Source organism: Magnolia sinica, chromosome 17 (genome assembly GCF_029962835.1).
Source record: "Magnolia sinica isolate HGM2019 chromosome 17, MsV1, whole genome shotgun sequence".
NCBI classification, from domain to species: Eukaryota; Viridiplantae; Streptophyta; class Magnoliopsida; order Magnoliales; family Magnoliaceae; genus Magnolia; species Magnolia sinica.
In genome coordinates this window covers 42,763,140-42,824,087 of record NC_080589.1, presented here as the reverse complement: position 1 = coordinate 42,824,087, position 60,948 = coordinate 42,763,140, and the positions used below count along the sequence as shown (strand labels likewise).

At 38.5% G+C, this 60,948-nt stretch overlaps 1 protein-coding gene across 1 annotated transcript; it reads right to left on the bottom strand.

The window, feature by feature from the left end:
* Positions 1–921: 921 nt before the first annotated feature.
* Positions 922–21,062, bottom strand: LOC131230654 (phenylacetaldehyde reductase-like). The gene is made up of 6 exons (XM_058226551.1): positions 20,843–21,062; positions 18,781–18,950; positions 14,078–14,269; positions 9,876–10,038; positions 3,571–3,757; positions 922–1,247 (listed from the first exon to the last, which is right to left on the bottom strand). Exons 1-6 carry the CDS (start codon positions 20,958–20,960, stop codon positions 1,100–1,102), a joined length of 978 nt encoding a protein of 325 aa, XP_058082534.1. The 5' UTR covers positions 20,961–21,062; the 3' UTR covers positions 922–1,099.
* Between the last annotated feature and the right edge of the window lie 39,886 nt (positions 21,063–60,948).

The following is a 60,948-nucleotide window of genomic DNA, read 5'->3' as shown; positions in this document are numbered from 1 at the left end:
TTGTCGTGTCAGTAGCAGTTCATCCACCGCATCGTGAAGATCTCCTTACCCCAAACGGTCTCGTGTGTTCATCCGGATGGGCCACACTCGTACGGAAGAAATGGACGGATATACAAGATTGATTGAGCTGCCCACGAACAACCTAAATATGTTGGGCCCCACATGATCATACAAATTTTGGCCAGATCATTTACTCAGGGAAATCCGTGTAAGGGGCTCGGATCTTGCAAATGTCCCATTTCTTCGCATTTCTCGCTCTGGCACAAAACAATGTCAATACTTTCATTGAGTGGCCCACACGTGTGTAATGATGTGGGCAGTAAACCAACATGATCTTTCGGACTAGGGCACATGAATGGTAAGGATCCCGCACATCCAGGTTGAGTCCCACTAGAAGTCCAGACATATGAATGGATAGGATCTCTACCTGTGCCATGTTGGCACTTCATCACATTGCATGAATAGACAGCATCCACGGCGGGCCTGCATGATAAATGGCCCACACGACAAAGGTGGGCTCCACATAATGGGCTGTTGACATTGAAGGTGAGCCCCACATCATGGATGACCCACATCAAGGTGGCCCTACATAATTGGCAGTCCACATCAAAGGTCGACCCCTAACAATGAATGGCCCACATCCAAGGCGGGCCCCACATTGAAGGTCAGGCCCACACGATGGAGGGTCGACATTAAAGGTATGCTCCACATGATGAGCAATGGAGATTGAAGGTGGGCACCACCTGATGGACAATAACAGTGATAGCGGGCCCCACATTATTGAGGTGAGCCGCACGTGACGACAATTCACATCGAAGGTCAGCCCCTAATGATGAATGACCCACATCCAAGGTAGGCCCCACATAATTGATGACCAACTTCAAATTTGGACCCTGTATGACGGACGGTAGATATGAAGGGTGGACAAAAGCAAATAAGTACTTGATGTGACGTAGGAAGCTAAACATACATTTTTATTTTTTGGCTAAAAATCCTGTTGTTTACCAAATATACTAATCTGCTAAATAAGTAGGAACCGAGATAAGTAACCCGAGGTGTAAGTAGCTTATGTAGAGTAACTTAAAATACAAACAAGACCTCAGAAACTGACAAAATTTTTCTCCTTCAAGCTCTCAACTGTCTCCTTGAGGCTCACCTCCATAGGAATGAAGTCAATGCCTAAGCTTTTGGCTCTCTCCTTAGATACCTGGTACTTGCACGAGAAGGGGTTATCATCCCCCACGCACCTGCCGCCAAAGGAATTCATGCACCTAAGTTAGATTATATAAGGAATTTGATAGAACTTTGCAACCAGAAAATCCAACAAAAATACAAGAGTTATAGAAGATAAGAATTTTTGCAGCAAACAGAATTGTTACCCGACCTTTAGCAAAACATAAATTGCAGGATGGCCCTACATGGATATGCATGGATGGTTTGATTTGAACCATCCATCTGGTGGACCACACCTTGGATGATCATCTGACCACGGAGTTGAGCACTGCTCATCTAGTGACATGTTGAGCCATCCTATAATTTTCCCTTTCAGTTTGAGTGGTACACGACAATTGCGTACAACTTCAAAGGCACATCTCAATTTCTTTCACCCAGCTTGAATGATACAGGCAACATCCTTCTCAATCTCTCCACTCTCAGGAACTATTGACCCAAGGTATCGAAAGTGGTCATTTTGGGAAACTTCATGGTAAGCAATCTCAACCAATTCCTTGTTTTCACTCCTCGTTTCATGTATATCTATGTAAACTTATTATATGTATCCATTTCTGTATACATATTCATTAATAGGTCAATGTGAATTCAGATGGAAGATTTTCAGTGTGAAAAATATTTTGATATTATTTACAATTAGATGAAAGAGAAACGTAGTGGTGCTGTTTAAGCACTGTTAAGTTGTAGTGCTTATAGTTGCAGCCAAACTTGGATAGTCCAACAGATGTGTCAGGACTTTATATTTAGGTCCAACAAACAGTTCCATCAACTACCATTCAAAAATCACACTGATCGGTGCATAGCCTTAGGGCTGTACACAAACCGGGCTAGCCCGATTAGCTCGCTCGACTCGGCCCGAAAAAGCTCGACCCGGCCCAACCTGGAACTGAGTTCAGGTCGGGACGGGCAATTTTCTTCGGCCCGAAACTAAGTTCGGGCCGAGTTCGGAGAGGTTCCAGTTCAGCCCAACTCGGCCCGAAACCCGACTCGGCCTGGCCCGACTCGGCCTATATATATATATATATATATATTCTAAATTCTTACCTAGTTACCCTAACCATTTACAGCAATCCAGGCCGTCCAAATCGTGGGTCCCTTTGTAGATGGAGCAAAGTCCCAAAAATCTATGACAAAAGCCCTTCCCAAAAATCAAGGCCATTCAAGTTACCTGCCAAAGCTCTTCCCATGGAGTAGATGGAGCAGAGTCAAAAAATCAAGGCCCTCCAAATCGTGGGTCCGAAACTAGCCCGAACTCGGCCCAAACTCGCCCGATTGCTGACCGGGCCGGGTTCGGGCTGGACATGTTGGCCCGGTGATCGGGCCCGGCCAGGTTCGGGCTGCTTTGGCTGGTGAGCAGGCCGGGCCGCATTGAGCCCAGTTCGACTCGGTTCGGCCCGATGTACACCCCTACATAGCCTATAAAGTGCAATGTCGAAATTGTATAAAAATAAGTTCAATCGATGATTTGACCCATCTATTTGTTAGGTTACATCATGGATCGATTATTGTTCTAAAGAATCAACGAATGTTTTTTTTTTTTTTCTTTTTTTCTTTTTTTCTTTTTTCTGGTTTGCTCTCACAAAAATAAATGTCTACAAACTGGAGATGGATATGGGGCTCTCACTCAATGAACAGGGAAAATCCATTTCCCTTCCAAACACTTCTTCTCCAGATATCTCCCCTCCACCGCTATAATGAACAAATAGGGGGATAGAGGTTCTCCTTGCCTCAGGCCCCTATAGCTCTCAAAATAATATCTTGGCTGCCTGCTTCATTGGTGTTTTTCACTCTCCAACATAATAAATGTCTTCCACCATATCTCAAGAGTAGACAAAAGGAAGTAGGCGGGTCTTAAGTAGAAATAAATTCACTAAGAGGTACGGACATACATAAATGGATCAATTCATTCAACAAGTTCCATTCGGATAAAAAAAGATCCATTCGGATCGGACGAGGATGAATGGGATTGGTCTGACCTCTCGCTTAGGAAATCCTAACCATCCATCCTGGCCTGGAAAATGGATGGATATAAGAGAAAAGGCCAAATTACAATGGTTCAGATTATCCACCTAGTGTTAGTTTTGCATGGTCGCCCATGAAATGTGTTCCAGACCTAATGTGCATTCAGGATCAATCAATTGGACTGTCCAAGTTTCTTGATGCAGCCAAGAATGCAATAAATTATAATGCTTTAAGTTGGATCACAGGAGCAAGTTTTTGTTAGGATACAAAAGGAGTTTGGTTTAATGTATAAATTTGTGAAAGGATAAAGAACTAGATGTCTCATATAGATTATTGCCACTATAGGGAATTGGATAGCCATTGAAAAGAGAAGCTTACTTATCAGGAAGTTGGATTGTAGGGAAAAGCTCCTGTAAAATCTTGACCACCTCTGAATAGTGAGCAACTCTCTCAACTAAACAATATCTTCCTCTTGCTGAAGCAACCTCAAAAGCCAGAATATGTGCCTTGCCAACATCCTTGATATCCACCCATGGAAAACATAAATTGGGAAATGTAGATGATCCTGCATAAGATTAAAACATGGACCACTATGTCACAAGAAAAACATATCTCAAAAAACAAGGCATGTGGAATATATATTGTCCTGATTATATATATATATATAAAAACCAGGACAATATATATTGTGTGTGTATTCCTTTAGGCTGTGTTTGGTTGCACCAAATATCATGCAATTTCATGATATTTTCCACCAAATTAGAGTGATTAATCATGAAATTTCACAATATTTGGTACAGCCAAACACAATCTTGATATATTAAAAAAAGGGACATTTTATGCAAGATGATACTAAATTCAGACTATATCAAGCATTGGCACTTGATGTTATTTGGCAATTGATGGCTAGTATAGGATTCATGCCACTTCTCACATGCAATGTTTTAAATATTGACGATATCAGCCGAAATATCCCACGATATATCTTGTATCCCACCTGTGTGATACAAAACATACAAGTAGTGCCGATATATCTCACCTCTTCAATCTAGTGAGCATTTTCGATTTTCAATCCATGTTTTTATTGTAAATCACGTTAAACCAATGTTAAATGGTTACAAATCTATGATTCTTCATTTTTTCCATGAAAAATCATGGATTTGGAACTATGATTTCGAGATTTAGGGGAGATGGGTCAAGTTGCGGAAAATTGAGAAAAATCAAAATTTCTCAATTTCTCGCAAATCAGTTGCAATCTTTGTATCCAAACAAAAAATTAAACATGTATGTAACCTTATCTAGTGATTCTTCTTTTTCTTTTGAATGTATTGCTTGTGTTTCCATACATGTCTTCTTACTTTTATAAATTATATGAATAGACTTTGAATATACTTGCATCACTTCAGTTGGAAAGCGCATATATTAGGACCCCATACAAAGGAAACCCTTATTATGTGTTTTTTTTTTTTTTTTTTTGTAATGTTTTGATTTTTAAGTGTATATTGATGCCTTTTTCAACAATCCCTAAAGTTTCATTGAAAAATATGACCAATTTCCCAATGATCCCATGTTTCCCAACAACAGCAATACATTACGCGATACAACCAATATATCCCATGCGATAACTGATATATATCCGTATCCCAAGGATGCAATACATTACGAGATAACGATATTTAAAACATTGCTCACGTGTAAAGCCTCAAGGAAGAAATAGTCTAGTACTAATAAAAAGATGTTTTAAAGAAAGAGAGTCTTGTTATTGATATCTAAAACTAGATGAAGAAGTATAACGGTCACATGCATAACAAATATTACGAGGGCGAAAGATGCAAGAAACATCGCAGTTGATCCCATTGGAAAAAGTTAAGTTGAATAAACCATTGGAACATGAACATGGTTAAGATGATTAAACTTAAGTGTATATAAAAAGGTGTAGCACTGCACGCAAACACATGGATATGTGTGTGCCCACATGCACTAAATTAGCCTTTAAGGTGTGACATTTGTATACTAATCTAAAGCAACATCGCGAGTATGTTTATTCCAGATCATCCTCTTGCACTGAAATCGAGTGCACATGTTTTCCAGCCCAGCACACAGTTTCCATGAGGAAAAAAAAAACATCTGCCCCAACAAGCCAGTAGAGCTCCTAAAGACAGAAGACACCAGTGACCCTTCCTTTTAGACCTTATGGAAGACAACAGCGGCTTCTCTTCTTTTCCTTTTTTCCTTTTTGTTTTTCTCATCAAACTTGTTGAAAAGCCAACCATATCAGCCCTCAAATGTCATGCCTTCTCCTTTTCTTATCTTTGCAATTGGCTTTAGCTCCAAGTCCTTAGTTTCAAAGTGATCCTTGACTGCAGCACTTATGCCTACATCCTGTTGCACTCCTGCTTTGTACAACTAAGATACAATCATACAAATAATCATATTATGCTGTAAAATATAGAACCATGGTATCCTTTCATGCAGGTAGTTTTCTTGCCCTATTAATTATTGTTTACAAATCAATATGTAGATACCTTTCTCACCACTTGTCTTCATCAATACTTGCAATTTTATTTTCCAAATTGGACACATATTATCAGCTAGTTATACCACTATTAGTTTCACATAGGTGTTTTTCCTCTCAGTCTACTCCTACTCAAGTGGTGACTCACCTTAGTCAGCCTAAATTGGCTTGAATCACCCGAGTCAGGGTGAATCAGATATTTCATTGCTAATTTCAACTTCTTCCATTGTTATCTATTGACAAAAAAATGTATTAGACATCAGACTTTTCTCACGTTGGGGTTCAGGCCCACAATCCCTTGGCGATCGCAATTTCTCCACTAGGTCCATGTTTCGATGCAAATCAACTCAACTGGAGTTGTTAAAACACAACTACAAAGACATTGGATAAAAAAGAATTGGCCAAAAAAATTTCTTTTGAATTACGTAGGTTTTGGTTGAAACTTGTGAAATTTATAACTAGACGCATGTCCATATAGCACAGTATTTTTGTTGGAACCTTTCGCGCCATGATAAACCTGATATATTCACGGATATTCTGGTTAATATCAGCAAAATTCGAAAGTATGAATTGAAGCTCTGTAAAGACACTTGCACGTGAGTCAAACCATGGAACAGATAAAAATATACTTTGCTTAGAATGGAAGAAGGATAAAGGATGAAGTTTGAAGATCCCATTCACAAAAATTAAGCTTATAAGTCACCTAGAGCCTCTCATATCCTCTCCCTCTGTATATATGTATACATGTGTGTCCACACACACACACACACACACACACACACACACGGCCTCAGGTCAGGACCAACCAATTGGACCATCCACCCAGTAGATAACTTCTAACATTTCATGTGCAGCAACATCCAACCAGTCCAATAGATTGATCCCATCATGAGGATCACCTTGTGCAAAAATCAACCACATCCCTTATCAAGTGGATCAAACTTGTATTTTGTTATTTATCAATGGCTAGACATTGATAAATAATAAATAACAATATATATATATATATATATCAACCCTAGGAATAGAACAATGTACAAGAATATGCCTCTGTAGACATAGCCACCCAACATAGGCTAACGGATAAAAGAAAAGTATATTACAAGCAATAATATAAACATAATATAAATAAGTGAGAGGGTAGACCCCTCCACCACGGCCATCCAACCATATGGCCCAACAGTCGCGTGTGGCACGTGTGACATGGGCAATCATATATGTCTAACATCCCTCCTTAAATTGATACAGGTTATCAACTAGCAGCAGTTTGCCAACCAGGAATGTCATGCAAAAGATGGTGTCTTGGTAAGAATGTCAGCAATTTGATCCTGGGACGTCACATGAGGAAGAGAAATGATGCCTGATTGATACTTCTCTCAAATAAAGTGGCAATGAACTTCTATGTGCTTCGTCCTCTCATGAAAGGCAAGGTTGGAAGCAATCTGAATTGCACTAATGTTATCCACATAAAGTGGAGTCGGAGTTGAAAGATGGCCACAACATCATTGTAGAATGCCTGAATACTTTTATCACATTGGGAAAGATGTACCAAATCATGCTCTAAATGATAAACACAGGCTTCAGTGCTATGTCGGTATATCACCCATAAATGATCTCACATAGCAGTAACCATGCAATGTGGAATCAGCCCAACAACAAGATAATTCTCAACTGAATACAAAATCCAAGCTGTTATTCAATCATTCTTTATCTCCAAATCAGTCTGTTTCTCAACATCTGCCAATTTTGGGGTCTGAATAGACCCATCTATCAGCCCCCAAAGACCATGACCCTTCAGAAATGACTGGAAGTGAAGAGACTAATGCCCATAATTGGTACCTTTAGACAATAGTGGGTTTCAATTTGGGAAAGTAGAGCCATGGTTCAGTGATCCAAACTGTTGGCCTCTTAGATCCCATAGAGGATGGACCCTGCCTCAAAAATCCACTCAATATATAGAAAAAGGTTCACATTCCACTGAAGAAAGGCCTATGATTAGTCACTTTGCTCTTCTGATCCAACTGTTACTTGGGGCATGGTTCGTCAAAGATTACACGGAATGGAATGAAAGTCTAAATCATCGAACAATGGACCACAATTCTACAAACTGAAAACTAGTATAAAGCACGTATCCTCATTTTGAAGATCATACAATAGCTCACTTATTCAATACACTGGCTCGCACGAGACCATCATCTCACACAAGACCATTTCCCCTTTTCTAACTAATAGATGGGAACTACAAAGTTGTGGAAACATTTTTTGGTGCATGAGTTGGTTTCAAAAACAACGGAACTTTCTTGAAGTTATACAAGCTTCCAACAGATCCTGGACACTGATATTGGCTCCTAGAAGCTGCATGCACTGAACATTATACATCATATGATTGTAATTATTTATATGCAAGAAGTCCAAAAATAATGGCTAATAGTAAACTTCAAAATAATTACTTGCACATAAAATCAGTGCCCCAAAAAACAGTTATAGACCTAAAAAAAAAAAAAAAAATCTTTCACACATTGAGTCATGTCCAAGATTGTTGAATATTTTATATCAACACAATAAGAAATCCAAAAGAACTGAATCCCAGCTAGGACCTTCAAACAGAAGGCTATGTGTCAAATGCGAGACTATTAGAAACAGTTGGTCCTGAATGTGAAGCAGTAGCAACTAAGCAGAACACAACCATGTTCCAATCTGGAAACAAGAGGAAGCGCCATGCTAGGGAATTCGCTGACAATAGGGAGAAGAAATCAATGAGTTATCCCCATTCTCTAAAGACTAAACTAGAGATATCAACAGCATAACATCTTTAATATGCAAAAGTCCTATGTTGCATCCGGCAGATATTAGCCACAGAAATCATATTCCAAAGAATAAAAGACAACTATTATTTTTAGTCATTGAAATTCTGCTTCTATTCCCTGTAGTGCAATCAGTAAAAAGAGAAATGCTCCAGTGCTCTCGAAGCACTATAAGTTATAGTGCTCCTAGTTGCATTCAGATGCTTACACAGTCTAATCCGTTTATCTAGATTGTTCATTAGGTTCGATTCACATTTCATGGACTACATTGAAAACATCACACTAATCTGACAAATATTAACCATTTCATCAATGGACCCAAGTATGGAGGGTCAGGATTATTCACACAAAAATAGGTCCAAACAACCATTTTATCCATCTATTTTTCAGGGGCCATCATGGACTGCTTACAATTCTAAAGAATCACCGTTGTTAGGCAGTCATAACCACCCCATCCATGGGTTGGAGAAAGGATGGGTATAGAAAATAAAGCCATATCACAGATGGATTGGATCATCCAACTGGTGTGATTTTGCATGGTAGCTGTGAAATGTGTTCATAACTCTATGGGCAGTTTGGTTCAATCAATTGGACTGTCCAAGTGAACCAATGCAACTAGGAGCTCTATAACTTATCATGCTTGGAGAGCATTGGAGCATCTCTAGTAAAAATATCTTTCAGTCAATTGATATTCACACAACAAAGAATAAACCAATCTCACTCCTATTAACCTTCCGACCTTGATAAGTCATGCAGTAGCTTAATAAAACAATCATACTCTTCTTAATCATTTCATTTAGAAAAAGAGCATACTCTGATTTTAAAAATCAACCAGCAATGAGTTGTAATATTAAGTAAATACATAATAAAAGAAATTTAAAGTACACATTTTGGCAATCTTCTTCTAGAGAAACTGCAGAAGTTGAGACAACTTTTTTCTCTGACAGCCTAATCTAGATGGCTCTTACTCTCCACAAATACCCATACACGTACCCTTTCCAGTATGGTAATTGGTTAGCAATAAGAAATGCTTCAAAATTGAGACAGAAATGGTTTAAAGAGCCTACGTGTGATATACACACCCTTTCTTTCTACTTTTGGAAGGTATTAGAACACTACAATGCTACTCTATTACCAAAAGTAGAAAGAAAGCAGCCACATTCCAAAAAGAGAGGTACAAGATATCATTTCCACTAAAAATATTTCTCATCCACTAGTCAAAGCAAAATTTTAAGAAAGCTGCATTTTCTCTTTCCAATTTACTTGTTTTCTTGGATCATGCTCGCATAGGGATCTTTCCCCACATAGGACATCAATCATTATTTGGAGGGTAGACTGAAGACAATAGAAGAACAAAAGCTGACCATTTATTAAGGCCAGAATGCCAGCAGCACTTGTATTAAGAGTTGGCTGCAAAAGAGGACCAATCACCATTCCTGGATTTACTACAACCATCTCAATTGCATTCTCCTTTGCAAACTTCCAAGCAGCCTCCTCAGCCAATGTCTTTGAAAGTACATACCAAGCCTGGAAAAAACAAGAAATATGATTTCAAAATACAGGAGTTAATAAGCTGCCAAAAAGACTAAGGTTAGCACAGACAAACCATCTTTAGGAACAATTGCTGTTTGTAGCTTTTGGTGATACAAAACATATCCTACGAAGGATACAAGGACAATCAATATAAAAGAGAAACCATAGTCCTACTTCACTGATGTGGCATGAACGTCTAAAAGGGAGAACTATTTTCTGGTCATCAGGTGTCTCCATATTTAAGGAATGTAGTATGGAAGACAAAGGTTTGCTTGAAGGCTGATGTTGTGGCCCTTGTATCTTTGCGAGTATGCTGTATTTTGAGTTTCTCATTAATAAAACTATTCATTGTTCAAGGAAGAAAAAAAAAAAAACAAGAAAAAGGTAGTAAGATGCAATATTGTTAAATTGCATTTGAGATAAGAATGAGACCTTCCATTGTTATCTCAGCAACATTTTGGGATCGAAAAGTGTATAAAGAGTTGAATAAAATGATAAAGTGTGAAGAAAAGAAGCAGTTCTCTTTTGTCTAAAGACTAATTTATAATAGATTAGGAAGTACTTGCACTAATGGGTTTTTTTTCTTCAAATGGCAGTACACTTGGGGTCTGTTTGGCGCACAGAAGTAAAGCGTATTAAAATGTATTGAGGGGAATTAGCTGGGAAATTAATGCGGGTTTGGTGTTTGGAACTAATGAAGGATTGAAGAGTCTTCACCTTGTGTCCCGTGCGGCATCCCCTTCACATCCCACAAGGGTTTTCCTACGACCAAAGAGGGATTTGGAGTATCCCTCACAGAATACACGCCTGCGTCAAGGGATTTGGAGGGATTTTCTTCTCTAATCCCAGGATCTAGAATCTCTCACGATGAGGGGTTCGGCTGTCATTCCCTAATCCACCATATCCCCAAAATTTGCAGGTCCATGGAACGCGAGAGATGATCCGCCTCCATCTGCATCGTTTTATGGGCTGCAGATTGATGGTGGCCGCTATAAATTGATTCTCTGGCCCTGGTTTCGGAGAGAGATGTGTCCGCTGAAAATGGCAGGAATCGTTTCTTTCAGCCTTGCGAGGGTTTTTGATCAAGGTTTATAGGCGGTGATTGGAACACACCAACCACCATCAACAATACCGTCTTTGACGCTCTCCCTAATCTGTTTCAGGGTTCTATGAATTAGAGCAGTTGCGGAGGTTTTGGAGTGCGGAGGGTTCTACGAATTACACTTTCTCCAGAAAGGGTAGTGCGAATGTTGGTATTTTCAGATGCACTCTCATAGATTAGAGTTTTAATTTCTCTCCCTTTCACCTGCAATATTCTGTGGGACATATCAGAGGCATTGAGTGTGTTGTCAATTCAAGATTCTCCGACCCTGCCTCTATGAAATCATGTTTCACTGGGTTGTGATACCACCCACTTCTATATTACTCTGTGACCTCCAGGTATGTTGTTTGTGGAACTTGCACTAATCAAATCAGGGTTCTTTGGAGGACATGCAAGTGTGTTATGTGATGTGACTGGATCAGTCGATCCTTCAAAATGCATCTCGATTCAAGATCTTGGAATCTGGGATTTGATGAAATTATTACTGGTTTTATTTCTACCACTTTTCCTATGCTTATGGTTCTTTTTCGGTGATAGAAATGCTTATGTATGGCTTTCTTTTTTAGTGCATGTGAATGCTATAATGCATCATAATTCAAGGTCCTTGCAATCCGGGTCTGATGAATTAATAGCTGAGATTAAGTGATTTGTAATGTTGCTACGATTCTTTTTTCTTTTTAGCGATACAAATGCTTGTGGAAGTTTGTCATGTAGCTCTTCACCATCTACTGAATGGGACTATTTGTGTTGGAGGAGAATGGTATGGAATTGCATTATGCTAGGCAATTGTTTTTCTATATATGAGATGGTGGCACAAGTTGCACTTGCTGTTTCTAGAAGTGACTGTGGGCTTATATTTTTTTGGAGTGGAATTCTATGATCTAGAAGATCTGCAGTTGAATTACGATTTAACGGTCCATTTGATGATCCGACGGCCCAGATTAGAGATCCAAGTACTGATGTAAGATCCAATGGTCAGATCATCCTAGATTTAGGACGGCTGGCCTAGATCAAAGATTCAATGGTCAGATCATCCCAGATTTAGGACAGATGGTCTGGATCAAATACCCAATGGTCGGATCGTCCCATATTTAGGACAGATGGCTCGGATCGAAGATCCAACGGTCAGATCGTCCCAGATTTAGGAAAAATTGCTCCGATTGTTCATCAAATGATCAGTCCCACTACATATCTCGAAAAAAAAAAATTATACCCTAAAATTTGTGAGGCATTGCACTGGGCCATCTCAATAAAAGGCTCCCACCATGAGAATGAGTCCAAATTAACCTCCAACTTGAGGTTGAGAAGAAGCTCTGACTCACCCAATGGCTTAAGGTTGTAGTTCCCCTCATTAAGTTTGTAGCTAGCTTCCAACCAGGCCATAACGTCAGTTAAGGAAGCCCTTTCTGACATCGGATCGCCAGACTATGGGTATGGGAAGCAGTTGACTCTTGTGACCAGAGAGCAGTCCATGATTTTCAAACATGCTGCAGTGTCAAGTTTCTAATTTCGAAGAGGATTTCGGTTGGGAGAAAAGCTAGAGGGAATGGCAGGAATGGTCGAACTAGCAGAATGGCTAATAGATGGACCCCCTTCCATCGCTTCTTTGAAGGAATGACTAGCTCCCACCTAGCTTAGAGGGGCAATTCACCGCGACCTAAAGGGTGGTACAGATAAGACCATTGACCTTTGTAACCGGAACAACTACCAACGACTCTGCCACTAGGCTGCAACGGGTCATTTAAACTAAAATCCAGCGGCCGTTACAACCCAAGTAATGCAAGAGGGAGATAGCTAAGGAGACAACCTCCATAGATTCCATCCAAAGGAAGCCAAAGCCCCTAATTTCATATGAGAATTTCTTTCTAGGGATAACAATTCCTTTTATCATCCCCACTTTTGAAAAATCCGAGAATGCATATACTCAACCCAGTCCTCCGAGAAGTTAAAATGAAAAAAGTAAGGAAGCCAGCAAATTTGGAAGTTGGAGCATGTTTCCTGGTAACCGTGAACAGTGACGAGAGTCCAACCGTCTTTCTTTAGAGCCCTTTGAACGACTGTAGCGGCAGGAGCACTTCCAAAAAACCCCTTGATCTCCACTGAAATGGCGACCGAGGTCTCTCTCTTAAGCTCAAAGATGATCATCTGGATGATGGAAACTATGGTCATGGGTTCAAGTACCCATTGTGGTGTGTGGGGGTGTGGGGGTGTTTGCATAGTAATAAATAAATAAAATGCGCATAGCTTACTCCCCAAAACTCCATCTAGACTTTCTTGCAACAAGGTTCCTTCTCGAACCCCCTAGAGAATACCTCCTAGAAGGGTAGCGCCCATCGATTCCCCTGTTGGAACCTCCCCTCCTCGCAAAGCCTCTAGTCAAGGATCTACCAAGCAATTTACAATGATGGATACTAGAATGATTTCTAGGGGTGGGTTTTGGCGAGCAGTCTTCCACTCTTCCTCTCACAAGAGAGGCATAATCCTTTCCACAAACATGGCTATGAGCACCATAGCCCTTTCTTACTCTTGATCCACCTCCACGCCTCTCAACATCGCACGTATTGAAAGAGTCCTTATGCCACACTCTAAGACTCCTGAAACCCACGACCAAATCTTCTCCCGGCATGAAAATCTCTACTTTTAAAGGTTCTTCTCTCGTCTTCGGTCCCTCTCTCGAAATCACTCACTATCTCTTTTCCTCTCTCCAATCTTCTTTCCACTCCATGATCCCTCTCAGGCTCGAAGATGGAGACATACTCCATCTCTTTTCCTCTCTCTAACAATTTTACGAATGTAATATCTTGGCATGCATCTTTTTTAATATAATCCATATTATCGTTAAACAACAGCTGTTCAATAACAAAAATCATACACTCATAACAACAAAAATAAAACATAAAATGCATTGAATGAATGAGCCTTCGGATGCACCTGTGCCTTCGTACAAAACTCAGGATCAGTAAACCAAGTTTCGTCAACTACAACATCAGGAGCTAGAGGTTTATCGTTGTATGCGATTGCAGCCGTTGAGGAAGTGACAACCACCCTTTTAACGGAGGAAGATTTTGCACATGAACGGAGTACATTAAGAGTTCCCTTCACCGCAGGGTCAATCAAGTCAGCCTGAAATGTTGAGGACAATAAATAGTAAAGGACCAGTCAATAATATGTCGTGGTTTTGAATATGCAAAACAAACCTTAGTTAAATAATTATTGAATGCAGATAAGGAGGAAGATGGAACTACAAAGATTAAATATCTAAGGAAGAGAAGAAGTATAAGAATCAATCCAGAACTATTATGTGTCCTTTTTATATGTCTAATCTCCTATTTACTAAATTCCTAATTCAACAAGGGAATACCATTGAGAAGTAGAAAATAGAATACAGGACACTGCACCAGAATCTCTTGTAGTAGGCATAATGCATAATAAGACCCGACAATAGTAGGACTTCTACGAAAACTTTTACTGACAATGATCGAGGGGAAAGCAAGCAGTTCATCCTCTACATGAGTTTGCATAGCTCATTAACAATGAAAATATGGAAATACCTTAGAAATAAAGAAGAAGAAATGCATCAACAAAAATTCAATGTACACATCTTAACATTCCCCTTCTAAGCAGAGCAGAGATGTCAATAGTGCGAGTAAGGCTTTTTCCTCCCAAGAGCTTCAGTGAGGATGTTCACAAACAGATATTCATTTGCACTGTGTAACCATCAAACTTACAAAGTGGTAGTCACAGTTTTCTTGTTCATGAAAACATAATGTTCAAGGTAGTAGGCATAGCCTTTTTATTACCTCATTGCAAATCCACTGTCATACTTCATTTAAATCGATCCTCCAATGTTCCCATTGACTTAGTTGCACAAAGCATCAGTACAAGTATCAGATTCAGGTGTGGGAGAGAAGAAGTAGCCATTTCTAATTGTTAGAAAGTGAAAAGACTTATGCAGCTCCATAGCAGAAACATGAGCTGGAATCTGAAAGAGTGGGAGCAGATCTCTAAGCTCTTCAAACAAACTAGACAAGTAGCACCTGAAGCTATTTCTTGATAATTAACCGTGCACTCAAACTTGCTAGAATTTCATGTTTTAAAATCTTTTAGTGCACTAGTTTCTCCCCATATAAATTTACGGATGTTTTGTCAACGAACAAGCATTTTGACACCATGCCCAGCACATTGTGACACACCTGAGATTACTAGGTTGGAATTCAATTAGAGAAGATACCTTCACACCTTTGAACGGTGCATCCACATCTCACTTTCTTGCATCATGCATGCACTGACTATTAAGAACAACAGCAAGGTATAGACCTAGTTGTAGACTCAGAGATAGATGAAAATTTGACTAGCTGCCTATAAATCCATACCAAGAACAATTCATACATAGTTCTAGATGAAAAATATTGACTAGCTGCCTATAGACTCCATACCAAGAAGAATCCTATACATGGTGCCTTGTATCTTTAAGAAAGTTGGTTTTCTGTTGCTTAGGAAACTAATGTTTTTTTTTTTTTGGTCCAACATCCAATCTTTCTTGAAGTATATGAAGACATATTTTTCACTGAAAGAGCATGATTTCCTTCTTTGATCTTTTTCCTTTTCTTTTCTCCCTTTTTTTATGGCAAGAGAACACAGATTTTATATAAATATATATATATATATAACTAAAATAAACAGCCAGGAACAAGCCTCTGTCACAGTGGAAAAGAAACAGAACTGAGACCCTCAATGCATGGGGGGTTCCAGGCCACCCTATGAATTTCTAGAAATGAGAGAACCCAAATCCCAAAGGAGAGAGTGGATAGAGATTCCTTTAAATTCAAGGGGGCAAAGAAAACTACCCTCTAGTATAAACTGAATCTTCCTCTTGAGCTTCTCTATTGACTATGACATGTCTTTGAAAGTTCTCAGGTTTTTCTCAAGCTAAATTCCCCACAAAACAGAGTATGGAATCAACATCTAGATCCTATTTCAGATGGGTGAAGGGACCCTCCCCCATCCATAAACAGATCCAAAATAGAACCATTGAGAGTCTAAGAGAAACCAAAGAGAGACTCCACACCAAGCAAATGACCATACAAGGGAGGAAGAGTGCTCCTTGATTCCTCTTCAGATTTGCAGATAAAACATCTGTCGGGGAGTGCAAAACTTCTCTTCTTAAGATTATCTATAGTGAGTATTCTGTTGGGCAAAGCTATCCGCTTAAACAGCTGGACTCTAGAAGGATCTGGAGTTCACACTTTTGCGAGCCACAATGATCAATGGGACATTTGCCATCACAGTTAAAGCCAGACTACGCCACACTTCTATGAGCTAGTCAAGAGCTGAGATGTGCAATGGGCAATTTCCTGCCACAGTTAAAATCCAGGATCAAATAGTTCTATCAAGTGCATTAACTTTTTCCTCCAAAACTTTCTAACTACATCATGAGCTAGAAGCCTTGAGGAAAGACATGAGTCCTTGATAAAATGATTAACTATAACAAACAAACCAAAAAAAAAAAAAAAAAAAGAAAGAAAGAAAGAAAGAAAGAAAGAAGAAAAGAAAGAAAAGAAAAAAAGAAGGAGAAAATATGCATCAAACAGATTTATTGTGAGAAGATTGGACAAGTCCTACTAGTTAAGTTCTTATTCTAAGGAATTTTTACTGTCATTGCCTTGAGAAACTCCAATCATAACGAAAGATGATCATAAACTTAGCAAGTTCTCTTCTTCTTCTTTTCTTTTTTTTTTTTTTTCTTTTTTTTTTTTTTTTTTGTCTTTAAGAGGGTAACTCATGAATTCATGTTACCAAGAAGCAAAATGTGCGTTTTGCAATCATACCGGCTGCACAGCAAGTATTAGAATCACTCCATTTAAACCATAGTTCAAAAACCCAAAAACTCAACTCAGTTCAATGTTTAGCCAGTTCAGGTTGACTTGAAGACTCAACTTGATATTTAATAATTATAAATTTTTAAAAAATAGCTAGTTTAGTAGCAAATCATTGCATGGTGCATTGGGTAAGTGCAAGTTACCTATGGTAGAGATCTTGGGTCCGATTCCCTTGCTCCACTATTTCATTTTACAAACGATGACACCACGACTCACTGTCGGCTGAGTTTCAAGTCGAGTCAGCGAGTTGTGGACTTCTGATTAACACACCTCTGTTCTTTTACATGGGTTAAATGGATCTACTTGGATTGAAGAAAAAAAAAAAATGTTAGATTCAAGACTCATTTATGAAGGGTCTTGTTAAAATATTTTTAAATTTGAAAGAAAAACCTCCCTTCCTCATAGAAGAATCAAAAGGCTCAAGGGAGACTCCAGTCATGGCCCAGTTGGGGACCAATAATGAGTCTTAAAACCCTAAGAACACCAACCATGACAGGCTATCGGGATGGAGAGATAAATTTACATGGATGTTTGGGAGGCTGGACCATTACTAGTGGTTCTAAAACTCATTGACTCAACTTGGTGATATTTTGAGTTGAGTCTCTTGGAAGCGCGGTTCTGGGTTGGACCTGATCCTAACTTGGGAGGACTCATCGAGCCGACTTGACATGACTCGCGATGACTCAAACTGAGTTGCTTGGTGAGTCGTGTATATATATATATATATGTGTGTGTGTGTGTGTGTGTGTGTGTGTGTGTGTGTGTGTGTGCAGAGGGTGGGAATCAAACCAACAACTCCCCCCGTGAACTGGCACTCATAACCAGAGCCAACCAACAATTTCATGGCAATGTTTCCATTTTAAATTACTTATCTATGGTTTTAACTATTTTTGACACCTATTGGTTTACATAGTACTTTTAATTGTAATCATTAAATATTGGGTCGAGTTGGGTCGAGTCTTCAAGTCGACTTGACCCAGCTGAAAATCGAGTTGAGTCGAGTTTTTGGGTGTTCAAAGTACATCACTGCCACCATCTTAGCCTAGTTTCAGCAATTTCTTGCTGGCAAAAGAGTTTAAATTAAAAAGTATTCTTGTCAATAACTAGCTTTTATCATGCACAAGCAGCCTAGGGGCACGGATTGCCAGCAGCCAAGGGCCACTGGGATTCCTGCAATCCTAAGCTCTATGGCACCCACTGTGACATGAATTATATCCACTCTGTCCATCTGTTACGCTAGCTCATTATAGGACATGAACCTAAACATGAGGCGGATCCAAAGCTCAAATGGACCACAACATAGGAAAGAGTGGGGATGAAGACACCCACCAATTAAACCTTCTTAGGGCTCACCGTGATGTTTATATGTCATCCAAACCGTTCACAAGGTTCCAACCTAGATGAAGGGACAACACAAATATCAGCTTGAACCAAAACTTGGCCCCAAGAAGTTTTTAATGATGGGAGTCTTTCTCTCCACTTTTTTCCTGTGGTGTGGTCTACTTTAGCTTCAGATCTGTCTCATATTTAGGATCGTTTCTAAAATGAGCTGGTGAAACAGATGGATGGAGTGGATATAATACATACATCACGGTGGGGCCCACAGAGCTTATGGTTGCAGGCAACCCAGTACCTCAAGTTGTGGTACGTTGCCTGTATCCATGTCATAAGGTTTCCAAATTATTTAAAAATAAATAAATAAATAACCTAAGAGAAGGAAGTATAATTAATATACGGTGGGGAAATCATGCGTACCTGAGGATCATCAGCAGTGTGCATAAAGGGAGAGGCAGTGTGGAAAACCCCATCACAGCCGTTGATCACACCATCAAATGCTCCATCTTCCAGCAATTCCGCTTTGAACAGATGGAGTCTTTCACTTGCTCCATCCAGCGCCCGTAGGTGTTCCGTCTTCTTGGGATCATCTGCAACCAACCGTCCACCTCGCTCATTTCTATTCTACCATTGATCTGTTCATTCCCAGATGAGAGTAGAGAGACCCACCCACCTACACCCCTCCCACGTATGTTATGTGGCACGTGTGGACTCATGCGAACGACTCGCACGTGTCTTGGCCATTTTTAGCAAAACTCCTTTTAAACTCATATTGAAAGGAAAAATAAAAAATAAAAAGATCGTACCATTGACTGCGTGTTTAGAACGGACGCGGATTGAGTCCTACCTCCCTCCCCCCTCCCCTTCTCCGGCTGAGAAGGGGCAGGAGCTTTGAGTGGCCACCGTGATGTATGGGTCTTATCCACACCGTCCATCTATTTTCTTATCATTTTAGGGTATAAGCCCAAAAATGAGGTAGATCCAAGTCTAAAGTTGACCAGACCACAGGAAGCGGCGGTGATAATGATCGTCACCGTTGAAACTTTTCTAGGGCCCACCGTGATGTTTATTTGCCATCCAACCTATTCATAAACTTAGGTAGATTTAGATGAAGAGAAAACACAGATATCAGCTCCATCCAAAAATTCTGTGGCCCCCAAGAAGTTTTCAACGGTAAGAGTTTAATCGCCATTGTGTAGTCCACCTGAGCCTTAGATTTGATTTATTTTTAGGCTTATACCCTAAAATGATATGAAAAAATGGATGGACGGTGTGGATAAGACCCATACATCACGGTGGCCACTCAAAGCTCCTGACCGTTCCCAGCTGGAGACAGGCGGGGGCAGGACTCAATCTGCATCCGGCTGGGAGATCCAGCTTTCACTTCCCTCCAGGCGGACCGCTGTCGCATTTTCTTCTCAATCGTAGATTTTCACACCTACAAATAATGGTTTGAAAGCCTCGGCAAGGACGCTGCTTCCATGGATCCCTCACTTGTGGGGCCTGTCGTGATCTATGTGCCTTACATCCACGCCGTCCATCCGTTTTGACAGCTCACATGATCCTAACAACTAAGCAGATCCAAATCTCAGGTGGACCGCATCAGAGGAAACAGTGGTGATTAAATATCCACCATTAAAAACTTCTTAATAGCCATCGAAATGTTTATTTGTCATCGAATCTGTTGATAATGTCACAAAGTCCTGGATGAAGGGACCACACAAATATCAGCTTGTTGATCCAAAACTTTTATAGCCCCCGAGAAGTTTTTAATGGTCAATAACCACTGTTTCTCTGGTGTGGTCCACCTGAGACTTAGATCTACTTCCTTTTGAAATCACTCCGTAAAATGAGCTGTGAAAAGGGAAGGACGGCATAGATGTAAGGCATATACATCACGGTGGGCCCCACAGTTAGGGATCCACCGAAGCTGCTTCCCATCAAATGGGTCAATCCTAACCCTTTGCTTGGTGGCAGAAGGTTCAAGCAAGAAGTAAAGCAGCAGTTCATGTTAATCTTGGCCTAATAAAGGGCAGAAGATTGGATGGATGTGATCTTCTTGGCGCACGATCCAACACACCGTATCCACTGGAACTGGCCATCTCAAGGCAAGTGGACCACCATAGAGTTCTTCTGATTATTAAAAGGAAATCAAGCATTCCGTACATGCAAGTCCAGGAATGCCAAATGCCAGCATGTACATTTAAGGCCCATGGTTTGTGGATCTAAACCGTTGATCTGAAGGAAACCGTGATAGATGAGTGGTTCCCAAAAAAAGAAGCTATACTAACGCATGGCAAAGTGGCCTGGAAATAAACAGCTATGGAAAAATAAATCATCGATCCAAACTAACATTCATAGATCGGATGGATTTAAACCATCCAATTAGAAAATTGTTCGGAAATAATGTATCGATGGTAGTCTGGATCAACGAACTACGGTGGCAATCAGACAGAAGAGAGAAGAGGAAGTGAGATCTTACTAAGGTTGCGGACGGTGGCTCTGACGGTGTAACCACGCTGGAGAAGAAGCTTCACTAGCCATGAAGCGATGTAACCAGAGGCACCTGTGACGCACACAGTCTTTCCGTCTCCACTCATGCTTTCTTTCGCCTCTTTAACCCTCACCAGCTATTTACACGGAGAAGCCAGATATACACTGATGTCATAACACTCTCTCTCGGTCTTCGCTCGAATGAAAAGGAATCTCTCGTGGGGACAAGACCGTTGAAAAAAAAAACTCGAGTGCTGCCGTGCTCCACGAGGGAGCGGACTAACTGCGGCCACGGCCACACCCAATACGGTACGGCGCTTACGGTAGGGCCCACCTCGATGTATGTCTTTTATATCCACTCCATCAATCCGTTTTGTGAGATCATTTTAGAGCATGAGCCAAAATAAGAAGTAGAATAAAATCCCAGGTTAGCATGTAATAGGAAACAGTGGTGATTTAATGTTCCACCGTTAAAAAGTTCCTAAAGCCAGATGTATTGTTTTCGTAATTTTTATTTTCCAACCAACCTGTTAGGCAAGGTAACGTAAACCTGAATAAAAGAAAATTAAATAAATATAAATTTGATCTAAAACTTTTGTAGCCTACCAGATGTTTTAAACGGTCAATCACCACCGTTTCCCGTAGTATGATCTGAGATTTGGATCTCCTTTGTTTTCGGATGGCCAGCATGGATACAGAATAAATACATTAAAGGGCCGCACCTTATCCGCTCTCCACGATAATGTTTGTCTTATATCCTCAATGTGATTTAGAGTAGCGGATTAGGTGCGGCCCCTTGCCTCAACCAAGACTGCGTGGCCTTACGAAGGAGTGGATTGGGTGCGACCGTGTGGCCCTTACGTGGCACTCACATTAATGTATGTACTATATCCTAGCCATCCATTAATTTTACCTTATCATTTTAGCCCAAAAATGAAGCAGTCCAAATCTGAGGTGGACCATATTAGAGGAAATAGTGGCAATTGAATGCTCTCCGGGTAAAAACTTCGTAGGGCCCACAGTAGTGTTTTTGTAATGCTTATTTGCCATCTAACCTATTGATAAGGTTATACAAACTCGGATGACAGGTTAAAAAAAATATCAGCCTCGTCCTGAACTAATGTGGCTCACGAGAAGTTTTCAATGGTTAATCACAGTCCATCGGAAATTTTGATCAGCTTCATTTTTGGCTCATGCTCTAAAATAATATGGGAAAACCATGGATGCCATAAATATAGAATATATAAATCAAGGTGGGTCACACTAACTTTGGTGAGGCTGAGGCCACATCTAATCTGCTCTTTAGATTCGATGAGGCACCTGATCGGAAAATATGAGAACAATATGTTTAGGCCCAATCTGACTGTGCTAGATTCAATGGTTAAAAAGCCAACATAGTGCAGTACCACTATACAAAAAAACAAGGCGAAATCGTCAAGTCAATAGATCAATAAGAGAAGCTCATAAAAGACAATGAATATTATTATCATAAGATACGTGTCATTGCATCTTAAAAAAAGTTCGTATTGCATGACATGTGGCAACATAGGAGAGGACATGCCCCATAGTGTTCTAAAAAGAAAAGGCCAATGTTTTAGCTGGCGGTGATATTTCTCATGCCACAGGGTAGAAGACGAGTGGCTACACACGTGCAAACATAAACGCATGATTAGTTAAAGTGGTGTACTTTCGTATATATTTGAAAGGGTAGATTGATCTTTTTACTCCATTATGTATTAGTAGTTTGGTTTTTCAATTTTAGTTGTTACCCGCCTAGGGTTTTGATGGGAACTCTTACATTTACATAACATTTTTACACCAAAGTGGTCTTTATTCGCATAGGAATATCGAGTCCACCTTAGATTTAATTATCCGTCCGTTTGTGTCCTCGTCGGCCCCTACATCACAGTGATACCACATTAAAATCATCAGATCCGCACGTATCCTTGATCATCTGAGGATGTGAACCAACCATTTTGTTTCATAAGTGTATAAGAGCATTTCTTAGCATCGCTTTTTCAATTAAAGGGACTAATATGTATCAACCATAAACTTAGAGAATCTAAGGGCCTATAGGTCTCCATTGTAGGCCATACTCAAAAGTGTGCTTCTACTAATCCATTTGAGATAAAATCTTAGCCAAACATTCTTTAATGTATTTGAGTTGTATAACTTCGATCCCTGCACTTAGACCTTTTCAATCCGTCCGTCCGTCACATTTTTACTTTATCTCCCAAATCACCTAGCCAATCATCAAGCAAATGTTATTAATAAGATCCTTGCATTTTTTCTAGATGTGGGCAGGACCCGACTTGACTTGGCGGATCCGACTCGATCGACTCTGTTGGATCCGACTCGACTCGAACTGAATGCCAGGGTCGGGTTCGGATCGAGTAGACCTACTCGGATCTGAATCCCGACCGAGTCGAGTTTGAGTTACATAGTAACCCGACCCAACTCAATCCGAAACACGGTCCGGTCAAATCCGATTTGATCGAAACCCGACTCGGAACGGAATCAGGTACCTATATAACCAAAATCCTAACTTTCCCTTTCACCTCACTTGTACCCTAACCCTACCCGCGCCACACTGAACCCGATTGGAACCCCGAATCCTGGCTAGCCAGTAGCCTAGCACCCGATCGGAACCACTCATCGTCCTTCACTTCCCTTCATCAAGTAATTTAAAATTTTAAGTTTAATGGTTTTTTTTAATGTGGTCCACCGAGCTCGGGACCTTGCTGGTGGCCCGCCCTAGCTCGGGACCTCGAGTGTAACGTCTTGCCAGGCCGCTGGTGGTCCGAACGAGCTCGGGACCTCGCTAGTGGCCCACCCTGGCTCGCGACCTCAGGTGCAGCGTCCCGCGTGGCCGTTGGTGGTCCACCCTAGGCCTGGATCGGGTGTGATCATCGATCTGGTCCATCTACTTTGGTGGATGATGGATCTTACCTTGGATTAACCAACAACTCCCATCCCACCTTTGATTGGATGCAGTCCTGCGAATTAGCCCAAGCAGCCAGGCTGCTAGTCCGGCCGAGCTCAGAACCTTGTTGGTGGTCCACCCTGGGCCTAGCTCGAGTGCAGCATCCCACTAGTGGTTCGGCCGATCTAACCCTAACCCCAAACCCTAAACCCCTAACCCTAAACCCAAATCCTAAACCCTAACCATAATCCTAACACTAAACCCTAAAGCATAAACCTAACACTAAACCCTAACCCTAAACCCTTAACCCTGACCCTAACACTAAACCTAATCCCTAAACCCTTAGCCCTAACCTTATACCCTAAACCCTAACCCTAACCCTAACCCTATACCCTAAACCTTAAACCTAACCCTAACCCTAACCCTAACCCTATACCCTAAACCTTAAACCTAACCCTAACCCTAACCCTAAACTCCCCTAACCCTAACACTAACCCTAATCCCTAAACCCTTTAACCCTAACCCTAACCTTAACCCTAACACTAAACCCTTAATCCTAACCCTAACACTAATCCCTAAACCCTTCACCCTAAACCCCAACCCTTAACCCTAACCCCTAAAACCTTAACCCTAACCCCTTAACCCTAAACTTTAAACCCTTAACCCTAACCCTCCCTAACCCTAAACCATATACCCTAAACACTAACCCTCCCTAACCCTAAACCCTAAATCCTAAATTGCAAAAGTGTTTTATTTATTTGAAATTTTGAATTAAACAATTAGTAGTTAATTTTTTGGAATTACCATTTACATTGTTTATTGCTTATCTTCTTAGCTCTTATTGTGTATTAGGTAGTTAGCTTAATATGTTTGTATAATTGTATTATCTTTCTTTTTAATTTATCTTATTTTCGTGCATTATATAGTTAGCTTAATATATATTATATTGCTTTTTTTTTTTTCATAGCTTATTATTGTGACTTATAAGTTAGATAATTAGTCGCCCATTTGAAGATTTCTATGTAGCCATATATAGATATAGTGTGTTTTTTGTGGCATAGAAATCGTTCAAATTGTCCCATTTTGGACAGTTCAAGGTTAGATGGATAATATGCTTTCGTATAATCTATTTAAATGTTCATGCATGATCTGCGCTCCATCTTCTCATTTCTCTCTGGATATGTTTCTTCCTTTTCATTTCTAATGTCAAATATCTTCACATTGTTTAGATATTTGGCATCGAAATGTAATGGAAGATCAACTTATCTGGAGAAACATGGGAAAATAATGCCGAATTTTCGGTGTGGGCATTTAAATGGAAATATGAAAGTATTACAATCTATCCAACCTTAAATGTGTGACTAATTTAGGGTTTAGTATAAATATTTAAGGCATTAGATTGTTAATGCTAATATGATTTAGTATCTTTCAACTATTAGATGGCTAGTGAGGGTCTTTCCAATACCCCAGGCGGTTTGTTAGTTACATCAGCGATGATCTTAGAAGATGAAGGATTAGGTCTAGAAGATGAAGAGGTACCCATTGATATTAATACCTCACAGTCATAGATTACAGGAAAATTTAAAAAAAAAAATCGGTAGTGTGGGAAGATTTTAAAAAAGTAACTATGAAAAATAGTAGAGTGAAGATACAATGCAAGAACTGCAAGACTCAATACGCTAAGCAATTCGATGGGTCAACCACAAATCTTAAGAAACGCAGTCTGAAGTGTCATAAAAAAGTAAGAACTCAAACCTCAGGGTAATAAACACTTTCATTTACCCAATCTTTAGTGGGTCTGTCGTAAGGTACATTGCCCATCTACAAGTATAACAAAAACCATGTCAATGAGTTGAAGACTAAATTTATTATTGCCAATGAAAGACCATTTCAAATGGTTTAAATTCTTACTTTTGTCGAATTAGCTAGAGGCCTTAACACCAGATAGGAGAAGGTCTCCCGTACAATAATAAAGAGACTGTAATGAAGATATATGAAAGCGAGAAGCTCAAGTTGAAAGGACAGTTGGAATCGATTTCTCGAATTAGCCTAACATTAAATTTGTGGACGGCATTCAATCAACAAAATGAGTGTATGTCACTAACTGTTCACTACGTTGATGTCAAATGAAGGCTCTGCAAGATAATTTCATTATTTTGCGCCTTCTCACACTGGATTGATGATTTTATACTATATGTACAAATGTCTTATGGAGTGGGGCATTAAGAAGAAAATCTCCTCAATAACTTTAGACAACGCCTCTGCAAATGATAACGTGATAACAAATTTGCAGAACCAGTTTAGGGCAACCAGTGACTTGTATTTTGGTGGAAAGATATTTCATGTTCGTTGTTGTGACTATATCCTAAACTTGATTGTACAAGTTGGCCTCAAACCAAATGAGCCAACGATCGAGAACATAAGAGAGAGTGTGAAATATATATGAGGGTCACCTTCACGATTATATATATGCAATGAGATCGTGAAGCGGTTGAATTTGTCATATCAAAGAACGATGAAACTGGATATCATGACACTTTGAAATGTTGAATTCAATGATAACTTTCAGAGATGCATTCTCTCACTATGTGGAGCGTAATAGTGTGAATCTTTAGTTGTCTTTTGAAGATTATTAGTCAAGAGTTGAATCAGTTCGTAAGTTCCTTTCAATTTTTTATGACACAATGAAGAAATTTTCAACAAGCATCCAACAACAAATATATTTCTGCCAAAACTTTAGAGGATAAAAGATGTATTACATAGAAGCTGTAGTGGACCAGAATTTTTATAATTAATGACCATGGGTATGCAGTTAAAGTTTTATAAGTATTGGTCTGAGTGCAGTTTGGTAATGGCTGTTGCAGTCGTTCTTAATCCTCGATACAAGATGTTCATGGTTGTATTCATATGTAATAAGTTGTATGGTGAGAAGAGTGTCTCTGAAGTCGATAAGATTCCTAATGCAATTGATGATTTGTTTAATTTCTATGTGGGTGCCACAAAAGACAAAACTCCTCGAGGGGGTTCTAGTTCTACTGTTGATGAACCACGAAAAATGATCGATGATTTCATATATTTCTTGGCACAAGTTGAAACTCAAATGCAGAGAACCCAATCAGAACTTGAAAAGTATCTCAAGGAGCCACTTGTAAAGTATAAAGGCGAAGAATTTGATGTTTTGGACTGATGGAAGAAGAAATCTCGTGATTTACAATACCATGTGCTCTCATTAATGGCATAAGACATTATTAATTCCAATTTTAATTGTGGCTTCAAAATCTGCTTTTAGTATGGAGAGTAGGGTCATAAATAAGTATCGAAGCTCGCTTACACTAGAATTAATTGAAGCACTCATTTATACATAGGATTGGCTGTGTCCGATCTAGGGCAAATAAAACTCTGTTGATGAGGAGTTTGAGGAAGATAAAAGTGACAAGCAAGATGAGATAGTACTTATAACAATTGCATGAACTGAAGGATAAGACACTGCCTTCTATTTCTCTTACATTTGCTTACAAGTTATAACAGGATATTTGTAATTATTTTTTATAGACTTATATTGTAATATTTTATGCATGGATGGATATTTCTCTCTTTTCATATGTACTATTAAATTAATTAATGTTACTTAAATCTCATATTATATGGTTGGTTAATTGCATTCATTCATCACTGTAGTTCATTCATCATTATAACTTATTTTTTTATGTTGCCTTAACCTAACCAAATATTTTCTTTTAAAATATACACCTGTATAAATGTCATCGGAAGATGATACATCGGCAGATATATGGGATTATGGAGTCTAAGTCTATTCACAAGATGGAAAGATAAATTTACAATGTAAGTTGTGTGGAAAATAGTTTGTAAATAAAATAAATCGGCTGAAATTACATTTGACTTGTCAGGGAGGAGACACAGCACCCTGTAGCAAAGCTCCTCAAGAAGTGTAGGATTTATTTCGAGCCATTTTGGACTCAAATATAAAGACTTTCTCCACCCCTCCCCCTATAATTATAACCAATACAACCAACTACAAAAGATATAAAAGTAGGCATATTATAGATGAAGAAGGGTTAAGCAGAGGAACTACATCCAGGCCCTCCACAGTTAATAGAGAAGAAGAGCAAGAGAGAATGATAAAAGTAATTAAATTTCACAGACGAAATATTGTTTAAAGAAGTAGATTGTAATACTCTGAACTTTTCAATACCTGAATATTGAAAGTTCTCGAGTGTCACCATAAAGTTTAACTTAGTATGTACATGTGTATGATACCAATTTAGCTATCCTAACCTTACATCTATTCTCCAACATGAATTAGATCGTTGAGAATGATCTTCATCCATAGATCAAGTCACCCGACCGTTGATTTTAAGACAAGATTATCATATGTCTAAATATTCACACTTGTCCAACATAACCAATTGTTCAATCAATTATCCACCGATAGGTAAAGATATATGACCGTCCACTTTGAGTTTAGATCACCCAATCATAGTAAACTAACTACTTGATATCTGCATCCGCTCATACACTTATCAAATTGAGATTCTAATCAGTTCATCTTGTTCACCACTTATGAATATACTTAACCTACCATCAGAATTACAATATGAGAAACTTACACGTGAACAAATCACTTCAATCTAACGGTATACATGTTCTACCTCTTGACCACTCCAAAAGCCTACTTGTGTTCATCCTTTTACAAAACTAACTGTACACCCACTTATATACATAATTAGAGTACTAACCATTAAGTTTTTTCATTTTTAATATGTCATCTGACCATCCATTATGTTGATTAATATATGTACATTCCTTTAATTAATTTGATAAATAACTTATTATTCACAATGATTTATATATAATTTCTTTTGTAAGAATTACTTAAAAACATGCCTATAACCATGTAGAACCATTAGATTTCCCAAAACTCTCATATTAGAGATAATTACAAAAATGTCATTAACTTATACCCTTGAATTCTAGATCATATGGTTCTCATGATCTGTTTGATGAGAGATTTTATATCATTCCTATATAACCTAAATTAACTGTACACATCGAATTTCAACTCCTATATCATTGTAGAAGTGACCCAATTGGCAAATCAACCCCTTAACCATTGATTTTGGTGTCCATCGAGTGAAGAAAGCTCGTGAGTATTCATAGTAGGACATTTCCCTTCATATGAATGAATTGGATTGACCATTACCGGGACCAAGTGTGAAATATAATAACCCCATATTGGTAGCCTTTTTCTTCGGAACGAAGTTAGCAGTTTTAAGCTTACCAACTCTTCTTAAATCTGGAGCTTCGGATTGACCCACTTTACATCATCAATCACAACTCAAATTTGGACTACACTTTGGCCTCATGTGACTATGAGATTATACAAAATTTAAGCATCAATCTATGATCCTACATCATTGAATATTGACCGACTTAAAACCAAGTCCTTCCTTTTGGTGCAAAAGGTGAGAAGGCTTTTTCCACCAGCGATCAATCACCAAGTTTTACCCAATCATCTGCCTCTCCTGATTACACATTTCTTCTAAAATTGAGCCCTATTCATTAAGCGTGGAGTGTTAATCAAGATTAAGTCCGTTTTGGCACTTGGTAGGAGAATTTTTAAGATAAGCTTACCTACGCCTCATATCAACTCCATATTTAGTCCCATGGTCCAAAACGACTTGCTCATATTGATGAATGGAGTGGATTCCTTATAAAAATCATGATGGACCCAACATTATACCTACAGACAATGGACAAGCTAGCCTCACATAAAGAGACGTGTTTGAAGGAAACTTCCTTCCCCAAATTTCTAATCCCGGTAGAAGCACGTCAAACGTACAAGAGTAAGCATCTTCAACTAATTCAAACCATGTGGTTCACCTCATTAATGGATCTACCTTATTTTTAACCCTGTGTCCTAACATGATATAAAGAAACAAATGGACGAAATGGATCTCTCAAAACTCATCACAGTGGACCCCATCTGGCCACTGCAATTGAAATAGAAGCGGGCAACTTCCACACGCTATAACAGTGTCTGGAATGCTTGCGCTCAAAAAAGAGCTTTCAAACCAAAAACTTCCTGTTTTTTCTCCTACTCGAGAGTTGAATTCATGTTAATCCAACACCGAACTTTCCAACCAAATCTACACCATTGAAACCCTATAATATGAGGATCACGACCTTTCATCTACGATGTAAACCATGCAATGCATGGCATTCAAAACCGTGTTTTCTACGTCTGTGAGTGGTAACAGAATCAGAAACTCTCCCACGCAAAGCCCACTACACACGATTCGAACGGGATAGGCTTCTACGACTAATCCAAGCCGTTTGTACATCCCTGGAAGGATTCTGACTCCTTCTAACAGGGATAGGAGTTGAGAACCTTGGGATAAACATGACATCTCTACCGTTCTTCCCAAAATCAAGTCGCACCATGCGGAAGCTTCTTTTGGGCAGACCCACCAAGCAAAGGACCCTGAACCTTCGATTTATGGTCCATGAAGCACCATCTGAACAATCTGGACCATCCATGATCAGCACTTTGAAGAAATACACCTTGGATGCAAATTCACCATGGAAGATGGATCATCTTCCTCATTGTACATCATAACCGTAAGTTCCTTAACAAGGCCTGATCAAAGATCCAACTCACCTATCAAGAGGCCCACCTAATTCCATAACATCCACCAAAATACCACTAATATTACATTAACAATCTGGAGCATTGTGTTAAGTAGAATAACTCATGCCTGAGTTGTCCGTGAACTGTTTTGCACAAGGTGTAACATGTTGGATGTTTCCTCTTATGCAATGGCTGCTCGAACACACCTATATATCCTATCTTGAAGAGATTTCGACTAGAATATGCGAAATAGAGAGAGAGAGAGAGAGAGAGAGAGAGAGAGAGAGAGAGAAAGAACATAGAAACTTAGGAAGAAAAGAAACAGTAAAGTTAAAATAGAGAGAAAGAGAGAGCTTGGAAGAGGAAGATCGTTGCACTACTATGGGTTAAAGAGGGACAACTCGACGTAGAATGTTGGCGAATCCAATCTATTAAGCAAGAAATTTCTAAACAAGGTAAATTATTCTTTTGAGGTTTTAATTAAGTTACTATTTAGTGTAAAACCTAGATCTACAGACTTTAGTATTTGAACTTATCAGTATAATGTTAAAATCTAACTGTAGGAATTACGATAAATCCGACCCTACGCCGTATACAACAAGTACTGACAACCTTAGAAAGATATCCAGTTCTAAAGGTGAGGGTTCTTCCTTTAAAATTTATGATTGAATTGAATTGATTATCTTATTCTTACATGCTTCAAATTTTATTATTGTGAATCATGTATCACCTTATGAATGACTATTACACAATTTAAATCATCACATTATTACCTTATTACGTAAGTATCGCGTTGGAAATCCCACCCTAGTGATCTACATATCATCGTGAACGTAATGCGTTTCGAGTAGTGACCATCTTGGTTGACACGTAATTCTATGGATTTTGGGTAGTGGTACACAAATCGATGTGAGTAATCCTCAATACGTGTTACATCACTTTCGAGATTGGATGTCACAAATAGTCGCTCCATGAACAAATGTGTCACGTAATTCATTCGATCTGTGTGTTGTGCCACTTTGAGATGTTCGCATAAATCTACATTAACGTTGGACACGCTGATGAATCGCTGTAGTATGAGATGCGGGGCAAGTCAGATATCTTTAAACTACTTTCCACATTGTGATGATCGCTGAGTGTGATGGACCGTACATACTTTCCTAGGCATGCATTTCATATAGAATGTTTGTGCATACCGATACCACTTATATTTGTGGAGTATGAGAGTATCGGAATCTTTTTGTTATTTATATGAATCACTTGAATCATTTTAAACTTTAAATGATGACCACCACTATTAGTAGGGCATTGACCCTCTCCAACCATACAGATGTTGCAAGTGAATTACAAGTTATAACGGACGACGACTGCTATGTGGAAAACGGGTTCGAATAGAGAAGAAGAATAGTGCCAAATTAGTTTTATTTATTTTCCACTACAAACTTTGATAATGTAATAAGCTCTCATTGAGAGGGCATTTGATGATTTGTTAAATTTTTTTACTCTAATGGAATAATAAATACAGTTAACTTTACTCTCATGAATGGTTTACCTCTATAAATGTAACTGGATGTAATTTTATTTTTTTTTAATGTGTGAATTTGAAGCATCCAATTTTTATATTATTAACACCTGAGATTCTCGGGCACAAGTATATACTCAGGCAAGTAGGAGTAAATCATCAAAGTTTCTTAAAGGTCTCATAGGATTTTATCGGCGGTTGAGAATCTCGTACAAATCAGATCATAAAAAGTAGCTTAAAAAACTTATTGAATCTATGAATGAGGACGTTGAAAAGGCATCTCCACCATCCGATTCAGAAGAGGAAAACGACCATCTTTTGAACACCTCTAGGTCAGAGTCAGCCCATAGTTCTCCTACAGTTGAAGCCGTAAAAAAAACTAAATAATGATTCTGGCGATGAAGGTAGAGGTGGAGTAGGGGGTTATTGTAACATCTCGAATTTTCGTGGCCCGAATATATACTGGTTCTCGAGAATTCCGGGTGTTAATAATGTAAAAATTGGATACTTTAAAATCGCACCTTATTTTTATTTTTTTATTTATATCACATTCACTTACATTCATGAAGGTAAGCATTCATAAGAGTAAAATCAACTGTATTTATTATTATAGTAAAAAGCATCTGACTAATCTTCAAACACCCTGTAAGTGCTATGGTTTCATGCTCCTTTGGTTGTTAAATTCTGTTGTGCCAAAACCTCTATATGTGTCTTGTATAGTTTGTTTTTATATGAATGTTCAAGACACTGCATCAATGCTTCAAGTCAAGTACGATGATCTACTTCAAGAAATGCAAGGTCATGTACTTGGTCCTCTTCTATAAGCTTCAATATTCAGAACTATATTGATAAGAAGAGTGCTTGTTCAAGTCTAAAGAAGATGTTCAACTCAAAATGAAGTACAACCTAAGAAGACAAATCCAAGCTTTAGAAGATCTCAAGATCAAACTACATCAAGTAAAGATCTCAAGCTTCATAAGGTTCAAAGGTCAACCATCTTCTGATTGAATGAAGTTTCAATGTTCATACTTCATGTCTCAGGTATGATAGACCTTAGTTTGACCTTAGGGTAGGCCATTTTGTGTACATAATTCAAGTTGAATCTTTTCATATAATTTTGGTCTGTTCTAAGACTAGTCTTGGACCTTGTTAGACTAGTCCTAGCACTGGTTCGACCAGTCCAAGAAATTTCACGACCAGTCCTAAGTTGTTGCAATTTTTTGGAATTTTTTTGTTATGCTACGACCTGTCCTGAGACTTGGTTGACCGGTCGTGTGAACAGTGCATGACTCGTCCCATGACCAGTCCTAGTTCTACGACTCAAACTACAGCAACCAATCCTGGTTTCCTACGACCAGTTCTGGGTCTGCTACAACCAGTCGTGAACATCCTAAGACTAGTCGTAGAACGATTTTTTCAGATAGCGCTCAGAATTTCAAAATGTCATTGGTTCTATAACCGGTCGAAGTGTTTTCATGACCAGTCGTAGACGAGGTTTTTACATCTATAAATAGAACACGAATTTCAGAGAATGAGAACTCAATTCAAGAAAATTCAAGGCTTCACTCTGAGATAAGTTTGTGTTCATTTTAAGCTACTTTGTGCATATTTAATATTCTCTTTTTGTTAGCTTATGCATTTGATTTTGTTTCAACATTCTAATCTGATTTGAAAGAGGAATTTCTGTATTCTGTCTTTTTGGAATCAAAATCAAATAAAGCTAAGCCCAACTGGTTTAATTTAAAATCAATTAGAACCTAGAACCATTTTAAAGTGAGTATTGGACATTGAACTTCTATATTCGAACTTCTACTCCGATTAGTTCTTCCGAGCTGTTTCAAAGAAAATGAGTAATCCAGGTATTTTACATTATCGTAATTTATATTCTTTTTGGTTTCTTTTGGGATTTGCCAGAAAAATCTCATTGTACTGGTTATCTGAGGAAAGCCAGAAAACTCAGAAAGAGGGGTTTTTGAAATATGTAAGCCCATTTAAAAGACACAATTGTGAAGGTTTTAGGTGAACCTGTGAAACCTATTTTAATAGTGAACGCTTATATCCCCTGTGTGAGGACATTAGGAGTGGAGTAGCTGTGTGGTTGTTGTTTAACAGTTGGTGTACACACAGGCGAACCACTATAATTTCTTATTTCGTGTGATTTGAATGTTTGTTTAATTTCTATATCTTTTATCATTCAGATTTGGGGAATGTATGTGTGGATGTGAATGTTGTAATATTTACATTTCAAGCATTGTGGGAATGTTGTAATGGTTTAGAATTTATTTCTTGCTATTTCTTTTATTTTCTTTTCAGTTTAAGTCTTTGATACAAAGAACGTTCTAGAAATAAGGTTGTCCTGACATAAACCCTTGGTTTTTATGATGTAAGGTTGTCCTTAGAACAACATTTGTATCAACGTCTCAATACTTGATTATTAAGGCTGCTTTTTATTTCAGCATTGTGAATTGATTTCCTTTATTTAACTATCTTACTCTTTTACTCCGCTGTTATTATTTTAACTTGGCATAGTCCTATTCACCCCCTCTCTAGGACATATAGCTAGGCCGTTTCAAGTGGTATTAGAGCTTAATAGCTCATTTTTAATTCTTTATTCTTAGATTTATTTTCTGAGCAAACGATCTAAGCCATATATAAGATGTCAAATTTTGATAGCCTTTCAGTCACTAGGCCTCCACCATTTGATGGCTCCAACTATGCCTATTGGAAAGCCAGGATGAGGATTTTCCTCAAATCAATGGATGAGAGTGTGTGGCAAGCCACAGTGATTGAATGGATCCCACCTACCACTGAAGTAACTGGTATCGTTGCTTCAAAATCAATGAGAGTAACACCGTATTTCTCATGGACCACTCTTCAGAAAAATGAGAGTAGTGCCAATGCAAAAGCACTAAATGCAATCACTTGCACACTATCATCAAATGAGTTCAAAAGAATTATATCCTGTGATACTGCAAAGCAAGCTTGGGATATTTTAGAAATGACACACGACGGTACATCAATTGTCAAGAAATCTAAAGTCCAACTCCTCACAACCAAATTTGAGGAAATTCATATGGAAGAAAATGAAATGTTTATGGACTTTTATATAAGATTGAATGACATTGTAAACTCTATATGGGGTCTTGGCGATAAAATCTCAGAAAATAAAGTATGTGCAAAGATACTACGCTCACTTCCTGAACGGTTCAACTCTAAGGTAACCGCGATCTAGGAACTTCATGATACAGACAATATGAGGGCAGAAGAAGTAGTTGGTTCTTTACAAACCTGTGAGTTAAACTTTAAAGCTACTAAAGGTAAATCTATCACTCTTAAAACTTCTAAATATATTTCTCAAGAAAATTCTGATTTAGAAAATTCTGAAGATAATATGGCTCTTTTAGGGAAAAAGTTTTACAAGATTTTCAAGAGTAAGAAGAGGGTTGATTTTCAAAAATCAAATGATAAGAAAAGATCTAAACCTAAATCTAAAACTTGAAAATCTTTGAAAGATAGTTAATGTTACAATTGCTAAGAATATGGGCATTTAACAAACAAATGTCCTAAAAAGGACAAATCTAAAAAGAAAAGAATATTTGCTACTTGGGATGAATCTTCTGGCACTGAAGCCTCTTCTGAATCAAAAGTTTCTGAAACTGAGTTGGGCAATGAAGTTAAAGCCCTTATGACTCTAGCCAAGTTCACTTTTTCAAATCATGATGATTCAACTGGTGAAGAAAATCTGAATAGTGATCATGAAAATGAAGAAGATCTACAAGATGCTTATAATGCCCTATACAAGGAATGTTGTAAAATTGCCGTAAAACTAAAACTTCAAAAAGAAAAGTTTTTAAAATTTAAAGAAAATTTTGAGTCTCTTGTTTTAGAAAAATCCCATATTTCAGATCGTTTTGAAAAGACTAAAAGTGATTTAGAATTTAAAACTTCCCTGATTGAAAATTTTAAATCTGAAAATGATAAACTTAAGCTTGAAAACTCTTCACTTTTGAGTTTAAAGGATACATGGAGGAATGCCCAAGGAGATCCAAAGTTTGAAAAACTTCTATTCGGATCTAGAAAATGTGGCAACAGATCCGAGTTGGGCTATGATAAGAATATACCTTCTAAATAGAAGAATACTCCTCCTAAGTTTGTGAAAGAAGAAACTTCTAACTCAAAAGGGAAAAGTATTAATTAAAGTTTCTCTAAAAATGCTAAAACTTTTCAAAAACCTAAATGCAATTATGTCAACTATAAAACTCAAAACCAAAATCCTTTAGCTAAAAAAATAGTTGATTTGCTTAAGGAGCTCTTAAAATCTAACCTAGTAGGTCATTCTTATAACAACAGACAGAAAAAGACCAACTATACTCATAAACCCAAAACAGTTATGAAATGGGTTCCTAAGGTTACTTGCTTGGTTGCCCACACTACTTTCAAAACTACAAGATATTCAAAGTGGTACCTTGATAGTGGATGCTCCAGGCATGTGACAGGCAATAAGGTTTTATTCACCGATCTTAAAGATATGACTGATGGGTCAGTCACATTTGGTGATGGTAGAAACTGTAAGATTATTGGCCAAGGTACGGTTCAACTCTATAACCTCCTCCTATTTAGGAATGTTTTATATGTTGAGGGGCTAAAATACAACTTGTTAAGCATATCTCAAATATGTGCTAACAATCATAGCGTGAAATTTCCTAATAAAGGTTGTCAAATCTTAAACAAAAAGGTTCTGTAATATTAACTGGTCATAGGACTTCTGAAAACTGCTATATTGTAAGCAATGGTAGCTCATCTAATCAATCGTGTTACATAGTCCATACCGATGAAATAGAATTATGGCATAAACGCCTTGGACATGTACACTACCGTAATTTATACTGATTGAGCAAGAGAGAACTAATAAGAGGTCTACCTAAATTACAAAAAGTAGACAAAATATATAGTGAATGCTGGTATGGCAAGCAAATAAGGAGCTCTCACAAAAAGGTGAACTTCAATGCTACATCCAGACCACTCGAGCTTCTCCATAGGGACCTTATAAGGCCTACCAGGACGGAGAGTCGAGGTGACAAAAATTACATACTGGTAATCGTGGATGATTTTACTAGATTCACTTAGGTAGCCTTTTTAAGGGATAAATCAGAAACCCTTGATGAAGTAAAAAGGATTCCCAAATGGATCCAAACTGAAAAAAGTTCTCAAGTTTGTAAGATCCGTAGTGATCATGGATCTGAGTTCGAGAATAGCAGTTTTGAGAAATTGTGTAGCGATCAGGGAATATCGCATGAATTCTATGCGCCTAAAACACGACAACAAAATGAAATTGTGAAGAGGAAAAATAGAGTGCTTCAAGAAATGAAAAATGTAATGTTGAATAGTATGAAGCTCCCTAAAAATCTTTGGGCTGAAGCCGTAAATACTGCGTGCTATATTATCAACCGAGTTTATACATGTAAATCTAATAATAAAACTTCTTATGAACTTTGGTTTGATAAGAAGCCTACTGTCAAATACATTCGAGTTTTTGGTAGCAAGTGCTATATTTTGCGTGACCGTGAAAATCTGGGAAAGTTTGACACAAAAAGTGATGATGGGATCTTTTTAGGATATTCTTTAAACAATCATGCATATCGCGTTCTAAACAATAGGACCAGTGTGATTCAAGAGTCCATTAATGTGGTCATTGATGATCACTTGAATACACCTGCCCCTAGTTCAGATAATGATGAAGTTCTTTTGATTGACAAACCAGATACTTCATCAAGTCAAAATAATTCTGAATTAAGGACTGTCAAAGATCATCCAACCACTCAAATTCTTGAAAACCCTCTCACTGGTGTGTGCACTCGTAGACAATTAGAAGACGTAAAAAAAGCTCTTTCTGACGAAAACTGGATAGTAGCTATGCAGGAAGAAATTAATCAGTTTGTTCGAAATGATGTCTGGTACCTTATTCCTAGACCTATAGATAAATATATTATTGGAACAAAGTGGATTTTTAAAAATAAGTCTGATGAACTTGGGAATATTATTCGAAACAAGGCAAGACTGGTTGTACAAGGGTAAACTCAAATAGAAGGGATTGATTACGATGAAACCTTTGCCCCAGTTGCTCGCCTTGAATCAATCAGACTTTTTATATCCATTACATGCTTTAGAAAGTTTAAAATTTATCAAATGGATGTAAAGAGTGCCTTTTTGAATGACGATTTACATGAAGAAGTATATGTTGAACAACCTACAGGGTTTGAAGACCCTAAACTAATTGATCATGTATACCATCTTAAAAAAACTCTATATGATTTAAAACAAGCTCTCAGGGCATGGTATCAAAAATTGACTAAGTTTTTACTAAGTCATAATTTTCAAATGGGTAGTGTCGATAAGACGCTCTTTGTTAAGAAACATAACAATGATATCTTAATGATTCAGATCTATGTTAATGATATTATTTATGGATCAACATGTACTAACATGATTGTTGAGTTTGCAGATTTAATGAAATCTAAGTTCGAAATGAGTATGGTTGAGGAATTAAATTATTTCCTTGGGTTGTAAGTAAAACATCAACCTGATGGTATCTTTATTTCTCAAACCAAGTATGCCTTGAACTTGATTAAAAAGTTTGGATTTGAGAATGGTAAGAATTTTGATACTCTTATGAGTACAACTTTAAGACTCTCAAAGGACTCTACAGGGATCCTAAATTGTATAGAAGTATGATTGGTAGTTTACTTTATTTAACTACTAGTAGACCTGATATTGCTTTAAGTGTTGGTATTTGCACTAGATATTAGTCTAACCTTAAAGAGTCACATCTAACTGCGGTTAAGCGGATTATTCGATATGTCGCAAGTTCTATAAATTTGGGTCTTTGGTATCCATAGGATACTAGTGTTCAATTGGTAGGGTACACTGATGCTGATTGGGCTGGGAATATCAATGATAGGAAATCAACCAGTGGTGGTTGTTTTTATATTGGAAATTGTTTAGTCTCTTGGTTTAGCAAGAAGCAAAGTTCCGTATCACTCTTAACTACTAAGGCTGAATACATTGCAGCTAGAAATGCATGTACTCAGCTTGTTTGGATGAAACGTATGTTAAGTGATTACGGAATAGCACAAGATTCTATGGTCTTATATTGTAATAATTCCAATGCAATAAATATTTCTAAAAATCCAATCTAGCATTCACGGACCAAGCACATTGACATTAGGTATCATTACATTTGTGAATTAGTAGAAGATAAAATAATATCTTTGGAATACATTCCGACCGAGACTCAACTTGCTAACATTTTCACTAAACTGCTCGACAAAAGCAGGTTTAGTAAATTGAAATTTGATCTTGGTATGTGTAATTTAAATTGAATATTCTTGTATACTTGTATCATAGTGTATATATATATATTTGATAATTTAATGGCTTAAATTTTAAATTTTTATGAAAATGCTTATTTTTGTCGGTACATGACCAGTCGTGTGTGTTCTCGACCGGTCGTGTCATGACTAGTCGAGCACATCCACGACTCGTCGTAAAACTCAGTGGATCTTTTAATATTGGGAAAAACCTTTTCTTCTTCATTTTCAGTTTTCTCTTCAACAAGCTGACGCCCGACCAGTCGTACCCACCTTCATTGTTCTTCAAGGTTAGTGGGTTTTATGCATTTTTCTTGTAGATTCTAGTTAATATTACTTCATTTTCACTCTTAGAGTAATCTATTTGATCTTTCATTGCAATTTTGGGGTTTTCTTTTGAAAAATCTGATCTATCAAAACCCCACTTCAAATCTTTTGTATCTATTTGTTTCTTTGAGTCTTGTATTGCAAATGGATGCTAAGGGGAAAAAGAAAACTTCCCATGGTCCATCATCTTCTAGATCAACTTCTATCACTCAACGCTATCTTTAGTCACCCGAAAATGATCCCTCCGATGTACGGGATTTGTGTATGCGCAAAGTCATTGTTGAACGTCCTGTTGATCTTAACCATATTGCTCATTTTGGTATCCTACCTCTACTCCAATCTGTAGGATGGGATAACATCTTACATTGGGGTGAGCCTGCATACCAATCTATTGCTCAATCCATGTTTGCATGCATTTCTTATTTTTCTAGTGAGAATTTATCATTTAAAATTGATGCTAGAGAAGGTCCATTTGATGTAGATCGTCATCTAATTGCTGGCCTTATGAACATTCCTGTTAATGATGAGGGTATTCCCATTCATACTTTAGCTGAAAAACCCTCAGAATCAGAAAAGCACATGCTCACTAGAGAACTGTGTAATATAGATGTGCAATGGATTCATAAAGTGAATGCGCTCCCCTCAAAGTATTTATTACCCAGATACAGGGTTCTTCACAGAATCTTTATTTCAAATATGTACCCGCATTCTAGTAACAAAATAGAACTAATTGCTTTTATGGTTCGTGTTTTGCATTTTGTCATCTCTGGTGTAAACATCTGTCTGACTTCTTTAATCTATCATTCCATCATTCAGTTTCGTCTCCATCTAGGTTATAGTGATATCCCATTTACCTATCTTATGACTGTTTTAACTACTCACATGCTCGTAGCTATGGCTATTGGAGAGGCACATATCCATCATCTTATATTCAACAATACAAATATTAACAAGATGAAATTGGAATTGGCTCCTGGTCAAGTGGATGTTGGTGGTAGTGGTGCTGCAGCAGAGAATGAAGCAGAAGTTGGGAATATATATATGATAATTTAATGGCTTAAATTTCAAAAATTTAAGATTCTATGGTATTAAATGATCCAGATTTTCAGCCTTCTGATGTTGATGAGAGGTTGAATTCTCTTAAGGAAGAGATAACTCAATTACGTGCAACACAATCATCTTAATTTGCTTATCTGCGCAAGTATATGAGGCGCATTACTAAGGGTTTATACAAAATTGATCCATCTATTCCTGCTCCCTCTTCTGGATCTGACTAAATGTTTTTCTCTGATGGTCTGTAATAACTTCAATCCTACTTTGCTCTCTCTCAGTATGCAAGACTGTTTTTATCTATCTTTAGATTGAACTGGATTATGATATGTGGATTTTACTTATGCTTATCTTTTTCTCATATCTTGCCTAGTTATTTCATCTATTACTCTCCTATTTATTATTCTTGTCCATTTATTCTTCCTTTGTCATTTTGTGACAAAAAGGGGGAGAAGCTTTTAGTTTGATTGCTTATGGTTATGAAATGGAGATGGATATGGATTAGTAGCAGCATTAGCAGATTTATAATTTTTTATGTATGCTACTCAGGGGGAGTAAGTATAGAGGAGTGCCTCTAGATGAATGTTGTGTGTTAGTTTATGACAACGGGTGCATGATTCTTTAACCAGGCTGTAACTGGTTTTCTGCGATAACTGGTGCATGATTCTTTGTTAAGTATGTGTTGTGCTTCTCTTATTTTTATTTGAGTGTGTTTTGTCACAAATTTGACAAAGGGGAAGATTATAAGTGCTATGGTCTTATGCTCCTTTGGTTGTCAAATTCTATTGTGCCAAAACCTCTATATGTGTCTTGTATAGTTTGTTGTTATATGAATGTTCAAGACACTGCATCAATGCTTCAAGTCAAGTACAGTGATCTACTTCAAGAAATGCAAGGTCATGTACTTGGTCCTCTTCTGTAAGCTTCAATATTCAGAACTACATTGATAAGAAGAGTGCTTGTTCAAGTCTAAAGAAGATGTTCAACTCAAAATGAAGTACAACCTAAGAAGACAAAACCAAGCTTTAGAAGATCTCAAGATCAACCTACATCAAGCAAAGATTTCAAGCTTCATAAGGTTCAAAGGTCAACCATCTTTTGATTGAATGAAGTTTCAATGTTCATACTTCATGTCCCAGGTATGATAGACCTTAGTTTAACCTTAGGGTAGGCCATTTTGTATACATAATTCAAGTTGAATCTTTTTATATAATTTTGTTCTGTTCTAAGACTAGTCCTGGACCTTGTTTGACTAGTCTTAGCACTGGTTCGACTAGACCAAGAAATTCCACGACCAGTCCTAAGTTATTGCAATTTTTTAAAATTTTTTGGTTATACTACGACCTGTCCTGAGACCTGGTCGACCGATCGTGTGAACAGCGCACGACTCGTCCCATGACCAATCCTAGTTCTACGACTCGAACTACAGCAACCAATCCTGGTTTTCTACGACCAGTCTTGGGTCTGCTACGACCAGTCGTGGACATCCTAAGACTAGTCGTAGAACGGTTTTTTCAGATATCATTTAGAATTTCAAAATGTCGTTAGTTCTATGACCAATCGAAGTGTTTTCAAGACCAATTGTAGACGAGGTTTTTACATCTATAAATAGAGCACGAATTTCAGAGAATGAGAACTCAATTCAAGAAAATTCAAGGCTTTACTCTGAGATAAGTTTGTGTTCATTTTAAGCTACTTTGTGCATATTTAATATTCTCTTTTTGTTAGCTTATGCATTTGATTTTGTTTCTACATTCCAATCTGATTTAAAAGAAGAATTTTTGTATTCCGTCCTCTTGGAATCAAAATCAAATAAAGCTAAGCCCAACTGGTTTAATTTAAAATCAATTAGAACCTAGAACCATTTTAAAGTGAGTATTGGACATTGAACTTTTATATTCGAACTTCTACTCCGATTGGTTCTTCCGGGCTGCTTCAAAGAAAAGGAGAAATCCATGTATTTTACATTATCGTAATTTACATTCTTTTTGGTTTCTTTTGGGATTCGCCAGAAAAATCTCATTGTACTGGTTATCTGAGGAAAGCCAGAAAACTCAGAAAGAGGGGTTTTTGAATTGTGTAAGCCCATTTAAAAGACACAATTGTGAAGGTTTTAGGTGAACCTGTGAAACCTATTTTGATAGTAAACGCTGATATCCCCTGTGTGAGGATATTAGGAGTGGAGTAGTTATGTGGTTGTTGTTTAACAGTTGGTGTACACACAGGCAAACCACTATAATTTCTTGTGTCATGTGATTTGAATGTTTGTTTAATTTCTATATCTTTTATCATTCAGATTTGGGGAATGTATGTGTGGATGTGAATGTTGTAATATTTACATTTCAATCATTGTGGGAATGTTGTAATGGTTTAGAATTTATTTCTTGCTATTTCTTTTATTTTCTTTTCAGTTTAAGTTTTTGATACAAAGAACGTTCTAGAAATAAGGTTGTCCTGCCTAAACCCTTAGTTTTTATGGTGTAAGGTTGTCCTTTGAACAACATTTGTATCAACGTCTCAATACTTGATTATTAAGGCTGCTTTTTATTTCAGCATTGTGAATTGATTTCCTTTATTTGGCTATCTTACTCTTTTACTCCAGTGTTATTATTTTAACTTGGCATAGTCCTATTCAACCCCCAGGACATATAGCTAGGCCGTTTCACACCCTCTCAATGGGAGCTTATTACATCATATTAAAGTAAACAATGAAAAACATATAAACAAATAAATTCCAGTGTCATTCTTCTTCTTTATTTAAACGTATCTTCCATAGAATGATTATCATCCGTATCGTCAACCTGTAATTCACCTGCAACATCTGTATGATTGGAGAGGGTCAATGCCCTAGTCATAGTGATGGTTATCCTTTAAGATTAACAATAATTCAAGAGATTCATAAGAATAATGTGAGGGTTCTGATACATCTCGTACTCCACCACTACGAGTGGTATCAGTATACGCAACCAATAAATAAATATATATATATATATATATGAATGCATGCCTAATAAAGTGTGTACGGTCCATCATACGTAATGATCATCGCAATGTGGAATATAATTCATAGAAAACCTGCTCGCCCACATTCTCACATTACGAAAATTCGCCGTTGTATCCAACATTACTGTGGATTTACGTAAACACCTCAACACGGCACAACACACGGATAAGATGAATTACGTGACATGATTTGTTCATGAAGTGACTATTTGCGACATCCAATCCCAGAAGTGATGTAACAAGCATTATAGATTACTTACATCGATTTGTGCACCATTATCCAAAATTCATGGAATTACATGCCGACTAAGAGGGTCACTACCTCAAGCGCATTATGTCCACGATAAAATATATGAATTACTAGATGTGAGACCTCTAATATATCACTTGCATAAAAAAGGAAATAAATCGAACCATGGGAGTTTTGAAATTTCAAGACACATGCCCAAGCCATAAATGGAGGTAGCACAAGGCTAACATAATAAAGAAGAAAAGTGGCATTAAACTATTTTAATAAAAGAAAATAGTAGCAAATAGGCTAACTCAATAAGAATAAGGGGAGATGAGCAAAAGCTAACTCAATGTACAGTGGAAGCACGTGTCGCTCTCAAATTTGGCAGAGGGCAAGGCTTGTATCCATCATCCTACATAAATTCATAAAAATCATGTATAATTAAAATCATACCTTAACCATAATTCTCAAAAGGATAAATAATTGATAACGGTTCATCAATCAATTACATGAAAAATCATATTAGTATAAAACTATGCAAAAAACAAGATAAATTATATCAACTCAAATTAGTGTAAGTTTTAAAGGAATCCCTCACATTAGCCTTATATTTAAACCCTAAGTAGATCTCAATGTAGGAAAAGTTTTACATGAATCATGACATCGCTTGAGTAAGAGGGAGACACTATACATGTGGAGAAGAAAGAGGATGATGAGCATGTAGGCTTCTCTCTCTCTCTCTCTTCATTGGGAGTTGGGAAATTAGGCGTGTGAGTGGAGAAGGGAGGCACACCCCTTTTACAAAGGAGTAGGCGTATGAGAGGAGTGTGTTTCACATCCCACTTGGATTGAGTTTCTCTAATTTGACATTTTCTGACGAACTTTCTTTAAATCTAATTCGCTCAATGCGTCAGGGTCATCAAATAGAGCTGGGGTATATGATTTTCTTGGTGATCCGAAATTTAGATTGACCTATCTTGAAAATTCTCTTAACGGGTGTCAAAACAGACTTGATCTCAATTAATGGTCCACACTTAATGATCAGGACCCAATTTTGGGAGAAATGTGTAGTCAGGATAGGTAAATGGTTGGACAAAATTTGGTGGTTGATCAATTGTGAAAAAGAACTAAATATGAAATTTCACCTTTTGCACCAAAACGAAGAAATTGGAGTTAAGGCGATCATCATTCAATGGTGTAGAATTATAGATCGGGATCTAAATTTAGTATAATATCGTAGTCATATGAAGTCAAAATGTGGTCTAAATTTAAGTTGTAATTGACGGTGTAATGTGAGTCAATCGGAAGCTATAGATTTAGGAAAAGTTAGTAAGCCTAAAAGGGCTTACTTCAAGGAAAAGCCTACCAAGGTGGGTCCTCATATTTTACACTGGGTCCATGATGGGCAATCTAAGTCATTCATAAGGAGGAAAATATCCTACTACAACTACCCACAAGCTTTCTTCGCTAGATGGACACCAAAATCAACGGTTAAGGGGATGATTTGTTAATTGGGACACTTTTACAATAAACTAAGGACTGAAATTCGATGTGTATGGTTAATTTATGATAAATAGGCATGATATAAAATTTTACATGAAACGGATCATGAGAATGATCTAGAATTCAAGGGTATAGTTAATGGCATTAAGTATTTACGATTTTGTCATCTTTTATTTCTCAAACTTCCATCATTCGTAATGTTGAACTACACCATCCAAATGTATTGAAATTTAATAGAAATTCTTTATTTTTTATTTTCTTTCCATCACCCCATTTTAGGCCTCGATTTTGTAAACAAATGAACACAAGTAGATTTTTGGAGTGATCAAAAGGTAGAATATGTATACCGTTAGATTCAAGTGACTTGTTCACATGTGTAAGTTTCTCATATTATAGTTCTGATGGTAGGTTAAGCATAATCATAGGTGGTGAACAAGATGAACGGATCCACCATTAATTCCTTACGTTGCCCCATGAATATTTCAAATCAGGACATTCGATCCTCTCGTTTTGGGCCCACTTGGTTATTGGATCCACCTCAGTTTTGGCCCCATGTCTTAAAATAAACTCATAAAACCGATGTGCAGAGTGGATTTATCATAAACATGAAGGTGGACCCCACCTACATTTCCAACAGGGAATTCTACAAAGAGGCTTTAGCGGTAAATTCGGCATATGGACGGACACGAATTTCCTAATGAAAGCCTTTCGCATGAAGTTCCAACGCAGGGATTTTGGGTGAGGTCCATTGTGATATTTGTGAGAAATCCAACACGTCCATTCATTTTTCGAGTTCATTTTAGGACATTCAACCAAAACGAGGAGTATCCGAAACTCAAGTAGGCCATACAAGATAATTACAGGTTGAGTAGTAGTGAGACTCGCTACTAAAGTGACATCACCAAGTTCCTTGAGACCCACCATGATGTATGTGTTGTATCCACACCATCCATCCATTTGGAGATATCATTTTAGGGGGGATTAAATAGAGAATGAGTCAGATCAAAATCTGGAGTGGACCCCACCACAGAAAACAGTGGGAAGAGTGATGCCCTGTAACGCCCTGAAAATTGGAGGTTGATGAAAGCTCAACTCTCGAGTTCCAACGCATCACTTATGCAACATAGATAATGATGATTATTATGAGTACATTGAAACATGAGTGGGATTAAACTAAACGGCATATAATACTCCAGAGTTAACGTAATTAGGCAAGCGGAAGACTGCGATTGATATATAAAGTACATAAGTATTTCACAATTTTCAGAGTATGAGTATGTCACCAAGCTAAACATATACATGTGTTGTTTCTAAATTGTGCCAAATACCAAAAATATAAAGTGTTCAACTAAATCATATGGCCCTGTAATCTCATCGAATCAGCACGAGGTCTACATAGACCTGCCTGAGAGCTGAACGTAGGAGAACTCTTCCTCCTTGCCTAGGAAGTCCATTTCAGCTGCATAGACTCCACCATTACCTACATCTAAATCAGAGTCTGGGTGGTGTTTTAAAAATACCATCCCAAGTGGGAATGAGTAGCTAATTCAGTGGAACTATAATGCAAAGGTTAACAAGTTATCAATTCAGTCAAGCAGTAATGATAAAATACTACAACAATCAGGTCCTAATTACTCTTATTAAAGCAATAATGATATGCGATAATGATGTATGCCCTCGCCTGCACTCCCTCTGCGACATCATCTCACGATCGCGGCATGCAACACTCCCGCTATACTTAACTCCAACGCCAAAGGCACATGCAATGCGGTGCATGTGCGTGATTAGCCAAGTTCTTAATTAAGCATATTTATACAGCAGGTTTGGGAAGCTAAGGTACCTCCCTTTATATCATTAACCCAAATAATGATCCATCTAGGGTCATCAATCCTAGTTAATCACATATGGTAGGCAAGTTCTAGGTCACTACAGAGAGTCTCGTCATCGTCAACGTAGGCCTAGTTATACTCGAGGTCACTACGGAAAGGCTCATCACCTTAGCGTAGTCCTAGTGTATACTCGAGGTCACTCCACCAACGCCCTACCAACTGACAGTCTATTTTCGAAGGCTCGTCACCAACCCGACTGGGGACCACAGCCAGGCTGCGCTAGTGTAGGCCGACAGCTTGAATACAGTGTCCCATACACCACCATATTCGACTCATGAGTTTGGGTTGCTCCCTAGTCACTACGGGGAGGCTCGTCGCCCCAGCGTAGGCCGACAGCTAGACCATGGTATTCCATACACCACCATGCCCGGCTCATGAGTCTTAGCGGATCATGGTACCAAGGTTAAACGGGTTTTCACTGGTAAGTTTGGTACCTTAGGTTCAAGCAGTAGCGTCCATATATGGTAAACATACATTGGGCCAATCGGGTTACTTGACAAGCTCGACTGATATGAGCGCACGTTGAATTGATCGACATGGAGTGCATAAGCATTCCACGTGGCCTAGCCACTGTCGATAATCAGCGTACGACTCGGATTCCTCAAATATATCCGTAGTGGATAAAACAGTTCGGCCACCGATCGTAAACCATTACCAATTGCCTGGACTACATCATAGCCCCAATCATACTTTAAATACAATAGGCATTCATATGTGCTAGTCAAAAAAGCATGTAGTAACCAATTCAAATATAAATCTCATATAAGCATTTTAACGAACACATAGAGTACATGTTATCATACATAGGCATTCATCCATAAATCACGTAGTAGCAAGATAAATTACATAAAGGAAACCATTCATATGACTAAGGAAATTAAGAATCCTGTCTTAATACACTTAGTAAGTACAATCCATCAACAAAATCTCATTTAGGCATTTTAACAAGCACTTAGACTACGTAATACTACATACATAAACTAAATTAGCTATAACACATATTATGGTGGATCCTTTCATAAAGGAGGTGTTATACTTACAACAATCATGTATTCTAGATTAATAGTCATGGCAAGCATAAATCATAATTATACTCTCATTTAAACATTTCATCAAACACTTAGGCTACACTTTACTTCATACAGAGAATAAATTAGTTGCTGCATATATTATGGAAAATCCTTTCTCAAAGGAGTTGTCATACATACAATAAACATATATTCTCAATTACTAGTCATGGCAAGCACAAATCATGATTCCATATTCATTCAGACATTTCAACAAACACGTGGAAAATATTTAAAATCAACATAGTCTACATATATGTGTAATACACCGAAAACATTGTATCTAAGCATGTGTGATGGCAATCAAGTCAGACATAAATCATTGCTGACATTAAAAGCCTTGAAACTATAACCTAAACATTTATAGTCCACACCTTTCACCGGTAAACCCGTACCGAGCTCAGTTTGAACATTACGCCTTTGTATACGACACAACGGCTACCTAAATCACGAAATACTTTAGCTATTTCGTTGATTCATCTATTTGGATACCCAAAACAGATTAGGGTTAGGATTTCTTACCTAAAAACAGGATCGGAATCGCCAGTATGGCGATACGGAAGCGGTGGTTAAGCAAGTGGAGGGGTGGGATCGAATCCCAGCAACAATCGCCAACTCTCTCTCTCTTCTCCTCACTTTCTTCTTTTCTTTTCTCTCCCCTCTCTCTTAGGGTTTTGCAAATTCGTATGGAATGGGAGAGAGAGGGTTTAAGGCCCTTATATAGGCTCAAAACTGATATAAATGGCCCCAGGGCCATGGTATACTTAGGTTATAGCCAAAAGTCGACTGTTTCGGGCCAACGAGGCTCATTTGGAGGCCCATTTCCTGCATACAGCCTGGGAAAAGTTCTCTGAGATTGGATCTATGCCAAGTTAAAGTTTCAATCTAGTCGGATCAGTAGATCGACTGTGGAGGACCTGTTTCAATTCAATGGTCATCGCTACTCAATCAGGGCCACAAGTACACTGACATGTGTTGAAAATTTTCCTTGATCTGAGGGTGTAGTTGGGTCAGAATCTGACGGTTTGAAACCTTAGATTTGGCCTGCAAGCGAACCACTCAATTTACTTAAGTTTCAGTTCATTTTCTAAAGGTATTCGCGTTTCTCACACACTTCGCTTCGGGCTCAAGTTGTGCGTTTCTAAATACTATTAGGACTTGATTTCTGAGGTGGTGGTCAAGTCAAACAAAGTGGTCATAACTGTATAGTTTTGGCGTAATCGAACTTTCGACATGCGGTCAAGGTCCGATATGGAGTTTCAATGTGCACCCGAGAGCAACTAGGTTTTAAGATTGATCCTAGATTTCTAGGTAATGTTGGGTTAGCGATTCTAATGGTTTTGGGATTTGTAGTTCATATAGAAAGTGATTCAAGCCAAATTCATTAATTATTTAGTTTAGTACTTAATGAAATTCTGCCCTAATTACGATAGAATAAGGTCATAGAACAGTTCTATGCCCCTTTTTGGCACCTTTAGTTAGTATATTATTTTAATTATTTTTTTAATAGTTCATCGTCAAATTCACTTCGTCTCTATCAAATTTCATTAGATTTCATGTTGTAAAACAATTCTAAAAATTCTAGAAGTAGCAACTGTCCGAACGAATAAATTTTAGATAGTTGTCACATCAACCTAGATTCAATCATATTAAAAATTTTATTATACTTTTCTCTTATTTTTATATGAAACTATACTTATCAAGCTTCAATGTGACTTTTTAATCACTTAAATCAGAGTTATAACGAGGGAGATATGACTTTTTGAAGTCGATCGAAAAGTACAGAAAATCTGCAGGAAAGTCACGACGATGCCATCGCCGCCCGCCCACTGTGGTGTTTTGCCATGGGATTTTAAAAATGGGTGTATTTTACAACCCGGGATGAGTTATTCGACGTGCAATATATGATTTTGGGGTAGGAGAAGGTGCTATATCCAAATAACATATTTATTTTATGATATTCTATAAGTTTAATAGTCAAAAACCCATTTTCTTTATTTATTTACTATTTATAGTAATTTTTTGTTTAAGTATTGTTTTTCATCACCTAAACTTTAGGATCCATATCTAATATGAAAGTAGTTAAAAAAATTTAAGAATAAGGTGGTGAAAAGTGAGATTTTGAAGGAAATGGGTTAAAAGGGGATTTTAGACTTTGGGATTTGAGTTTTGAGAAGTTAACAAGGGGTTAGGATCGACCCATTACCTAAGGACATCTAACTCCAGGTTGGCAAAAATTCAGGGCGTTACACGCCCACCGTTGAAACCTTCCTAAGGTCTACTATGATGTTTATCTTAGATCCAACGTGTTCATAACTGACAGACATGAAAGAAGGTAAAACACAAATTTCAGCTTGATCGAAAAATTTTGTGGCCCTTAGAAATTTTTAATGGTCGACGGCACTCTCCATTGTTTTTTGTTATGGGGTCCACTCGAGCTTTGGCTTTGACTCGTTATTTGCTTCATACACTAAATTTATATTACCAAATGGAAGAACGGTGTGGATACAACACATACATGGTGGGTTCCACATAACTTAGTGATGTCACTTCAGTAACGATTCTCGCTAATCAACCTATCAGTATCTTTCACGAGAAATTCGCATTATCGGAAGGGAAGCAAATTGGCTAGTGTACCCCACACACACCAGCTATGTAGCTGATGTATTAACATCAACAAATTCTATGGGTCACATCATGAAGTATGTGTTATATCCAAACCATCTATCCATTTTTCGAGCTCATTTTAAGGCTTGAGCTAAAAAATAGGGCAGATCTAAAGATGTAACGTCTCGAAAAAATCCGTACAAAGACCTGAGTATCACCTCAGGCAAAATTTACTAAGGAACGAATTCTGTAGAAGTCAGACAAGAATTTATTAAGTACTAAACTAAATAACCAGTGGAATTAGCTTGAACCACTATCTATACGAACTGTAAGACCCAAAACTATTAAAATCGTTAACTCAACATTACTTAAAAACCTAGGAGAAATCCCAAAACCCAGTTGCTCTCGGCGCATTGAAAGTCCAACTATCACAAAACTATAAGGTTATGACCGCCTTATTGGGCTTAACAATCATCGCTGGAATCGAGCTCAAATAGTATTCAGAAACGTACAACTTGAGCCCTAAGCAAAGAGTGTGAGAAACACGAATATCTCTAGAAAATGAACTCATACTTAAGTGAATTGGACCATTCGCTTACGAGTGAAATTAAGGATTTCGGACCGTCAGTTTCTGACCAAACTTTACCTATGGATCAGGGAAATTTTCCTGCAAATGTCAGTATACCTGTGGCCCTAATCAAGTGACGATGACCATTGAACTGATATGGATCCTCCACGGCCGATCCACAAATCCGATCGAACCGAAACCTTAACCTGCTTAGATCCATGGTCAGAAAATTTACTCCATGACGTAGGTGAGTAATGGGCCTCCAGATGAGTCCCGTTTGCCCGAAACAAATACCCTTTGGCTATAACCTAAGTATACCATGGCCTTGGGGCCATTTGAACCAAATTTGGGCCTATTTAAGGACCTTAAACCACCTCTCTCTCATTCCATACGAAATTCTGTAACCCTAGGAGAGAGAAGAGAGAAAAGAGGAGGAAAGAGTGAGGAAAAGAGAGTGAGATAGATAGATCGTTGCTGCGATTCACTCCCACTACTCCACGTACCGAATCTCCACCAGACCATTGCTACACCATCGATTCTAGCTTCGACTTGGGTAAGAAATTCTAACCCTAATATTGTTTTAGGAATCCAAATAGAGGAATCGGTGGAATAGCTAACCTATTTCATGATTCAAGTAATTATTGTTCTGTAGACGGAGAAGTATGATTCAAACCAAGTTCGAAACGAGGAATCCAACGAAAGGTGCGGACTATAAACGTTTAAGTTATGGTTTTCAAGGCTTTCAATGTCAGGAATGATTTATGTCTGACTTGATTACTGCCATATGACCTTAGTTACGATGTACTCGATGGATTATATATGTGTGTGAACCTTGTTAATATAAAATGCATTCTATGTGTTTGTTGAAATGTTTGAATGAATGTGAAATCCTGACTTGTACTTATCATAATTTTTAATCTTAGATACATGTATGTTATATACTTTATAGCCGATGTTGTGAAATGAATTGCTATAATTCATGTCATAACAAGTCTAGTCTATATACTTTGAAATGTGTAGTCTAAGTGTTTGTTAAAATGTCTGAATGAGATTTTGTTGATGGATTGTACTTATTAAGTGTATTAAGATAGGATTCTTAGATTTCTTAGTCATATGAATAGATTCCTTCATATAATGTAATTTACTACTATATGATTTATGGATGAAATGCATATGTATAACAACGTGTTCAATATGTTTGACAAAATGCTCAAATGAGATTTATTTTTGAATTGTTTGATAAATACTGTTATGATTAACATATGTGATTCCTTATTGCGTTTGAGTATGATTGGGACTACTACGTAGTTTAGGCAATCGGTAACGGTTCCCGTTTGAGCGGCCGAACTAGTTTCCCCTCGTTAGATACGTTCGAGGAATCCGAGTCGTACGGTGATTGTCGACACTGGTTAGGCCACACGAAGTGTTTACGCACTTTATGTCGATCAATTCAACGTACGCTCGTACTAATCGCACGTGTCAAATAACCCGATTAGTCTATCGTGTGTTTACCATGTATGGACACCACTGTTTGAATATAACGTACCGCTTACCAATGTAAAGCCTATTTCAACCATGGTATCAAGATCCGCTAAGACTCATGAGCTATACATAGTGGTATGGGACACCGTAGTCGAGCTGTCGGCCTATGCTAGGGTGACGAGCCTCCCCGTAATGACTAGTGAGCAACCCAAACTCGTGAGCCAAATACAGCGGTATGGGACACTGTATTCGAGTTGTCAGCCTACGCTAAGGTGATGAGTCTTTCTGTAGTGACCTCGAGTATAAAGTAGGCCTACGTTGAGGTGACGAGCCTCTCCGTAGTGACCTCGAGTGTAAACTCATGAACTTACCTATCAACTGCTTTTCATCAGGGGTGATGCCCTACAACTTGCCTATCGTATGTGATTAACTAGGATTGACGAGCCTAGATGGATCATTGTTTAAGTAAGTAATATAAAGGAAGGTATCTTAGCTTCCCGAATCTGCTGTATGAATAAGCCTAATAAATTACTTGGCTAACACAACTATGCACCGCATTGCATGTGCTTTGGCGAGGAAGCGCACGTTTAGAGAGTTTGTCATGCGCGATCGTGAGATGATGTCACCAAGGGAGTGCAAGCGAGGACATGCATCATTACGCATATCATTCCTACATTAACAAGAGTACTTAGGATATGATTATTGTACTGCTTTATCATTACTGCTTGACTAAATTGATAATATGTTAACCTTTGCCTTATAGTACCACTGAATTGATCACTCACTCCCACTCTGGGATGATGTTTTAAAACACCAACCAGACTCTGATTTAGATGCAGGATATGCCGAGGCTTTCGTGATGGAGACAGACTTCTTCGACGAGGAGTTCTCCTACATTCAGCTCTCAGGCGGGTCTATGTAGACCTAGGGCTGCGTCGCAGGAATTGCAGGGACATTGGATTAGTTGAACATTTACGTTTTGATATTTTGTATATTTTAGCCTAGTAATACATTCATACTCTGGAGGTTATGGAACACGTATATACTCTATACCTATCTTAGTCTTCCACTCGCTTAAATTTAAATATCTCTGGAGTATGATATGCTTGTTTTGGTATAATCTCACTCATGTTTAATGCACTAATATGGACAACATTTAATCATCATTATCTATGTTGCATAAGTGATGCGTTGGAACTCGAGAGTTGAGCTTTGGTCGACCCCCGATTTTCGGGGCGTTACAAAAGATCAAGTGTACCACAATGCAAAAAAGCAGTGGGGGATTGAACGTCTACCATTAAAATCCTTTTTGGGGTCACGGAAGTTTCAGATCAATATGAAATTTATTTTTCCTCTTCATCTAGGTATTTGTGACCTTATGAGCAGATTGGATGGAAAATAAATATTATGGTGGGCCTTATAAATTTTTTAACGATGAAAATCATTGTCCCAGGTGTTATTTTTGGTGTGGTCCGTTTAAGCTTTGGATATGATTCATTTTTTGGCTAATGCTGTAAAATGATCTCAAAAAATGGATGAACGATGTGGATATAATAAATGCATCATTGTGGGCCTATGTAACTTTGATCTCCTTTGAATCGTTCGCATAACTTGGAGCTCGAGGAGCGTAGGCGCTTGTCTTCCCACGACACATATCTGCCTGCACCAACCCGGTGGCTGGTGGTCGGTGTTATTTGGGCCCCATCATGATGTATGTGTTTCAATCATTTTGTTCATCCATTTTTACTGTTCATTTTAGGGCTTCACAAAAAATAAAAATAAAAATAAAAATTAGAGGGATATAATTCTCAGGTGGACCACACCACAGGAAAACAATGGTGATTGGATATCCAACATTAAAATTTTCCTAAGGCTCATTGTACTGTTTATTTGACATCCAATCTGTTGATTAGGTCATATAGGCCAGTTAAAGGGGGAAAAAAAAGATCATCTTGATCCAAAACTTTTATGGCCTCCAAAAGGTTTTTAATGGTCAACTTGAGTTTTATTCAATTTCCATTTGTTTTTATGGTGTGGCCCACTTGAGTTTTAAATATACCTTATTTTTGGGTGCATGCTCAGGAATTATCTGAAAAAGTTGATGGACGGTGTGGATCAAACACATAAATTATGGTGGGGCATAAATAAGTTTTACGTGTTAAAAGTTAGTTTTCTATTCGGCAAACAATTTAAAAGAGAAAAAAAATCCGTAGTAAGGGTAATTTTGGAAGCAAAATTTTTTTTAATGGAAAAGTGCATGGAGCGCATTCAGCGTCCACCATTAAGCCAGACTCCTATCGCCGAAAGAATTCAACAAAATACCGTGGAAAATCACTCAGCACTTTCGGATTTCAGTGTTAACAAACAACTTTTAATATAGGACATTTTGTCAATTCCGTGTTAAGTGTTACTTTTCAGAGTTAACAAACAGGCCCTTAGTCATCCAATTGTCCGCTTCACTTTTGGATCACCAGATCATGACAATCAATTCTATGTTCATCACATCTACTCATGTACCCATCCATAAATCCAACCTGTTTATCTCATCTGCCACCTATGTGAAAGTCCATTTAATTGATATAATTAATGCCTAACAAACCTACTCACGAGTATATCCACATACACACCCTTTCAAACATCCCGAGCCTACATATCATTACTTATTCCATCTATATATCTTCGATCTAGACCATTGATTATATTTTTCATATACCGATTAAACTATTCAAACATTTGAATTCGATCTGACCATCCATTTATAAATCTGACCATACATCCACTCCCTGATGCCCTAAGGAACTCTAAGAACCACCTTTTTGCATTTCAAGTATTATCTTACACCATTATTTTTTATCAACCCCTTAAAAACCATGTAATTCGTCAAACCCTAACTGCTTTACTGATGATTCATTCATGGAGCCATAAATGCCCTAGATCAAGTTAATACTTTTGTGTTTACAGTTCATCCCAATTGGAATGAACTCATGAACTATATAGATATATATAGCATCTAAACGTCATAGTCGACCCTAGAGAGATTTTCAACCGTAGACTTGTTGTCATACACTCCTCACATCTTATGGCCGCCCACCTCAGCTTAAATTTGTCTCGTCTTTGATTCGACAAAACAGATTAACGGAAATGCAACACGCGTTGCGTACGCTACAAGGAAGCCCAACTCCCTTCTCTTTTTTACTCTCTCACACCTTCTATTTGTGCGTCTCTGTGGGACCCACCTAATCGATCTGGACCATCCATCTCAATGGACCACCAGAAGCTGCAACGATGATGTTTAATCCCCTACTGTTTCATGTTGAGCGGCCCACCCAAGTTTCTGTTTTGCCCCATCTTTGACTCACCATCCAAGTTCGACCTAGCAAGACGGATGAACGGATTGGATTGCTCCCAGCCTTCTTAGTGGACCCCACCTAATCCCCTAGGCCTGGAATCCGTTCGAACGAGATCGCCTTTTCCGTTTCTCGCGGGCGACGTAGCCGCGCCAAGTAAATGGGCGTGGATTAGCTACTTGCTACTGAAGTGATGTCACGAAGTTTTGTAGGCCCCACAATGATGTATGTGTTGTATCCACACCGTCATCCATTTTGAGATATTATTTTAGGATAAAAAGCTGTAGTGGACCCCACCACAGAAAACAGTGAGGAGAGTGATTCCCACCGTTGAAACTATCCTAAGGCCCACCGTAATGTTTATTTGAAATCCAACCCGTTCAAAAGTTAAAAAAGACATAAAAGAAGGGAAAAAACACATATCACCTTGATCTACAACTTTTGTGGCGTTTACAAGTTTTTAACTGTGGGCGTCACTGTCCCATTGTTTTCTATGCTGGGTTCCACTGGAGCATTGGATATAACTCATCTTGCCGTAAGATGCTCTCACCTTTGCATTTCACTCGCGGCATGTACATTCTGGTGGTCAGTATCATCCCACCACTAGAATATCTTGCAATCTCACCTCCTAGATTCATTTCCAGTTTCAGTTCAATACACTCCCCCTAACGGGAGCAACGACCAAGTAATGCGATGCACACACAGTACGGGACAAACCCATTCCAATTAGGGCCTATTTGGTTTTCGGATTACAATGTAAATAGATGGTAAATTTGCATTTATTATTTACATTAGTAATTCTCTTCTTCTGCTTTCCCTTGAAGTGATAGTTGCCGTCATCTACTTTACCTTGAAGTGACAACTGGTCATGTCCGGAAGGTGCAGCTCTGAGACAAAAAAAAGAAGAAGCTATAATGAATACATTAAAATTTGTGGGGCCAACTGATATGTATATTTCTAATCCATGCCGTCTATATATTTTACTTGCTCATTTTATGGTATGACCCTAAGAGTGAGGCAAGTGTGAAGCTAAAGTTGACCACACAGGAAACAAAGCGAATTGAACGATTACCATTGAAAACTTATCGTGGGCCATGAAAATTTTGGACCATGCTGATATTTATGTTTATCCTTCATCCATGTATATGTGACGTTATGAACAGGTTGGATGACAGCCCCACAACCCTATGGGCCCTAGGAAGGTTTCAGTTTTAAATGGCGCAAGTAATTATCCCCTTACTTCCTCTAGTGTGGTCCAATTAAGCTTATAATCTGCCTCAGTTTTTTGTCAATGCCCTAAAATGAGATGGTATAACATTTGGATGGCGTAGATCAGACATATATATGATTGTGGGACCCACAGATTTTACCACCATGCATTTCCGTCCCATTTCATGCATGTATGCGGGATTTTCAAGACACATTTAAGATAGGTATTTCTCCCTTCTTCAAACATGATGTAAAAGTAATTATGACTTATTTACATCCATTTACATTCATTTACATGTAATTCTTAAAACCAAACAGGCCCTTGGGGCCCTCTGAAATTGATCGGCTACAAGAACATTTTGAGGAGCAACTCAGGGCCATGAAAAGTGAACTTTAGAAACGGCATGGAGTGGATCTCATATCCACCAAATTCAGAGATCTTTGTCATCTCCCAGATGGCAAGGTGCCTCAAAACTTCAAGGTACCGAAGTTCAAACAATACAACAGCACGAGATGCCCCATAGCCCACCTCAAAGCATTTTGCAGGGAACTTGATGCCACGGGAGGGAATGACGGAGCATTAATCCGTTTATTTCAAAAGTCCTTAAAGGGTGAGGCATTAGAATGCTACCCATCACTTGATTATTATCGAATCAAGACTTGGGAACAACTTACCCAAGCATTTGTAAACTACATCATGTACAATTTAAATGTGGCACCTAGAAGGGCGGATCTTTTTGCATTAAGAAAAAGGAATGATGACTCCTTGTCAACTTACATTGGACGGTGGTGGGGCCCCCAAAATAAGAACACTCATCGATGAGGAAGAGCAGATCTCCATGATTGTCCACTCAGCAAACCTGAGTATATCTGGATACCTCGTCTCGTATCTGTATGCTAACTTCATCCAATTGATGGGACAATCTCTCACTGGTTGCATCAAGTTGCCCCGAGAAAGTGGGATCAAGTGGATGAAGAGCCTTCTAAATACGAGCCTACCGAATACGAGAGCGATGATGACAATGTCCTCGTTCCCTGTCCAACTGAAGATGACGATCTTGTCACCTTGGCCGAAGGTACACCATTCACCCCTCAACAGGGACAACAATGATAGCAAAAACAACCATAAAGATGGAACCTGCAGTATTCCAAGCAACCACATAGATGAAACCTGCAATACTACAATCAAAATCAACAAATGGGTGTAGTTCAGGAATATAAGCATTTCACTCCATTGACTCAATCTTACAGTGATGTACTAGTCATGCTAGTCCACAGGAAACTTTCTTGCCCCGATGTAGCCTAGGCCCCTACTAAACCCACTACCACCGAACTATGATGAAAACGAGTATTGTGCATTCCATCAATTTAGGGGGCACATGATGGATCACTCTTTTATGTTAAAACATGCGGTGTAAAATTTGATCGATCAAAGAAAAATTTTGGTTGCAACCCCAGACACAGCTGCTAACAACATACTGCGGAATCCTCTACCATAGCATCAAGTGATCCCCAACACATCAAGCGCCCTTACCATCAATCTTGGCCAGGAAGGGTCTCATCCCCATCCAACCCAATCCATCCATGCCATAAACTCTTTGTTGGAATTCACACCATTTGTCTTATAAGGGGCACCATCCTATTCAGCACCCCCTTCAGTCTTGGTCCTCTAGGCAAAGGTCCCCGAGCCAACAAACAACCCAACTCCCGGTCAACCGTGGACCAATGCGCCATTAGTTCTTTAGGAAAAAACCCTAAGCTGAGCATACTCCTTTTCCTCTGACTTCAAGGTTGACCCTAAGCTGAGCATACTCCCAAAGGTAGTATTCACCACAGTTCCCTGCTACAGTTCAACGTGGTCCAGTCAACTGCTCATCGTCCAAGGAAAGGCATCTGAATCGAATTACCTGCCACATTCCTTAGCCGAGTCAGGATGCTTCGTTATCCAAGAAGCTTTCTTCCAGGCATGAAGTCCGGCCCCCTCCTTAGGTTCCTCAGCATGTAATGAGCTCATGATCCTCTAAGAAAAGATCCTAGTAAGTTACTTTGACTCGTCAACCTCCATCTCTTATGGTCCTCAAGCCCTAACCCCCCAATCCTTAATTATAGACATATAGTGCTCTGTAGGGTTCCGCGGTCCTCTCGTTCGAATTCCGGCAGCTCGCGACCTATAATCGGCAATTGCGCGCGACCCAAGCTCGTATCCCATTTTCCAAAGTCGGCTTGACCCGAGACCTATACCCTTGCGACCGCGTCGTCGCCGCGGTTCCGACGCCGCGTCTTGCTCGCCGAGGCGATACCCGTGCCAGGAAGTGTGGGCCGCGTTCAGTTTGAGGAAAACACCGCACGTTGTAAATTCCAAGAGAATCTATCAAATCCATCACATCAATCACATCACTTGTCAAAAGTACACCCATCACTCTCCCCATACCCAAGTACAAAGCAACCCCACAAAAAGTCAACAAGTACATTACCTCTCATGTCACTCCACCATCCCTCTCTCCCATCACCCATCTCTTTCTCACCCTCTCTCTCTCATTCTCCAAAAGGCAAGCTCAAGCAACTCCAACGTCCATGGCTTCCATGGAGAGCCTTGGTGTGGCCCACCTTCCTATCTCTCATCCCCACCCTCCAAAGTTCATCTCGACCGTTGAAATCGTCCCCTTGGAGCTCTAGTTCATGTTGGCGAAAGAAGGACGAAGAGATCTTGAGGTGGGTGCTCCTTCCTTACTCTTTCTCTTTTTTTTTGTGATGTGTGGCCCACTTGGATGGACCCTACCTTGAGGTATGTTTCATTCAAACCGTCCAAATCATGTGGACCCTATCTTATGGTGGTGGAAACACACAAACGTCAGCTTGATTTAAGAATGGTGGGTCACGCTCATGTTAAACCCACCTTGATGATACGTGGGCCACCTACACGTGGGACCCACCATGATGATTGTGTTATATCCATGATGTCCAACGTCCATGAGACGCTGGACTGAGAGCGGGCATCAGGAGTGCGTGAAATGAAATGGTGGTGTACTAGCAAGCTTTAAAAAAAAAAAAAAGAAGAAAAGGGTAGAGTGCTTTGGGGTGGGCCGCTTGTGCAGGCCCCACCTTGATGTATGTATAAAATCCACGCCGTCCATTTCACTTCTCAGATCATTTTAGGCGTTGAACCAAAAGATGAGGCTGATCTGACAATCAAGCGGGCCATACCATAGGAAATAGACGTATCACCATTGAAACCCATTTTGACCCTTCCATTCGCCAACAACACATTATATATTGGTCTCATTTCGTCGATTATGAGTCGTAGAATCTTATGGCTGGATCGGATCGGACTGATGTGGGCCCTACCATAG

What these genes read in the sequence shown, in the direction of transcription:
- LOC131230654 (XM_058226551.1), bottom strand. Translation starts at nt 20,960, where the DNA reads ATGAGTGGAGACGGAAAGACTGTGTGCGTCACAGGTGCCTCTGGTTAC. An exon ending in AGCCACCGTCCGCAACCTTA is followed by an intron (nt 18,951 to 20,842) that starts GTAAGATCTCAC and finishes GGTTGGTTGCAG; the next exon opens with ATGATCCCAAGAAGACGGAA. An exon ending in ACAATCCAACTTCCTGATAA is followed by an intron (nt 1,248 to 3,570) that starts GTAAGCTTCTCT and finishes CTTTGGCGGCAG; the next exon opens with GTGCGTGGGGGATGATAACC.